Source organism: Ixodes scapularis, unplaced genomic scaffold (genome assembly GCF_016920785.2).
Source record: "Ixodes scapularis isolate PalLabHiFi unplaced genomic scaffold, ASM1692078v2 ptg000683l_1___fragment_1__unscaffolded, whole genome shotgun sequence".
In the NCBI taxonomy this organism is placed as follows: Eukaryota; Metazoa; Arthropoda; class Arachnida; order Ixodida; family Ixodidae; genus Ixodes; species Ixodes scapularis.
The window spans coordinates 262,058-334,146 of record NW_024610019.1 but is presented as its reverse complement, the minus strand read 5'-3'; positions in this window follow the sequence as shown (position 1 = coordinate 334,146).

Genomic DNA, 72,089 nt, shown 5'->3' with positions numbered 1-72,089 from the left:
CACGGCAAGTTTTTCGAATCTGTTCTTTTGGAAGCAAGTTCGGAGTGGAGAGTATACTCGATGCGCGCATGACGGTTCCCTGGACAGTACCGAAGCCCCCGCTAGCGCGTATTCTGGCTATTTTGTAGCGTGAGCTACACTGGCCGAGGTTGAGCAGTTTCGCGTGGCTCGCATAATGAGCCGTGCTCCGTGCTGCGCATGCGTGAGGAGCAGTGACGTCACACGGCGCACAGCTGACGCGCCGGAGCCGCCGTCGCCGCGCACTCCGCTGCCGCCGCCGCCGCGCCCGCCTCGCCAGTCTGCGCATTCCAGAGGAGTGACGTCATAGCCGCGGCAGACGCACTGGCGCCACCGCGTGCCCAGCTGTGCGCCTCCGTTGCGCAGTAGCCAAGTCTGACGCTGCACCGGAGCCGCTTGATAGCGCCTCTCATTTTGTGCGCATAAGCTCACACTACGTATATCCTGGCATAGCCGAGCTAAGCCACCGCAATTTTTTCGAGCAGTTTTGCTCATTTTGACGCGCAAGTTTGCTGGTGATATCGTCTACAATAAATAATTCAATCGCACGGCAATATGCTGTCTTTAGTTGTTAAAAGAAAAAAAAACAGAAAGCGTGTGCGGCAACGGTGTGTTCAGCCCAAGCTGCAGTGTAAGGCCACAGCATTGAGGCTGCGGCGTGTTACTGCTTCACCGGTTTCCACGTCGGCAATAATCTGTGAATTTAACTCAAAACGTACAACTTCTCGCCTGCAAGCTTCAGCCGCGTATTTCCAGGAGCTTTTAATCACGGCGAATGAAACCCGAAGAATCGGTGCCCATGGTACACCTTGAATACGCTCCACATTAAAGCCACCTTATCTTACCGGTTCTATCAATGCATCTGTAATCGGCGCATCTCCCGCTTTTTTTTTTTTTTTGTGGGGGAGGGGGGGGGGGGGGGACGTTCTACACTTAAAGGGACCATGAAATGATTTTAAAATCGAGTTTCATCCACCGCACGTCGTAAAAGGTGTGAAAAGAAACACAAAAACACAAAAATAGGGAGCCCAAAAAAATTATTTGCTATAGAACTTTTAAAAGAAAACTGGACTCTTTTGCGCCTTCCTTCCTTCGCCTGTTCACTACGATGCATACGCAGAATCGGTGCACGTCAGCCGAATCCACATCGCCTATTGGGTAAGAGCCTACCTCACCAGCACCGCGATCGTAAACAATAAATAGCCGGCGAATGTTTCCTAAAAGTTTTGTTAAATAATATTCAGATCCACATTTTGTAGCATAATTAGAGATGTGTGGCGAAAATTGCCAAATTTGATAATGCTGAGAGCCAAGCGCCATCTATCGTGTGGTAAACGAAGCAACTACTGCGCTTGCGCAGTAGGGCAGGGCCGCCAGTTACTTGGGTGACGGCGACCGACGAACATTTATTTTCTTTGTTTTCCTTCCTCTCAAAACTCTGACTGACTGAACGTTTATTTTTCTACGTGTTCTTCCCGCGCGTGCCGACTTCAAGCAGCAAGAAAACAGTACTTAAAACAGACCACGACGAACAAGAACGCTGGATTCACCGACTCCGACGAAGCGTATAGGCCTAGCAGGCATTCCGACTCGGCGCTGCGTTGCTTCGTCGCAAGACCGTCTGCCTACGACCGGCTGGCGTGCTAAATGGAATATGCCCGCGCGACCCTTGTGGACCCTTCCCGTATTATAGTTTGATCACTGACCTCAATTCTAGATTAAGAGGTGAGGAGGTCAATCTCTTCCCCTTGTTTTCCGAGGCAGTGTTGACGAACACTCGTCGAAAAGGGACTCTCGTCGATTCTATCTTCTTGTTTTGTGTGATATAGAGCTGAAATAAACGCCGTATGGATTGCCTTCGTAACACGGTATGTACACTTTGTTATTGGTATGCCATTTTTATTCTGACAGACTGCACGTCACTGTCGACCCCGGTCCAACCTTTCTTTGCCGAGTGTCGCGTCAGTATCGAGTTGCAATCGTAAAAGAACTGTCCCGAAGCGCTTACCAACAGCGCGAATACAAGACTTCCATCAAGCGCGCGCGTCCGCTCCGAGTGTAAGCAGGTATTTACGTGGCTCTTGCTGACACTCGTAGTTCAGACGTATCTTTTTTAACGTCGGCTCGCTCCTGCATCTCCGAGGCCGCGAAAAACGCCATCTACGTCGCTTTGCAAACGACTGACACGGGCCGGCCCTTCTGCCAACAATGACGGGGTGGTGACAAGACTCGCTGCACTTCCCAACAGGCATACCGGCGTATGGGACTAGTCCCATGCTGTCGCTGTAGCGCAACATATCTCATTGAATTTCGCTCAGCTGCGATGCGGCGATGAGAGGCGCCGATTCAGGAAATACGTCGGTGACATCAGCGCAGTAAAACCTACCGGCGCACCCCAACTCGTTGCCGCTAACACTCCCATTCTCCTACTGCCGAGAGAACTTCCGGTTTCGGAAACGGTCTACGTCACGGCTTCTTTTGCGGTCAGTTGGAGAGAATGAAAAAGTCGATATTTCAATAATTTTTTGTGTAAAAGTTAATAAACCGAGACGAAAACGGATGCCTGTTCGGCATTCAGTGAACATTGACGGTTTAATGTAAAAGTTATCTGGAAAAAGTAAAAAGGTCATTTCATGGTCCCTTTAAGTGGTAAGTACGAAACGACGAGCGCTACGGAACCTCACCGGACCGCCAGAAACCAGGCAGTTCATAACTTGAACTTATGAATATCTTTTTCCCAATAACTTTTCCTCTTTCCCTGATACTTCAAAAAAGACCAGACAACGCAGTCAACATCGACGCGAAGGTATCCCCTCTAACTACCAAATCTCTTCAGAGATTAGCGTAGTTAAGTAGTAGTAACTACTGCTAACTTTATTTGTTCTTAGCAATCACACAGCAGCAGCACTCGGGACACTGACTTGAGTGCGATCCCGTCGCCGCCAGCGTACATTTTTTTTATTGTTTCTCCTGTTAAATAATGCCGTGCTATGTCCAGCCCTTTTTCTTTAGGTTCTGTTTTGTTTTCATAAAACGCTACCTATTACAGCCTTTTTACATGCGTGCTGTTTTGTCGTTGTGCTGTTTTGACGCCGTGCTGTTTTGTCGCGTGCTATTTTGACGCGTGCTGTTTTGCCGCCGTGCTCTTTTGACGCTGTGTTGTTTTGACGCGTGCTGTTTTGACCGTGCTGTTTTGTCGCGTGCCGTTTTGTCCTGTGCTGCTCTGTCGCGTTCCCCACCAAAATTGAGATCTTGCTATTGCTTACATAGCCGACGCTCCCTGATGACTCTCGTGAAGGAGTTGTAGTAGGCGCCCCCTAGCCTCCCTAGGCACAATGACGCGGTGGCCCCAGTATACCAGGTCGTGTGCCACCGACAGTTCTAGTTTCCTTCCGTAAAACGGTTGAAGGTTCGAGTCTAGGCTCTTCTCACATTTGGGCCATCCATTTATGATGTAGTCCTTGACCTGCGCTAACACTGAGTCTGTAGCTGTCATTTGTTTCAACTCCCTGGTTGTCACGACACCCTTCTCTAACTGCTCCATAGCAAGCACATATTCGGGAAGCTTACCTTCAGCACCTGTTTCCGCTCCTGCTGTTGCTACTGCCGGTAGCGATAGCCTGCTCAGGGCATCCGTATTTAGCATTTCTTGGCCAGGCTTGTATTTTAGCTAGTGGCGGTAGCTTCCGAAAAGCAGCGCCCATCGTTGAATTCGCGCCGCAGCCATAGCGGGAGTCGGGCGGTCGGATCGCAGCAACCCCAGGAGTGGCTGATGACCCGTGACCAGGGTGAACTCATGTCCAAATAAGTAGTCTCTAAACTTCGTTACGCCGAAAACCAGGGCGAGAACCTCTCCCTCTAATTAAGAATAATGTATTTCGGCGGCTGATAGAGTTCTTGATCGAAACCCGACGGGGTTGTCTTCTCCACTTCCTCGGTGAAAAAGAACTGCTCCGATGCCGTACGGTGAGGCGTCGCACCCTAGTCGCAGTTCTTTCCCTGGATGAAAGTGCGTTAGCACCTTTGCCGAGCTCAGAGCTGCTTTTGCTTTCTGGAACACCGCATCCTGTGCTTCACCCTACGTCCAGCGAGCTCCCTTTTCAAGCAATTTGTAGAGGCTTGTCAACAAGGTGGACATATTGGGAACAAATCTGGCGTAAAACGTCAGCATTCCCAAAAAAGACCGCAGCTGGCTTACGTTTTGGGGCCGCGGTGCTTGCACGATGGCTTCCACTTTTGTTTCTAGTGGATGGACGCCCTGTCCGTCAATACGGTGTCCGAGGTACGTAACCTCCTGTTCTTTGAACCTGCACTTCTCTTTCCGGAGTTTCACGCCGTGATCCCTGAACCGTTGTAGAAGTGCTCTCAACTGTTAGGCATGCCATCAGCTCGTTCGGACAATATCACGTCGTCCAGGTATGCCTGCACGCCTTTTAGTCCTCGGAGCATGGTCTCCATCGTCCGCTGAAATATCGCCGGTGCCGATGATATTCCGAAAGGCAAGCGGTTGTAGCAGAAGAGCCTATGGTATGGGTTGATCACAGCCATCTTCTTCGATGCTTCGTCAAGGGATACTTGGTTGTAAGCATCCCGTAGATCCAAGGTGCTAAAACAATCACCGCCGTTCAGACATGCTAACAGAGCCTCGATGCGCGGCAGGGGGTACTGCTCGACTTCACACGCAGGGTTTAGGGCCGCCTTGAAGTCCCCGCAGATGCGCACCGAGCTGTCCTTCTTCAGCACCGGGACGACTGGTGTAGCCCATTCTGAGTGTGTGACCGCCGAAATAATTCCGACTTCCAACAATCGGTCAAGTTCTGCTGAAACCTTATCTTTCAAACCATAAGGAAGCGGTCTTGCCTTGCAAAACTTCAATGTGGTACCCTCCTTTAGGTGCAGTCGAGCAGGTGGTCCTGTGATCAGACCGATGCCCGGAGTAAACAGATCTTGAAACTCGCAGACAACTGCCTCCAGATATTTCACGTTGACTGGTTTGCTACTCAGCGGCATGACATTGCCTGTAAGGCTTAACACAGAGGTGCCGGCCTTGTTCAGCTTGAAAATTAAATCACGTCCACACAAACATGAACCGCACCCGTTCAACACAGTCAAACTGCACTCTACAAGGGTGCCTCGGTACGAGACTTGCATGTGCAGCTCACCCAGCACGGGGATTCTTCCTAGGTAGCAGGACAGTTTCACCTGCGATGCTTGAAGCTTAAACCAGCGTTCGCGGTGCTGAGTGTAACCCTCCTGCGAGATGACATAGAGGGGTGATCCAGTGTCTACTTCCATCAGCAGATCGACTCCGCCATAAAAGAACTTGCGTCGCACTGCTGGAACCAGATCCACCAGTTTTGGTCTTCAAGCTCCATATCTGCACGCCTTCGGTTTCCGTTTCTTCCGACGAACTCCCTGCTGCTTCTAGTACTTTGGCTTGTACGTGCGGCCTGGAATATGACCTCTGTTGCCCAGGATGTTTACGATTCCGGGCCCAGTGACCACATTTTTCGCAATGGAAACCTATCGTTCCTTTGTACTGGCAGCCGTTACCTGCGTGCTCTCGGCTTCCACAGTGCTCACAAACCCTTGTGTGTTGTTGTCGTGGGCGAAATTTTTCGGACCTCTTTCCTTGGAACTTCATCCTGAGGACTTCCGAGGGCTCATCCCGAGTCATTCTTGTGACGTCCAATTCAGCAGCTTCAGAAGCTACGGCTAGCGCTTCTGCATCTGCTAATGTCAGTTCCCTTTTTGACAGCAGTTGCTTCTGAAGGTTCTTTGACCGCACGCCACAGACGATCCTGTCTCTCAGCATTCTGTCCAACATCGCCGAAAAATTGCAGTTATCCGCTATTCTGCGGATTTCGACTATGAATTCGTGAATCGACCCTCCCTCGTTTTGACAACGATTGAAAAACCTAAAGCTCTCAGATATTTCGTTTGGCTTCGGATAGTAGTGCGCATCTAGGGCTGCTACCACCTCAGCATACGTTAGAGCATTAGGTTTTTGTGCAGCCACTCTTCCACAGAGTACTCGAACTGTTTTGGTACCTAGTGCCGCTACGAGCAATGCTCGTCTCTTCGCGTCATTTGTAACCTCATTGCCCTCAAAGTAAGCCTCTATACCTTGATGAGGTACGTACTCCATTTGTCCTTGTCTTCGTCAAACTCTGGCAGCTGGTGATCCATCTTTCAAAAACCCGCAGACTGGTGCGCTCTTAGGATGGACGAAGGATTCCACTCGCTGTGTTTGTCTTCATTTTCCTGGCTTGTCGCAACTGTTATAAACCAAGACTCCGGAGCCGACGAGACAATATGGAGACGTGTAGCGGTTGCAGAACACAGCAGTCTGATATACTAGTATATAACTAGTATAAAACAGACTAGTATATAACAGGATAGAACGCGAAAGTGTTAAAATACGACGTCGCCTGGATTACAAGTTAATGGAGGAAAAATGAGATTTCTTTATGAGCTGACGTCTACTTAAGCCTAATATTATCAAAACAAGAAATGATATTCTAAACGCCCGTGCGATTTATATCAGTGAAAAATACTCGTCAGCCAGAAGAAGGATATTGATTTTTTTTTCTCGCGAACAAGTATGTTTTACTAAAATAGATGTTACAGGCACCAACAATGTCATTTTTTGTTTTGACGAAATCAGGCATACGCGGACGTCGGCTCATAAAGAATTATAGTTTTTTTTTTCATTATCTTTTGATCCCGGCAGTGACATGTTCTAAAACCTTGGCCTTTTATCCCAACCACTAGCGCCAAATGCTCACGGAGTTTGAGTATTCTTCGATCCGTAGTTTATTTACCTGGGCCGGAAAACACAGTTTTCTTTTCTCGGAAACCCCCAGTACATTAAGATAATGTGTTGGAGATAACAGTGGTCAGAGGCTTCCGACCTCATGAGATGGTAAATGTAGTTCCTTGGACAAGGTTTTCGGAACTTACTATACAGCCAAGTAAGCAGCCAGTGCGTCTCAGTCGAAGAAGCTGCAGCATATTTGTGTGTGTTCGAGCTTCTTCAGAGAGAGGGCCAGTTTCTGCCACTAAGCAGGTTAGAAGAGATAAAGAGGGCGTGACGTCATTTGTTTGAAGCCTAGTTATAAAAACGTAAACAAGGAGAATGTAAACATTAACAACATTTTGTAAACACTGAGAGGACCCCAATGGCGCAAATTATGTGTGCAAAACTATTTCTACTTTTGCGTTGCGTTTGTTTCGTACGGTGTACAGTCACCAGCAGACGCACTTTTGAATAAAATAAACAGTCGAGGGCGGCGACACGAAGGTGTGTTGCGACGCGCGTCGCTGTGATGTTGCTTTGCGCTGTGAGCGGCTGCGAAAATCGTTCCGGTCGTTCTTCTGCGGGAATTTCGTTTCACAGGCAAGGCTCTCGTAAATTACATTCCGTATACTCTGCAGTAACGTGAAATAATTAGTGATCCTCCGACGCTCACCGAACTGAGAAAGCTATGTGTTTCGTTCCTCGGTCACCGTGGCGGCAATGACGATCCCATCGAAGAGAATCCGAGTGGGCGGTCTCTGACTCTGTGTACTTCAAAGCAGATGACAAGAGAGTGTGGAAGGAAGTTTAGAGCCGGGCTCTTTCAGTGACAGTCCATACGTTGGCTTCTTTTATTTTGGAACTCTACCCACAGGTGAAGAAAAAAAATGAAGGCCGTTTACAACTCCCTGTAACGCCGAATTGGAGCGCAGCTCTTGAGGAGGAGGAGGGAAGGGTACTGAGGGGAGGGTAGACCCCTCCGTCTCCTCCTCCCCTCATTCTTTAATATGCTCCGGGGGGTCACCTGACCTCGGGGGGGGGGGTGGAGGGGAGGGTCACGTGACCTCGGGGAGTAGGCCACGTGACCTGGGGGGTCACGTGATTTTGGGAGGTCACGTGGGGGTCACCTTGGGGGTCGCGTGACCTTGAGGTGACCTTGGGGTGACCTGGGGGTCACGTGACCTTGGGGTGACCTTAAGGGGTCACGTGACCTTGGGGTGACCTTGGTTACGCCGACGGCGACGGCCACGCCGCTCAAGCCTGAAACGGGCGCGTAAGAGCTGCGCTCTAAAACACACCTGGGACTTTCGGGCGATGGAGACTGATTTAATTGTTACTTACAAAAGCACACCAGGCGCGAGCTCGAGATACTCGCGCTGCCCAGTCAGCACTACAGATGTACAGTGGTAAAACACATATACAAAAAAAAATTATAACAAAAAGGAAGCTGACGAGCAGGCCGCGCTGCCGCAGGCCGGCTAAACGTCTCAAACTCAGCTAAGTCGTCAACATATGCGACCTGTAAAACACATATTTTACGCCAATCACGATTTGTTTACACAGTAACGCGATTATTCCGCTCTGATTTAGGAACGCCGAGGTTCATTCGTACATACATAGGTGAGGCCACACGCAATCGAAGCTCGTGTTTTTCTTCAGTTCCGATGAGCACCAACGCGAGCAGCAGCCGACGTACTGTACATGAGTACATCGCGATCTCGCTTTGCGGAAGTGTTCAACTGCGCACCTACCCACAGCCTTGGTCCGTTCACCAAGAACGTAACGACAATCGTTGACAATCGCCGAGTTTTCGACAAACACGACCGGGACCAAGCGCCACGCTCACGCATGCTCGCTCTCGTCGTACGCCGCTCAACAACAGCGAGCATCATGGGGTCTCATCTGCGAGGAGGTTTGTTTTGGTTTGGCTCGGGCAAGACGGTTACACTCTTAAAAAAAAAAAAGTCGCTATGACTCTCTTTGAGGGGTATTGGCGCGCCGCAGAATCGACTCCAGTTTGTAGAGTCGCTCGACTCTTTTTTTAAAGAGAGTCGCCATGACTCCTTTGCGCGCTACAGATTTGACTCCTCCACGACTCCAGTTTGTAGAGTCACTTGACTCTTATTTAAAGAAGAGTCCTGTGACTCTCATCACACTAGAGTCATGGTAGTGTATGGGCGACTCCAGGTGACGTAGTCAACTGCGACTCTTTAAGGACTCTTATCCAACGGAGAAAAAGAGTCACACGACTCCTTCCTGGTAATCCCCGTGACTCTGTAACAAGAGTTGTGAGGACCCTCCTTTTATGAAGAGTCCCCCGACTCCTATCGCAAAAGAGTCATGGGAGTGTACGAGCGACTCTCCGAAAGATAGTCAGTGCTGACTCTCACTTTGTCTCGAGTATAGCAGCCCTAGTCAAGCATCAGTTTGTTGAACAAAGGGAGGCGTTGTGATCGCTAGGAGACTTCTTGTCGCCTGCGAGGTTCAACTTGAATTACTCTAAAACAAGGGTAGTAACATCAACTGTGTGAAAATATAAAAGTTGAAATGGGAATTTCAATTCCACCTAAAAGAAGCGGTAACATCAATTGTCTGCAAGTGTAAACGTCGAAATGCAGAACTGATATCTTACAATTTCCTGTAATGAAACATGGAAAAATGAACGATGATGGCCTTAACGATGCTGAACTGAATGCTGCTCTAAAATTTATCATGAAACACAACAGAAGCTTTCAGGACAGCATTGTTTTGTTACATTGGAATTTGCACACAACAAAAAAAAAGTAAAAGTTTTTTTTTAATCGGCAGCTTAACTTTCTATTAGTTTGGTTATACTTATCATTTACAATAGGTTGTATATCTTTTTTGTCACATGTCTATACTATTGGCAAGAGCTGGTGTGAACGAGCATGTTCTGTTGCTTTATGCCTGCTTTGAGTGGGCAGGTGGGTGGCAATAAATTGCAGGAATCTTCAAATTTAACAATAAAGATAGCTGTTTTCTCTCAGCTCATATTACTGCCATTTGTGGAAATGCAACTTCATGAGTCCTACCATGCAGGCACTGCAAAACAAGCCATAAGTATTTAAAACAATTACTTTATTAGAAATTAATGTGATACATACTGGCTCAAAAGCCTGCTTTGGCTTATCACAGCGTTTTATCACAAACACTAAACAAATAACATCATAAGAAATAATACTAATACACAAAACTGGTATAACTATTAGACAAGAACGAAAATAAATTACAATGACAAGTTTTGTGAAGGCTTGCTTTGCCTGCTTGATGTTGAGGATTAAATTAGAATTTAAAAAAATTACAAGTTTCCTAAAAGCTTTGTTTGCATACTTGCTGTTTTTTCAAAGCTTTGTTTTTCTTTTTGCAGTTTCTTCTTCTATGGTTTGAATCCTCATATCAACAGATGCACAAAAAAAAAATCTAACAGAAGTTTAGATACACAATGAAACACACAAACCTTTGTATTATAGCTGGAATATTCACCAAATACATATGGAAAACATTAAAAGAGTAACCAATATTGGTAATTCTTTTTCCCAGTTCTAGGAATGTGCTCCAAGTGCTGTCACAACTTCCACAGCTCTTACCGAAATCTTTGTATTTTTTTTACCCATGAAGGTGCTCAAACACAAAAAGTGTGCTTCATCGATTCCCCCCCCCATACTGACCTTTCTATGCTCAGTACATGGCTAATACCCGAGAGATTCCTGCTGAAAAGTCCAGGATGTCGATTGATAGATCCTCGCAGACAACGCACATGCTGCCAGATGTCCATGGGTGCTTTCCAGTGAAAAGTAACGCCGGGTTCCCGAAAGTCTTTACTGGATGGGTCCTGGGAAAAAAAAAAGCCAATGATAAGAAATAAGTTCTGGAAGTCAGACGGAGTTGTAGGTGAGCAAAGTAAAATTGTCGAGGACAAGTTAAGTGCCCGCAGTGTCATAGATGGAAAGTCCATGCAACAGGGTGAAGGCAAGTGAGGCAGACGCCCATTGCTGCCTTTCTATATTTCGCTTTCCCCAATTCTCACTTGATTGTGAAGCATTTTGTATGGTGGCACTACTGCATCAGGGTTGTCTACCAAATTTCTGATTTCAAATTCCTCGACTTTTCTAAAATTTCCCTTGACTATTTTGATAAAAACTTCCTGACCACTTCTGGGTCAAAGGATCATAATTCGGAAACATTATTCAGCATAGTCGTGCCCATGTGCAACCATCAAGCTTTGTTTCGTATTGCCGTTCCACTCTCAGTGGTCATTTTCCCTGATGAAGCCAACTTTTTGACGATTTCCCTGAGAATTTCAGGTTGGTAGACACCCTGATGATGTATCAGGTTACAGATGGACACCATAAAATTGCAGACTATTGCATTCAAAATTATTTTAGCCATCAGGAGGAACTTAAAATATTCCCATGGAGAGAGATAGAGAGTGGAGGGGCGGGGGAGGCTGCTGCTGCTATTGTCTGCTTTTTCTTTTAAAAGAATATCAATTTAAGGCTCAAAGGGAACGTAAATAATAAATCAGTGAGTGCACTGAAAGCACTTGAAGCACAAGGGCACGGTCCCTACTGAGGAAAGAGGGGAGGATACCAAGTCTAGCTGAACCTGTTCTGCAGCACCCTGGATAATCTAGTTGCTAGGCAAGACTGGGGCTTATCTACTGAGAGTGTCTAGTACAGTCAAAGAAAGCATTATAAAATTCTTTGCTGGGCAAGGTGCTTAGCGGCTGCAATGAAAGAAAAGAGTACATTAAGGCAGGGACAAGAAAGGGAAGACTTTTTTTCTGAATAAACTAGTTGGTAGTGAGCGCTTGTTTCTTGCTTTCTCGTCCCCGTCTTATTGTGATCCCTTTTGAGTTGTAACGAAAGCAAGCCACGATGGAATTTAGAGAGGGCTTAAAGCTTGCTTTAATATCTGTGTGCATGTGAGGGAATGCTTCATGTACAAGGCCTACTACAAGGTAGTAATCATTACAATTTCCATCATCACTCATCAACAATAAAAAAAGAGTGCATAATGCATCTCTGCACTACAAACTCTCTTATAACTTTTCATGTGCTGTACCATTATAGGCATCTTTTGCATGCAGAAATGGCGGGACACTAAAACTAATAGTAATTTGTTTATCATCTTTGCTTAGATAAATGTTTCTGAAGTTTGGCAGGAAAGACCCGCCTTCCAACATGAGCCCGAATCTGGTCTTTGGTTTGTTTTGAAGTCATGGCCAAGTACTCCTAATAAAATATTGAAATAACCAGTTGAGAACACAGCAGATGATACTTATCTCACTTGGTCTCCAGCTTTAAAAAAAATATGTTTATAGATTGGCATAGCGAAGACACCCTTTCAAACACATTTATCTTAAACAACCATAGTTACATGTGATTTATCTTCAGCATGAGTAGTTACATCTACCACGCAAACGGCACGGCTTTCCTCTGCTCTAATCCCTTCCCCCATCTTGTTTTCTTTTGCGAAGATCGGCATTGATAAGAATAGCGTAGGCCCTGACGACAGCAAACTGACCTTGTTAGTGGTTGACCGCACCAATTTAATCATAACAGTCTAACCCTCTTTTTTAAGAATGCAAACAAAACAATGCTCTCCCACTGAAAAAAAAACAAAAAAAAACGAGTAAAGTGGATTAGAGTATGACCATAGCACCTCTATACTCATAAAGCCTGCCAGTTCGACGACGGAGTCATAGAGTGCCTGGTCACAGATTTGGAGCATGAGGATTTGGTAGCACAGAGCATTAAAGAGCCATTCCTCGGGGAACCTGGACGTCAGCACACAGCTTTTGCAGTGGCGAGATCCCAAAACATATTTTTTCGTGTTTCGCGTCCGCTGCAGCGAGACTCTTCTCCGTTGTATGCCACTCCACCTTTTCCATTTCGGCGACCGCTCCTCGTGGCAATCTGCCAGGTTTCGTCAGTATAAAGGAGGCTATCATACGACATAAACTGGTGCTCTGTAGCGGGGCGCCATCCTGCTGTGTAATCTTTGGGCAGCCCCTTTGTCCACAGAACTCTTAGAATGTAGAGATTATCTATCCTACCTGTGACATTATCTGCAACTCACAAATTTCAGTGCTGCATTGGATTGTTTACAGTAAGGCATGCAAGTGAGTCATGTTTTTTTTTATCCGCAAAACTTTCAAAAGGCCGAATTGTTTACCTCAGCAAAAACTGCATGGTTCGGGGCACAGCCACGCAGGCGGCAAGGCGTTGACACCAAGAGGTCCCGTTCTCTTTCCCTCGCTGGCTCTTGTGGTAGCCTTGTCTCCGTCGACTGAAAGGAAAGTTCCTTCAGTGTCGTGCATACTTGAGCCTCCACTGAAGCAAAAATGATTCCATATGAACCTACTTGCCATTAAAGACCAAAGTTCACTTCTTTACTCTTATTTTCTACCGACCTAATACAATGGTTTGTTAACAGGAACACCGCCGTTAACTAGAAAACTCATTCAAAATGCAAGTCCTACGTAGTAAGGAATCATGTTCAAGGTCTAATTAAACAACAAGCATGGGCACTAAAGACACCCTCTTACATGGGTAGGCATTAGTGGACCCGATTTGGCTAACATTTGCGAGGCCTAGCTTGACAACATAATAAATGATATTGTTTCTGTTCACATTATTTTTTTTAGATGCCTTGGCATTAGTTCTGACCTTGGACTGGTTTTGAGCGCACCAATATCATGTTTGCAACTTTGCCATGGGAATCACGAAGTTCTTTCAAAACTAAATAGCAAGCTTTAAAATAAAATAACAAAAAAAGTTGTACAGATGCACGAATATAATTACCATTGTCTATGCCCTACCTGCTGGCACCTGTTTCCAGAAAAATGAACAAATACCAAAGTAATGCACATAATATACATCGTGAAGAGGCCTGCCGAGAACCTGATGAAATGCCAAGAACGCATGAACTGTTAAGTTTTCCGTTCACTGCATGGCTCTCTAAAGGCCCGTTCACACTCTTGCGACCTCTTAAAACTAGGTTCCTTAAAACCTCTTACAACGGATGGATAGATGGATGAATCCGGCTGAGCCCTTTGGATCGGACGGTAGCTTATGCCACTTAGCCATTTTGTTTCACCATTTAAGCTTAGAATATTTATATGTGAAATCTATATTCACTCCGCACCGCAAAGAAAGTGGGGCTATGAAACCCCATGCCATTAGTTAATAAGAAAATACCTAGTTTTCTCTCGCTTTCTGCCACCATTCACTTAATCTTGGCTTGGTAATCTCTACAGTCTTGAAATCCACTCTCCCTTCGCTGTCTGTAAAACCCAATGACTTTATTAAATTCATGTTGTCTTCAGTAGGCATACGTTGAAGTCCTTTACAGTATATTATCAAGTTCTCAGCCGTCTCGTCCTCCTCTCCACAAGCAGTGCACATTGTATCCATTTCCTGGTACCTCGCTCTGTATGTTCTGGTTCGCAGAACACCCGTCCTCGCCTCAAGCAACGAGCTTCCCGTAGAGTCGTCATAAATGCTTTCTTTGGCAATAACTGTTTTGTTTAATCTATAGCTTTCCAGAGCCGTCTTTGTCTGCATTCCGTCTAGCCACCGATCTCTTTCTGTGGCCTTAACTTTCTTCTTAACTGAGACCTGCTCTTCCGTATCTCCACTATAGCCTAAAAACTTTCCTCTTAATTTCCTAGTGCGCTGTCTCCACCTTGTGTCTATACTACTCATGCATAAATAGCTGTAAACCTTTCGTGCCCATTGGTCCCTATCCATTTGCCTCGACCGATCCTCAAATTCTATCTTGCTCACCACTTCCCTGCTCTCAAAAGAAGCCCATCCCATGTCTCCTTGTACTCCCTGGTTTGGCGTTTTGCAATGTGCCCCCAAAGCCAGTCTACCTACTCCGCGCTGTTTTATTTCTAGTCTTGCATCCACTTCGGATTTCATGCATAGCACTGCGTTTCCAAAAGTCAAGCCAGGCACCATGACCCCTTTCCAGATCTCTCTCACCACCTCATACCTGTTGTAATACCAAAGTTCTCTATTTTTTATTACAGCTGCATTTCTGTTGCCCTTACCTATTATATACTTTTCATGCTCACTGAGATATTCTGCACCATCACATGTCCATACCCCTAGATAATTGTATTTACTAGCTCTCTTAACTGTAGTATTCTGTATTTTCAGCCTCTCAACTTCATCACAGTTAAAAATCATGACTGCTGATTTTTCACTACTGAATTCTAAACCTAATTCCTCTTCTTCCTTACCACAGATGCTCATTAATTCCTGCAACTCTGTCCTGTTGTTAGCCATTAGTACAATATCATCCGCATACATCAATCCCGGTAAGGATTGCTGAACTTTTTGGCCTAGTTTACTGTACAAAAGGTCGAATCCAAGCCCACTCTTCTCTAGTCTATCCCCCAATCCTCTCGGATACAACAAAAACAGCAAAGGCAATAATGGGCACCCCTGCCTAAGGCCTCGTCTTACCTCTATTTCCCCCGTCTCCTTTCCTTCCCATGTTATGATCACCTTATTATGTTTGTAAATGTTCCTTAATAGGGCTGTTAGTCCTTAATCTAGGTTTAAGCTCTCCTGTATGTCCCACAGGTTCCTTTGGTTCACATTGTCATAGGCACCCTTGATATCCAGAAATGCCAGCCAGAGCTGTCTGTTTTGTTTTTGAACTATTTCTATACACTGTGTTAGAGAAAATATATTGTCCTCCAACCTTCTTTCTTTCCGAAACCCGTTCTGTAACTCGCCCAGTATGCCCTCGCAATCTACCCATTCCTCCAGTCTGTTCTTTATAATCTGCATTACCAGCCTGTAAATAACTGGTGTCACGGTTATGGGGCGATAATTCCTAATATCAGAAATATCTCCCTTTCCCTTATATATCATACTCATCCTACTAAGCCTCCCTTTCCCTTATATATCATACTCATCCTACTAAGCCTTCATTCATCTGGAATATTTCCTTTTGTTATCATAGTGCTCACTACATCCCTTAGTTTTGCCTTAGATTTAGGACCCAAATTCTTCACCAGCTTGATTGGGATCCCATCTGTGCCTGTCGACGTGCCACTAGGGACTCTTCGTTCTGCCTTTTCCCATTCTCTTTGTCCAAACTCCGCGATATCACAAGCTGGACTGCTACTTCCTTCGGTTCTCCTATCTTCCACAAGTACCCGTTCCCGAAATTTCTCCTCTATCACTGCTCCTATATATTGTACCGCATCATCTCCCTCTAATTGATCTCCCTGATGTGAGAGTATGAACCTCTGTCTAGCTTGCGTCGTTTCACCGAGTGAGTTCAAGTGCTCCCAAAACTTCTTAGCTGCGTTTCTATCTTTCTTGCTTACATTACTCATCCATTCCTCACCCTTTCTCTGAATTTTCGCATTGATCAAACTGGATGCCTCTCGGCGACAAGTTATAAAAGTGTCCCATTTTCTCTTTACTTCCGTTTCTGAATCCCCACTGCGCTTAGAATACCTGTGCTCTCTATAGGCTTCTTGACGTTTTTGTATCGCTTGCTTCACTTTGTCCCACCAGCTTTTTGGTCTATGTAGTTGCTTCCCCTTTCGTTTACTCTGAACTTTGTCTAGTTCCAGAGCAAAAAGCCTGGTTAGGCTCTCATACGTCCAATCTGTATACCGTTGCCCCGAAACTGCTTCGTCTATTCTTTCAGTAACTATTTCCAACTCTTTGTCGCTGCAGAAAGTTTGCTTTGAATTATGTTGTCTAGTTTCAGCATTTATTTCTCTGGCAAAATTCAGCTTAAGGCCAACATGAGCCCGAATCTGGTCTTTGGTTTGTTTTAAGTCATGGCCAAGTACTCCTAATAAAATATTGAAATAACCAGTTGAGAAGACAGCGATGATACTTGCGTCACTTGGTCTCCAGCTTTAAAAAAAAATATGTTTACAGATTGGCATAGCAAAGACACCCTTTCAAACAGATTTATCTCAAACAACCATAGTTACATGAGATTTATCTTTAGCATGATTACTTACATCGACCACGCAAACGGCACAACTTTCCTCCGGTTTTGTCCCTTCCCCTATCTTTTCTTTTGCAAAGATTGGAATTGATAAGAACAGCGTAGGCCCTGACGACAGCAAACAGAGCTTGTTAGTGGTTGTCCACACCAATTTAATCATAACAGTCTAACCCTCTTTTTTAAGAATGCAAACAAAAAGATGCCCTCCCCCTGAAAAAAAAAAAAAGGAGTAAAGTGGATTAGAGTATGATTATAGCACCTCTAAACTCACAAAGCCTGCCAGTTCGACGACGGAGTCATAGAGTGCCTGGTCAGATTTTGGAGCGTGAGGATTTGGTAGCACAGAGCATTAAAGAGCCATTCCTCGGGGAACCTGGACGTCAGCACACAGCTTTTGCAGTGGCGAGGACCCAAAACATACTTTTTTCGTGTTTCGCGTCCGCTACGGCGAGACTCTTCTCCGTTGTATGCCACTTCACCTTTTTCATTTCGGCGACCGCTTCTCGTGGCAATCTGCCAGGTTTTGTCAGTATAAAGGAGGCGATGGTACGACATATACTGGTGCTCTGTAGCGGGGCACCATCCTGCTGTGTAATCTTTGGGCAGCCCCTTTGTCTACAGAACTCCGAGAATGTAGAGGTTATCTATCCTACCTGTGACATTATCTGCAACTCAAAAATTTCAGTGCTGCAATGGATTGTTTACAGCAAGGCATGCAAGTGAGTCATGTTTTTTTTATCCGCAAAAACGCTAAACTTTCAAATGGCCCAATTGTTTACCTCGGCAAAAACTGCACGGTTCGGGGCACAGCCACGCAGGCGGCAAGGCGTTGACACCAAGAGGTCCTGTTCTCTTTCCCTCGCTGGCTCTTGTGGTACCCTTGTCTGCGTCGACTGAAAGGAAAGTCCCTTCAGTGTCGTGCATACTTGAGCCTCCACTGAAGCAAAAATGATTCCATATGAACCTACTTGCCATTAAAGAGTAAAGTTCACTTCACTCTTATTTTCTACCTACCTAATACAACGGTTTGTTAACAGGAACACCACCGTTAACTAGTAAACTCATTCGTAATCCAAGTCCTACATAGTAAGGAACCATGTTCAAGGTCTAATTAAACAACAAGCATGGGCACTAAAGACACCCTCCTACATGGGTGGGTACTAGTGGACCTGATTTGGCTAATATTTGCGAGGCCTAGCTTGACAACATAATAAATGACATTGTTTCTGGTCACATTATTTTTTTTAGATGATTAGTTCTGACCTTGGACTGGTTTTGAGCATACCAATATAATGTTTGCAACTTCGCCATGGGAACCACGAAGTTCTTTCAAAACTAAATAGCAAGCTTTAAAATAAAATAACAAAAAAAGTTGTACAGATTCACGAATATAATTACGATTGTCTATGCCCGTACCTGCTGGCACCCGTTTCCAGAAAGATCAACAAATACCAAAGTAATGCACATATTATACATCGTGAAGAGGCCTGCCGACAACCTGATGAAATGCCAAGAACGCATGAACTGTTAAATTTTCCGTTCACTGCATGGTTCTCTAAAGGCCCGTTCACACTCTTGCGACCTCTTAAAACTAGGTTCCTTAAAACCTCTTACAACGGATGGATAGATGGATGAATCCGGCTGAGCCCTTTGGATCGGACGGTAGCTTATGCCACTTAGCCATTTTGTTTCACCATTTAAGCTTAGAATATTTATATGTGAAATCTATATTCACTCCGCACCGCAAAGAAAGTGGGGCTATGAAACCCCTTGCCATTAGTTAATAAGAAAATACCTAGTTTTCTCTCGCTTTCTGCCACCATTCACTTAATCTTGGCTTGGTAATCTCTACAGTCTTAAAATCCACTCTCCCTTCGCTGTCTGTAAAACCCAATGACTTTATTAAATTCATGTTGTCTTCAGTAGGCATAGGGTGAAGTCCTTTACAGTATATTATCAAGTGCTCAGCCGTCTCGTCCTCCTCTCCACAAGCAGTGCACACTGTATCCATTTCCTGGTACCTCGCTCTGTATGTTCTGGTTCGCAGAACACCCGTCCTCGCCTCAAACAACGAGCTTCCCGTAGAGTCGTCATAAATGCTTTCTTTGGCAATAACTGTTTTGTTTAATCTATAGCTTTCCAGAGCCGTCTTTGCCTGCATTCCGTCTAGCCACCGATCTCTTTCTGTGGCCTTAACTTTCTTCTTAACTGAGACCTGCTCTCCCGTATCTCCACTATAGCCTAAAAACTTTCCTCTTAATTTCCTAGTGCGCTGTCTCCACCTTGTGTCTATACTACTCATGCATAAATAGCTGTAAACCTTTCGTGCCCATTGGTCCCTATCCATTTGCCTCGACCGATCCTCAAATTCTATCTTGCTCACCACTTCCCTGCTCTCAAAAGAAGCCCATCCCATGTCTCCTTGTACTCCCTGGTTTGGCGTTTTGCAATGTGCCCCCAAAGCCAGTCTACCTACTCCGCGCTGTTTTATTTCTAGTCTTGCATCCACTTCGGATTTCATGCATAGCACTGCGTTTCCAAAAGTCAAGCCAGGCACCATGACCCCTTTCCAGATCTCTCTCACCACCTCATACCTGTTGTAATACCAAAGTTCTCTATTTTTTATTACAGCTGCATTTCTGTTGCCCTTACCTATTATATACTTTTCATGCTCACTGAGATATTCTGCACCATCACATGTCCATACCCCTAGATAATTGTATTTAGTAGCTCTCTTAACTGTAGTATTCTGTATTTTCAGCCTCTCAACTTCATCACAGTTAAAAATCATGACTGCTGATTTTTCACTACTGAATTCTAAACCTAATTCCTCTTCTTCCTTACCACAGATGCTCATTAATTCCTGCAACTCTGTCCTGTTGTTAGCCATTAGTACAATATCATCCGCATACATCAATCCCGGTAAGGATTGCTGAACTTTTTGGCCTAGTTTACTGTACAAAAGGTCGAATCCAAGCCCTCTCTTCTCTAGTCTATCCCCCAATCCTCTCGGATACAACATAAACAGCAAAGGCAATAATGGGCACCCCTGCCTAAGGCCTCGTCTTACCTCTATTTCCCCCGTCTCCTTTCCTTCCCATGTTATGATCACCTTATTATCTTTGTAAATGTTCCTTAATAGGGCTGTTAGTCCTAAATCTAGGTTTAAGCTCTCCTGTATGTCCCACAGGTTCCTTTGGTTCACATTGTCATAGGCACCCTTGATATCCAGAAATGCCAGCCAGAGCTGTCTGTTTTGTTTTTGAACTATTTCTATACACTGTGTTAGAGAAAATATATTGTCCTCCAACCTTCTTTCTTTCCGAAACCCGTTCTGTAACTCGCCCAGTATGCCCTCGCAATCTACCCATTCCTCCAGTCTGTTCTTTATAATCTGCATTACCAGCCTGTAAATAACTGGTGTCACGGTTATGGGGCGATAATTCCTAATATCAGAAATATCTCCCTTTCCCTTATATATCATACTCATCCTACTAAGCCTCCCTTTCCCTTATATATCATACTCATCCTACTAAGCCTTCATTCATCTGGAATATTTCCTTTTGTTATCATAGTGCTCACTACATCCCTTAGTTTTGCCTTAGATTTAGGACCCAAATTCTTCACCAGCTTGATTGGGATCCCATCTGTGCCTGTCGACGTGCCACTAGGGACTCTTCGTTCTGCCTTTTCCCATTCTCTTTGTCCAAAATCCGCGATATCACAAGCTGGACTGCTACTTCCTTCGGTTCTCCTATCTTCCACAAGTACCCGTTCCCGAAATTTCTCCTCTATCACTGCTCCTATATATCGTACCGCATCATCTCCCTCTAATTGATCTCCCTGATGTGAGAGTATGAACCTCTGTCTAGCTTGCGTCGTTTCACCGAGTGAGTTCAAGTGCTCCCAAAACTTCTTAGCTGCGTTTCTATCTTTCTTGCTTACATTACTCATCCATTCCTCATCCTTTCTCTGAATTTTCGCATTGATCAAACTGGATGCCTCTCGGCGACAAGTTATAAAAGTGTCCCATTTTCTCTTTACTTCCGTTTCTGAATCCCCACTGCGCTTAGAATACCTGTGCTCTCTATAGGCTTCTTGACGTTTTTGTATCGCTTGCTTCACTTTGTCCCACCAGCTTTTTGGTCTATGTAGTTGCTTCCCCTTTCGTTTACTCTGAACTTTGTCTAGTTCCAGAGCAAAAAGCCTGGTTAGGCTCTCATACGTCCAATCTGTATACCGTTGCCCCGAAACTGCTTCGTCTATTCTTTCAGTAACTATTTCCAACTCTTTGTCGCTGCAGAAAGTTTGCTTTGAATTATGTTGTCTAGTTTCAGCATTTATTTCTCTGGCAAAATTCAGCTTAAGGCCAACATGAGCCCGAATCTGGTCTTTGGTTTGTTTTAAGTCATGGCCAAGTACTCCTAATAAAATATTGAAATAACCAGTTGAGAAGACAGCGATGATACTTGCGTCACTTGGTCTCCAGCTTTAAAAAAAAAATATGTTTACAGATTGGCATAGCAAAGACACCCTTTCAAACAGATTTATCTCAAACAACCATAGTTACATGAGATTTTCTTTAGCATGATTAGTTACATCGACCACGCAAACGGCACAACTTTCCTCCGGTTTTGTCCCTTCCCCTATCTTTTCTTTTGCAAAGATTGGAATTGATAAGAATAGCGAAGGCCATGACGACAGCAAACAGAGCTTGTTAGTGGTTGTCCACACCAATTTAATCATAACAGTCTAACCCTCTTTTTTAAGAATGCAAACAAAAAGATGCCCTCCCCCTGAAAAAAAAAAAAGGAGTAAAGTGGATTAGAGTATGATTATAGCACCTCTAAACTCACAAAGCCTGCCAGTTCGACGACGGAGTCATAGAGTGCCTGGTCAGATTTTGGAGCGTGAGGATTTGGTAACACAGAGCATTAAAGAGCCATTCCTCGGGGAACCTGGACGTCAGCACACAGCTTTTGCAGTGGCGAGGACCCAAAACATACTTTTTTCGTGTTTCGCGTCCGCTACGGCGAGACTCTTCTCCGTTGTATGCCACTTCACCTTTTTCATTTCGGCGACCGCTTCTCGTGGCAATCTGCCAGGTTTTGTCAGTATAAAGGAGGCGATGGTACGACATATACTGGTGCTCTGTAGCGGGGCACCATCCTGCTGTGTAATCTTTGGGCAGCCCCTTTGTCTACAGAACTCCGAGAATGCAGAGGTTATCTATCCTACCTGTGACATTATCTGCAACTCAAAAATTTCAGTGCTGCAATGGATTGTTTACAGCAAGGCATGCAAGTGAGTCATGTTTTTTTTATCCGCAAAAACGCAAAACTTTCAAATGGCCCAATTGTTTACCTCGGCAAAAACTGCACGGTTCGGGGCACAGCCACGCAGGCGGCAAGGCGTTGACACCAAGAGGTCCCGTTCTCTTTCCCTCGCTGGCTCTTGTGGTACCCTTGTCTGCGTCGACTGAAAGGAAAGTCCCTTCAGTGTCGTGCATACTTGAGCCTCCACTGAAGCAAAAATGATTCCATATGAACCTACTTGCCATTAAAGAGTAAAGTTCACTTCACTCTTATTTTCTACCTACCTAATACAATGGTTTGTTAACAGGAACACCACCGTTAACTAGTAAACTCATTCGTAATCCAAGTCCTACATAGTAAGGAACCATGTTCAAGGTCTAATTAAACAACAAGCATGGGCACTAAAGACACCCTCCTACATGGGTGGGTACTAGTGGACCTGATTTGGCTAATATTTGCGAGGCCTAGCTTGACAACATAATAAATGACATTGTTTCTGGTCACATTATTTTTTTTAGATGATTAGTTCTGACCTTGGACTGGTTTTGAGCATACCAATATAATGTTTGCAACTTCGCCATGGGAACCACGAAGTTCTTTCAAAACTAAATAGCAAGCTTTAAAATAAAATAACAAAAAAAGTTGTACAGATTCACGAATATAATTACGATTGTCTATGCCCGTACCTGCTGGCACCCGTTTCCAGAAAGATCAACAAATACCAAAGTAATGCACATATTATACATCGTGAAGAGGCCTGCCGACAACCTGATGAAATGCCAAGAACGCATGAACTGTTAAATTTTCCGTTCACTGCATGGTTCTCTAAAGGCCCGTTCACACTCTTGCGACCTCTTAAAACTAGGTTCCTTAAAACCTCTTACAACGGATGGATAGATGGATGAATCCGGCTGAGCCCTTTGGATCGGACGGTAGCTTATGCCACTTAGCCATTTTGTTTCACCATTTAAGCTTAGAATATTTATATGTGAAATCTATATTCACTCCGCACCGCAAAGAAAGTGGGGCTATGAAACCCCTTGCCATTAGTTAATAAGAAAATACCTAGTTTTCTCTCGCTTTCTGCCACCATTCACTTAATCTTGGCTTGGTAATCTCTACAGTCTTAAAATCCACTCTCCCTTCGCTGTCTGTAAAACCCAATGACTTTATTAAATTCATGTTGTCTTCAGTAGGCATAGGGTGAAGTCCTTTACAGTATATTATCAAGTGCTCAGCCGTCTCGTCCTCCTCTCCACAAGCAGTGCACACTGTATCCATTTCCTGGTACCTCGCTCTGTATGTTCTGGTTCGCAGAACACCCGTCCTCGCCTCAAACAACGAGCTTCCCGTAGAGTCGTCATAAATGCTTTCTTTGGCAATAACTGTTTTGTTTAATCTATAGCTTTCCAGAGCCGTCTTTGTCTGCATTCCGTCTAGCCACCGATCTCTTTCTGTGGCCTTAACTTTCTTCTTAACTGAGACCTGCTCTCCCGTATCTCCACTATAGCCTAAAAACTTTCCTCTTAATTTCCTAGTGCGCTGTCTCCACCTTGTGTCTATACTACTCATGCATAAATAGCTGTAAACCTTTCGTGCCCATTGGTCCCTATCCATTTGCCTCGACCGATCCTCAAATTCTATCTTGCTCACCACTTCCCTGCTCTCAAAAGAAGCCCATCCCATGTCTCCTTGTACTCCCTGGTTTGGCGTTTTGCAATGTGCCCCCAAAGCCAGTCTACCTACTCCGCGCTGTTTTATTTCTAGTCTTGCATCCACTTCGGATTTCATGCATAGCACTGCGTTTCCAAAAGTCAAGCCAGGCACCATGACCCCTTTCCAGATCTCTCTCACCACCTCATACCTGTTGTAATACCAAAGTTCTCTATTTTTTATTACAGCTGCATTTCTGTTGCCCTTACCTATTATATACTTTTCATGCTCACTGAGATATTCTGCACCATCACATGTCCATACCCCTAGATAATTGTATTTAGTAGCTCTCTTAACTGTAGTATTCTGTATTTTCAGCCTCTCAACTTCATCACAGTTAAAAATCATGACTGCTGATTTTTCACTACTGAATTCTAAACCTAATTCCTCTTCTTCCTTACCACAGATGCTCATTAATTCCTGCAACTCTGTCCTGTTGTTAGCCATTAGTACAATATCATCCGCATACATCAATCCCGGTAAGGATTGCTGAACTTTTTGGCCTAGTTTACTGTACAAAAGGTCGAATCCAAGCCCTCTCTTCTCTAGTCTATCCCCCAATCCTCTCGGATACAACATAAACAGCAAAGGCAATAATGGGCACCCCTGCCTAAGGCCTCGTCTTACCTCTATTTCCCCCGTCTCCTTTCCTTCCCATGTTATGATCACCTTATTATCTTTGTAAATGTTCCTTAATAGGGCTGTTAGTCCTAAATCTAGGTTTAAGCTCTCCTGTATGTCCCACAGGTTCCTTTGGTTCACATTGTCATAGGCACCCTTGATATCCAGAAATGCCAGCCAGAGCTGTCTGTTTTGTTTTTGAACTATTTCTATACACTGTGTTAGAGAAAATATATTGTCCTCCAACCTTCTTTCTTTCCGAAACCCGTTCTGTAACTCGCCCAGTATGCCCTCGCAATCTACCCATTCCTCCAGTCTGTTCTTTATAATCTGCATTACCAGCCTGTAAATAACTGGTGTCACGGTTATGGGGCGATAATTCCTAATATCAGAAATATCTCCCTTTCCCTTATATATCATACTCATCCTACTAAGCCTCCCTTTCCCTTATATATCATACTCATCCTACTAAGCCTTCATTCATCTGGAATATTTCCTTTTGTTATCATAGTGCTCACTACATCCCTTAGTTTTGCCTTAGATTTAGGACCCAAATTCTTCACCAGCTTGATTGGGATCCCATCTGTGCCTGTCGACGTGCCACTAGGGACTCTTCGTTCTGCCTTTTCCCATTCTCTTTGTCCAAAATCCGCGATATCACAAGCTGGACTGCTACTTCCTTCGGTTCTCCTATCTTCCACAAGTACCCGTTCCCGAAATTTCTCCTCTATCACTGCTCCTATATATCGTACCGCATCATCTCCCTCTAATTGATCTCCCTGATGTGAGAGTATGAACCTCTGTCTAGCTTGCGTCGTTTCACCGAGTGAGTTCAAGTGCTCCCAAAACTTCTTAGCTGCGTTTCTATCTTTCTTGCTTACATTACTCATCCATTCCTCATCCTTTCTCTGAATTTTCGCATTGATCAAACTGGATGCCTCTCGGCGAAAAGTTATAAAAGTGTCCCATTTTCTCTTTACTTCCGTTTCTGAATCCCCACTGCGCTTAGAATACCTGTGCTCTCTATAGGCTTCTTGACGTTTTTGTATCGCTTGCTTCACTTTGTCCCACCAGCTTTTTGGTCTATGTAGTTGCTTCCCCTTTCGTTTACTCTGAACTTTGTCTAGTTCCAGAGCAAAAAGCCTGGTTAGGCTCTCATACGTCCAATCTGTATACCGTTGCCCCGAAACTGCTTCGTCTATTCTTTCAGTAACTATTTCCAACTCTTTGTCGCTGCAGAAAGTTTGCTTTGAATTATGTTGTCTAGTTTCAGCATTTATTTCTCTGGCAAAATTCAGCTTAAGGCCAACATGAGCCCGAATCTGGTCTTTGGTTTGTTTTAAGTCATGGCCAAGTACTCCTAATAAAATATTGAAATAACCAGTTGAGAAGACAGCGATGATACTTGCGTCACTTGGTCTCCAGCTTTAAAAAAAAATATGTTTACAGATTGGCATAGCAAAGACACCCTTTCAAACAGATTTATCTCAAACAACCATAGTTACATGAGATTTATCTTTAGCATGATTAGTTACATCGACCACGCAAACGGCACAACTTTCCTCCGGTTTTGTCCCTTCCCCTATCTTTTCTTTTGCAAAGATTGGAATTGATAAGAATAGCGAAGGCCATGACGACAGCAAACAGAGCTTGTTAGTGGTTGTCCACACCAATTTAATCATAACAGTCTAACCCTCTTTTTTAAGAATGCAAACAAAAAGATGCCCTCCCCCTGAAAAAAAAAAAAGGAGTAAAGTGGATTAGAGTATGATTATAGCACCTCTAAACTCACAAGGCCTGCCAGTTCGACGACGGAGTCATAGAGTGCCTGGTCAGATTTTGGAGCGTGAGGATTTGGTAACACAGAGCATTAAAGAGCCATTCCTCGGGGAACCTGGACGTCAGCACACAGCTTTTGCAGTGGCGAGGACCCAAAACATACTTTTTTCGTGTTTCGCGTCCGCTACGGCGAGACTCTTCTCCGTTGTATGCCACTTCACCTTTTTCATTTCGGCGACCGCTTCTCGTGGCAATCTGCCAGGTTTTGTCAGTATAAAGGAGGCGATGGTACGACATATACTGGTGCTCTGTAGCGGGGCACCATCCTGCTGTGTAATCTTTGGGCAGCCCCTTTGTCTACAGAACTCCGAGAATGTAGAGGTTATCTATCCTACCTGTGACATTATCTGCAACTCAAAAATTTCAGTGCTGCAATGGATTGTTTACAGCAAGGCATGCAAGTGAGTCATGTTTTTTTTATTCGCAAAAACGCAAAACTTTCAAATGGCCCAATTGTTTACCTCGGCAAAAACTGCACGGTTCGGGGCACAGCCACGCAGGCGGCAAGGCGTTGACACCAAGAGGTCCCGTTCTCTTTCCCTCGCTGGCTCTTGTGGTACCCTTGTCTGCGTCGACTGAAAGGAAAGTCCCTTCAGTGTCGTGCATACTTGAGCCTCCACTGAAGCAAAAATGATTCCATATGAACCTACTTGCCATTAAAGAGTAAAGTTCACTTCACTCTTATTTTCTACCTACCTAATACAATGGTTTGTTAACAGGAACACCACCGTTAACTAGAAAACTCATTCGTAATCCAAGTCCTACATAGTAAGGAACCATGTTCAAGGTCTAATTAAACAACAAGCATGGGCACTAAAGACACCCTCCTACATGGGTGGGTACTAGTGGACCTGATTTGGCTAATATTTGCGAGGCCTAGCTTGACAACATAATAAATGACATTGTTTCTGGTCACATTATTTTTTTTAGATGATTAGTTCTGACCTTGGACTGGTTTTGAGCATACCAATATAATGTTTGCAACTTCGCCATGGGAACCACGAAGTTCTTTCAAAACTAAATAGCAAGCTTTAAAATAAAATAACAAAAAAAGTTGTACAGATTCACGAATATAATTACGATTGTCTATGCCCGTACCTGCTGGCACCCGTTTCCAGAAAGATCAACAAATACCAAAGTAATGCACATATTATACATCGTGAAGAGGCCTGCCGACAACCTGATGAAATGCCAAGAACGCATGAACTGTTAAGTTTTCCGTTCACTGCATGGTTCTCTAAAGGCCCGTTCACACTCTTGCGAACTCTTAAAATTGGGTTCCTTAAAACCTCTTGCAACGAGGACACACTGGCACCATCTATTGGGTAGCAGTGTAAACTCGGCGGTTCCGCATATTTACTATTTCTCTTGCGCATTATCCTTTCTTTCTTGGCTCAAAAAACGTTTGTCAACGTTATAAACAAGCCTTTCCTACAGGTATTACACATGTTTGACCTCGGAAATTCCGCGAAACCTTCGCTCTTGTAAAATGCTGTTCCAGGGTCAACGCATAGGTGGTGCCAGAACGCCCCCAGTATGTACCCTCGTCCTAAGAACTTTTAAGAAGTTTTAACAGATCTCGTCTCTCTCGGTCGTACTCAGTTGCAAGAGTGTGAACGGGCCTTAAGACTCAAGGCGCGTTCACACTCTTGCAACCGAGTACGACCGAGAAAGACTTCTTGGGACCGGATGCACTGAGCGGAGCTGGTCCTAAGAGATCGCAAGAGGCTTAAAAACCGGTTTGGTCTCTCTCGGTCGCACTCGGTTGCAAGAGTGTGAACGGGCCTTCAAGTTTTTGCCAACTGTGTTCATTTTCTTTAATCTTGGAAAGTGCTTCCAAGATAGCAGTGCCCATGTATCCTCCCGAAGTTGCTGGTGCATGCTTGGGACACCCTCGGAAGCTTCTGCCGTTGACATTGGAAACCTGTGGACGCACACATACTGCGGTTTCATCATCCAGTCAAGGCTACCCGCTTGCGCTTGCACAGCTTTTGCAGTTAGTTCATGGTGAGGCGAGACGAGGTATAGTGGCATTTGCACATTCAAGATACCAAAACCCACCACATGTCGCTCCGAGCGGCATGATGATGATACCCAAGAGCTATTTCGCGTATGGTCTATAAGACCTATATAATGCACGATGCTGAACCTTCCAATTTCTACATAGTTTAGAACCGGGAAGGCGGACATGCAGCAAGGCACGCACCTGCAGTTGCATCCACTTTGACAGGTGTAATGGGCTTCCCTCCCACGGCGCCATACTTTGTCACGCCTAGAAGGTTGGCCTGTCACTCCTATCGACCAGGTCCTCGCCCTTGTAGAGGCACCGGGACAACAGGATCAGCAGCGCGAGTCGAACTTGGCCTTGCCTATGGCCCTGTCAAATTTTTCTTCTGGTCGGGAATCCCCGCCTCGGAGGAAACGCTGCAAGTGTAAAGATAATCATAAATAAATAGGTGATCAAGCAAGTTTTAGTACAGGTATAGTGCCTGGACGTATTCTCCACTGGTGCAATTGCCATCTTGTTCCTCCCATGTATTAAGAGTTGTCCCAAGGAAGCAACAATGATGTTACAAAACCGAAAGTGTCATGCTGCCGAAAGTCTGCAGTTGGTCTTCAAACCTCTAGTGAATAAGACAAGCACGCACAAGTGCCGCTGTCATCATGGCGTCCCAACTTGTTACTGTGAAGTGACTGTGGACTGTCGAGGCACCGTAAAGAATAGTGCGGCAAACACACCGGATGACTAACCCCACCTAAACCCCCTTGACGAGTTTGTGCTAGTTTCGTAAGTGGCATCAAAGCGCCTGAGCAGGAGGCCCGTGCAGGACTTGGAAGCAAATGGCAGTGTAGCCCTGAAATGAGAGGCACTTGGAAGTGAGTGGCAGCACGGTACTCACTCGTGGCAGGTGTCTCTCGCTTTCAGACAATTAAGGCTGGACCGCATGTAAGCGATTTAGTGAGCAACGAGACGAGCATCGGCAACAGCGACAGAGATTTCTCACTGTCGCTTGTAACGCTGCTCGGTCCTTGAATTACTAGAAAACGTCGCTCATCACATTGGTCGCTTGCTCCAGTTGCTTTCACGCAGTGTGCCTCATCGTGCGGCTGAGCGACAGCAAAAAGGGTCGCCATCGCTTGTCCCGTCGCTCCCTTCATGGTTGTCAGCACTTGCAAAAATGTGAAGTGTGAAATTTATGAGGGGCTTTGTCCATGCCGGCTCTCAGACTGCTGGCAGAACTTTGGGTTTCAGTGAAATACGACCACATGGTTTCTCACTCTGCTTATGTACTGAGGAGGAAAGCTGACGAGGAAGTAGTTGAAAAATCAGTTCATGATCTCTTCAAGAAAGTTGTTTGAAACACCTCATTTTCTGTTGTTTTTTTGGCTGTCTACAGTGCCGTCCGACGGCACTCCACCCGTGCCTACAAGTGCCGTCCGAAAGAAAGTCGAACAGCACATGTATCCCTGGAGAGCTCGTTAACCAACCCCCCCCCCCCCCCCCCCCCCCATACATTCATGCCGCCTCGCGGCAACAGTATGTGGCTGCTAATTACAAAACTATTAACCTACTTGGCCCCGTTGCACATGACGCCTCGCAGCGTCCAGCCCCTCTGTCCCATACCGAGCCCCGCTGTTCCCCATGTACTATCGGGGAAAAATGAAATGCGAACAGAGGAGCGCGTGGCTCCCGGTACAGGCTGCGCCGCCTGGAAGTGAACCTCGGGGCGAGGGTGCGTGGCCTACTTCGATGTGTTCACGCCCCTCGATTGGCGCTCCCTCAGCTTCGGCAGTGCGCCTCTCAGTGCGCTGAAAGCTGTCACCGCTATCTTTGCCTGCTCGGCGAGTGCGGCGAGCTTCTTTGCACCGCACGCGCTGAGCCAGCAAAGATAGGTGTGATAGCTTTCAGCGCACTAAGTGGCGCACTGCTGAAGCTTGGGGAGCGCAGAGGGAGGGGCGTGAACACGTCGGAGTAGGCCACGCATCCTCTCTCCTAGGCTCACTTCCAGGCGGCGCAGCCTGTACCGCGCGCCACGCGCTCCTCTGTTCGCATTTCATTTTTCCCCTATAGTACCTCCGGAAAGGGACGCCCATACCATTTTGTTAAAGGGGCCCTGCAATCATATTTAAGCGCCTACCTTCTTTGCGGTTTCCACGTCTCTTGGGGTTCGGGCAAGCCAGCGGGCACGGAGAGAGTAACTAAATATCAGTGAGTCATATTTTAACCGGAAGATCCGGAAACCTCCTCCATTTATGAGGGCGACCGGCATCGCCGAAAGCGCGCAATATGTAACGTGTTTGGTCCTGGGCTTACCACTGGTCAGAGCCGCTGAAAGCTTTTTTTTAGTCGAAATACAAAATATAAGTGTCGCGAACCGTTTCAGTTATGTATGAAAGTAGTTTTTGTTTGGTAATTTAGATCAGAAAAGAAACAAATGCAGTTTATAAAGTATGGAAACAAGAAAAGACTCGTCGACAAACCCGCCACCAAGCGGCGGAAAAAACGGCGCATACTAGAAAAGGCTTGTGGGATGAGGCTCCGAGGACAGCGAGCGTAGAAAGGTCCCGGATGTACGCGGCGGCGCTGCGGTCGTATACCGGATTGAGGATTCGACCGGTTCCGAGCGTTCCGAAGGCTTTCAGCACGGGCTTGGCTGGCGATTTGGCCGTTTGGCGGTATGGCAGCGCGAAGTGGCTCCCGTTCTGAACTGATCTTTACACCGTGTTTGCTGTAGTTTGTGGCCAATGAAGTGTTATGCCAAATTAGTCCTTAATCGAGCAGCAAATGCAATGCAAGCCGCCCTGGCCACCCGCCTCATACAGCCTATCCAGAATATGCTTTAGTAGCGCCCTCTCGAGCCGTCGACACGGAGTGCAACAGCCGTGAGCGCTCGATGAGCTCACTACTCCTCTAGTTCACGGCCACTTAAGCCAGGACCTACGACGTCATGAAAGAGGTTATTTTTTTTTTGTTTTTGTAATTCTAAATTGCCTATAACTTTTAAAATAAAGCGAAATTCGAGAAAAGATTAAGTTACTACGTTCAGTGCGCTCAAGTTCGGTGCAAATTAAAAACCAGTCAAAAAGTTGTTGCAGAGCCCCCTTTGAGCAAAGTTTCGTCGACAACATCCTTTTTTTTTTTCCCAGTGTTAATGGTAAAAAAGAAATGACGTAAATATCGCCAAATGCCTCGACAAAACAAAATGTTTGAGAAAAAGATTGTAAAAAGTAAGCCCACACTGTGGATCGAATCCGGGTACGCTGCCTACGAGGCGAGCTATGCTACAATTTCCAATAAGCTACGCTACAACTTCGAAAAACTCGTTTTGACAATTCGCTTTACATAAGACTTTAGGACGGCACTTGAAGACGTGAGTGGAGTGCCACTGCAAGGCACGTGAACATTCTGCAAGAGTGCCGTCGGACGGTACTCGAAACTACATTATATATATACCGGGTGTTTTTGCGAAGAGTTTCAAAAATCCTAAAAATTAGGGCGATTGAAAAAAGAAGAAACTCTCTTCGGGAACAAACTACCAGCCACGGCGGACGTCAGGAATTGCCAGAAACCTACTAATTAGCCAGATAATTAATTAAAACTTGTTAATTAACTTTTTAATTAGGGGAAATAGACATATGGCTCCAATTAGAAAGTTGCTGAGCGTTATCAAAAACCACTAAATCAGTCATTTTCAGAAAGAGTTTGAGCGCGTGAGACGAGTAGTAGCGCACTGAATTTGCCACTCGTGGAGCAGGTACAAGGCTAGCGTTTGCGGTAAGGCGCCCGCGCGATTTTTCCGCCTCTTATCTAGCCCCAGCCTTGTGCCTGCTCCACGAGTGGTAATTTTAGTGCGCTACTACTCTTCTCAAGCGCTTAAAGTCTTTCTGAAAATGACTGATTTAGTGGTTTTCGATAACGTTCAGCAACTTTCTAATTGGAATCATATGTCTATTTCCACTAATTAAAAAGTTAATTAACAAGTTTTAATTATCTGGCTAATTAGTAGGTTTTTGGCAATTCCTGCCGTCCGCCGTGGCTCGTTGTTTGTTCCCGAAGAGAGCTTCTTCTTTTTTCAATCGCCCTAATTTTTAGGATTTTTGAAAGTCTTCGCAAAAACACCCGGTATATCTTTTTGTAATTACTCAATGCGCGTTTTTTCCCACAACTTTCACAATACACTAGAGCCAGAGGGCTACCAAATAACTGCAACATATACAGCATTTTGTATAAAAAGTTTGTGCCCTAGTCAAAAAAGACCTATTCGAAAGCAACATCAACAATGCAGAGAAACGAACCTGATTTCGAACACCCGCAGTGAAAGCAAACGGGGTGCAAATACGAGCGCCAGCACATAATGGGTACCATAGCAGTCATGGGTTCCGCGAAACACACCGCCTAGTTAGGTGGTACCACAGCTGTACAAAGGCGCCACCCGATTTGTAGAACTCGCCTTGTCCACCGATCCACGAGATAAAGCTCCCGATACACTTACGAAGTCCCGTCCCCCCCTCCGGCTTCGGTGGGACCTTCGCCTCTGTGTGCGTTCCCGCAATCGGACTGCTCGCTCATTGACAGGCCGTGCTGACAGGTCGGTTGCGGGACTTCCTCGGGAAAAGCTCGAAGGTCATCCCATGCGCAAAGCACGTGTGCGACAAGGAGCCCCACACGTTCGCCGCGTTCGCCTTCACGCTTCCTGCACACACACACAAGGACACTTCACGAACGCTCCGAAAAGAAACCACTGAAAAAGTCAAGCGAATAGACGAGTACTCACCAAGTAGACACAAAACCCACAGCTCGGTCCATGGGCACGGCGACATCTGAGACACTTTTTGTTTTTCGGAGAACATTCTTCGAAGGCACTAAAGGCCTGAAACTGCCCGAAAGTTTGCAGCTTGCTTTGTTTTTGATTTTGGTTACGCTGGCGATGGCGTCGCGGCCGACGCAGCGACGTTCGCTGGTTACGACGAAACTCATTTGACGCAACATGAATGTTTCTGTTTTAATCGACATACATTAAAACTTGTAAACGTAAAAAAAATTTGTTTAAACATTTATCTAATTCTTTGTAATGAAGTATGTTGGTTGTGTACTAAACTGAACCTTGGCCTGTCTCAGCTTCGTCGTATACTAAACTGTAGCTTGGCCTGTCTCAGCTTGGTTTTATTTTAACATGGCGGCGACAATCGTTGCGTGCTGTGTTGTGCTCAACCTATTTTCTGTGCATTGGTCGTCCTGTTAGCCACCTCCTGCAATCCACATCAGCCGCAAGCATGCTGTCGGAGTATTGTTGTGCCCGCCGGAAAGAATATACAGTCTTCTCGGAAGCAAGGCTGCTACTATGGCTGCTTGGATCGTGGCTTGGACGTCGTCGGCTCCTACGAACCGCTTCCGCGAGCCTCACGCCGTTTGCTTGGTTCCTTTACGTTTCCGGCGATGAATCCCCCAGCCTTGGCCTTGGCCTCATCCCTATAGGACCTAGCTGGTGAAAAACAATCTACGACAACGCGGCGTCTTTGGAATGCGATTGCTACGATCAGTGGCTCTTAAAACCTCAGTGGCCCCCCTTCAATTGTGACCTCTGTGTGTGTGTGTAGGCGTTGTAAAGAGAGCTCTTCGGTGTGAGCGCTCTTACCTTCACAGTGTGCAAACTCTTCGAATGGTTATTCAACAGGCGGCGCTGCGAGACGCGAGCCTTCGGCGTTGCTTCAACTCGCAGTGTGGTGGTGTGGTTCTCAAAATGGGCAATTATACTCATTTTCATACATAGCGTGCATAGCTGTCAAAGGTACTGAAGTGGTGAGCATGAAAATACAGAAGAAAAAAAGAAGTGTTCGTGGACGAGTGGTAGGGCTGCTCTGGCGATACCGACGTCTCGGCGGCAGTGGTTCAAACCCTCTAAACGCGCAGTTTTTTTTTTTTTTTTTTTTTTTAGCCATTTTTTGTGCAAGATTGTGCGCATTGCCGAACTACATATTTCGATTCCTCCTTTCTTCTCGCTATTTATTTGTAAGTCGCCGAGAGGCCACATTTCTACCATCTGCTCTGCCGCTTTGCAAGTGTTATTTGCCTGCAGCACCGAGTTATATTTTTTTTTCGTGCAGCGTGGAATGAGGAATTTCACTGATAGCAGCCTTGCCCCAAAATTTATAATAGGACGTTAATCGACAATAGTTGTGGCCTGAACAGCTTATTTTGAAATAGCTGTCAAGGGTAGGAATCCCCCTCTCGGGGTACTTGCGATGCACCTTGAGGCGAATGGCGTTGTGTGTGAATTCGGCATGCTTGACAGTCCCCGTGCTCGAAACTTCTACATGGCGAGGTCTTCGCTTCGGGGACGCCAGCTTGCCAGATAGACACTGCGCCTTGTACTTCGCGACAGTACGGGCGCACACTCCGGTGTTGTTACTGACCGTCTCCAGGACTTCACGACAGACTTCTCCGGGAAACGCGTTCTTGTACTCGCGTACACGTTGGCGATCACCTGTTTGCACTCTTTCAAGGTCTGCGCACAACGAATCTTTGAAAATATCCGAGCAGGAGAGGTACTTGAGCTTGTTGCGTAAGACGCCATCTTCTCAAAACCAGCCAGTGCCACACAACCCGAAAGCCCGCAGCTGCTGCCGCACGGACGAAAACGAAAACAATTTAAAGTAGTTTACATTATCTTTCCCTTTTTATTGAAAAAAATTTGTGCTCCGTCGAAATCATAACACTACTATCAGTTTCTAGATCCAAGGAGGCACCTTTTTCGACTTTTTTATAAGTGTTTTCGCAGGGGACGCACTATTTTATGGGGTGAACGTGGACACGGTCGGCGATGCAAACCGGTGCGCTAGCTTTGACTGCGTTGCATGCTACGTATGAAACGGAGTATAGTCTTGAATAAGCTGCTGCACCTTCACTCGCTCCCAGAGACGCACCCCACGACAGTTCTAGAAATATGTAAAATGCAGACGCAGGATTCGGTTTCGAATAATTTGCACGACGCGAAACTTGTTGAATCTCGTATAAAACGAATTCTCAAAACGAGTACTCGCAGGTGTAGCTATGTGGAAAGGTGTCCGCTTCTTACAAAGCGAACCCAGGTTCGATGCAAAAAATAAACATATGTTTTTTTTTTGTTTTTTTTTACAAATATTCTTGAGAAAAATGAATGTCAACGAAACTTTGTGCATTATTTTTTTTCCTTTCCTTTTTAATTTTGTTTTGCACAATTATTGAAAATAAAATGTCGACAAAGCTTTGAACTAAATGGTGTCGGACTCCCTTTCTAGAGGTGCATAGGGAAACGGCGGGGCTTGGGTTGCCGGATGGACGCCGCGAAGCAGCATTCATAATTTTTTTTTCGGTAGTGCAAATGCTGCTGACCTGTGACTCCCGTTGAGAAGGGGAAGAGTCAAAACAGAGTCACACGAAACATTGACTCTCTAAGAGAGTCGTGAAGTCTCAAAGAGAGTCATGGAAGCAGTGACTCCCTTTGGACTCCTTTTTTTCTAAGAGTGTAGAACCTGCGTGATTTTCTGTGGAGCCATAAACAACCCGAGCGCCGCGGGGATAGAATCCTCCAATTTAGGAGGTTTGTTTTGGTTTGGTGCGGGGGAGTGAGAAATCATGAGAAAGGGGCGAGCGTAAAGAGGGTATGGCTTGCGGAAGCTACGGGGCTGACGTCATGGCCTTTCCAGGTCTTCTAACCTCCATGGCTACCGTTGGCCGTCGACGTGTTGGTGGAGTGTGGCTCCGAAGGAAATAGTCCAGGCGGCCGTCTTGATCGACATTTGTGCGACGCATTGTTGCAGAAGGGTAATCTTCGGCAACGCTGGTCTCATTGCCCCAAAAGGCTTCCTCAGCTCCTCAGTTTCAGCAAAGAGTAGTAAAACGTCCTTTCTCGCCAAGAAGGTCGAATGGTTGAAGCACATTGGCACAGTGTGAAACAAAGTACCTGTAAAAGACTGATATCAGCCGTGGGAAGAACGAAATGCCGCCGATTAGCAAATACTGGTCAAATGCCTGAGACACCATAGTGAACAACACTGCGACTCGCCCAAAATTAACTCACCGCATTCGCAAATTAACTCGTCGCATTCTAAGATCTTTAGAATGTACATTCTAAAAGGCTGAGGTATCAACACGGTGGTGGAGTAACTGCCCGCTTACACAGCTGCGATTGTATTTCGACCGACAGAGACAAGACAGGTATTTTAAGCCTTTAGCGACGGCTTATACGACCGACTCCGCAACAACGGATCCGGTCGTTTGCGGTATTGATAATGATGCCATGCTTGGTGTGGCGTGCTGTGCTCACCACAGGCGTGTGGTGTGCTCTTCTGCAGCTAAACTTGCGACGAACAGTTTGTCGAAGTATGAAAGGACAAAACGTAATCCCGGCGCCACATATTCAGTAAATCGTTGAAATAATTGCGAAGCATTAGTAAGGCCAAAATGGAGGCCTAGAAATTAAAATACTCCGAAGGGTGCTCTGAAAGCTGTTCTGGGGATGTCCTCTTCAGGCATCGGAATTTGATGGTATGTGAAGTAGGCTTTCTAAAAGATGGTAGATTCTCGAAGACTGACGGTGAAACATTCTCCGTTTAGGAGTGGATACAGGCTTGGAAAGGTGTTTTTGTTCAGTATGCGGCAATCGCCAAACGCCATTTGTTTTGGAGACCGTGTTACACAGCGACGAACCAATGCTGGAGCGTGATGGTACTGTCCCGAGTTCTAACATGTGGTCTAAAATCTTCTCTGCCAATTCTTAGCTTTTTGGGGGAGAGGCGGCATCGGTGAATAAAAACAGATGAGCCTGTTATCGGTATGTAAGGCCCGCTTCAGACGGGGCAACTTTTCGAGCAATTTTGAGGTTGCTGGTGGGTTGTTTCCTAGCTTTCCTTAGATAGACAAGAATTGCTGAGAACGGATCCGGCTCGAAACGGACGAGCAACTCGAACAACTCGGAGACATTTGAAGCGGCAGCAGCCAATCAGGGACGCGATATTTTCACGTGACACCCCTGTGGTGGTGATGACGACAGCTAAACACTTGGTTCTGTTTTGAACAGTATCGTTTTTGGAAATAAAACTTTTCAGAAAGATGAGTTAGTATTCTCAACGCCATTCAAAGATGTAAGAACACGTTTTTAGCGCGTAGCTGTGCGTCTAAATATTGCACGAAAAATCAAATTGAATGGTGATGATGGCAAGTCGTAGCAATTCGGCTGCTCCGTGTGAACGTGGGCAGTCCGTGTTGCGGGTGTTGCGACGTGAAGTTGCTGGGTGAAATTGCCTTGCCTGAAGCGGGCCTAATGTATCACGTGAGGCCAGATTCACGAAGAGCTTCTTGGTTTACGACAACTTAGTTAAGAAGTTCGTTAGTTAAGAACATCATAAAAAAAGGAGAAATCGGTATTCACGAAAGCGTTCTTAAGTGAGAGGAGGAAAGCGACGTTTTTGTACGGAAAACTAGAACTTGCCGGTGCTGTTTCTAAGGTGACGGCGTCCTAGGCAGCACAAACAACCAATCGGAGAGCTCAGCATGGTTCGGAGCAGTTCGGAGCACATCGATTTTTAATAACAAACCACGACCTACAAACACAGGTGGCCTTTCTGTCACCGCTTGTCTGGGGTTCGTGTCCGTGCAGTGATATGTCGACGCTAAAACGACTTAAACGCGACCGAATGCTGAGGCCAGAATAATCGCCTTCGTTGACTGCTACGAACTCGATCGCTACGAAATCAACACAACTGCTATCGTTGGTAAAAGACGGCTTCTGCCAGTCGTTTGCAAAGCGACATAAATGGAAAGAAATAGCCGCGGCGTTTTTCGCTGCCTCGGAGATGCAGGAGCGAGCGTGCAAAAAGATACGTTTGAACTACGAGAGTGTCAGCAAGAGCCACGTAAGTACCTGGGCACACTCGCAACGGACGCGCGCGTTTGATCGAAGTGCTGGATTCGCGCTGTTGGACCACGGATTGGTAAGCGCTTTGGGGACCGATCTTTTACGATTGCAACTCGATACTGACGTAACACTCGGCAAAGAAAGGTAGGACCGGCATCGCGGAACTGCCACGAACTTTTATAGCTCGACAGTGACGTACAGTCGTGTCAGAACTAAAATGGCATAGTAATAACAAAGTGTACATACCGTGTTGCGAAGGTAATCCATACGGCGTTTATTTGAGCTCTATCACACAAAACACAGAGATAGAATCGATGAGAGTCCCTTTTCGACGACATCATTCGTCACCACTGCCTCGGAAAAGGAGGAGATGGTAAGGAAAAGAGATTGACCTCTTAATTTAGAATTGAGGTAAGCGATCAAACTATAATACGAGAAGGCTCCACAAGGGTTGCAAGGGCATATTCCATTCAGCACGCCAGCCGGTCGCGGGCAGACGGTCTTGGCCATGGACCGGCAGAGCAACGCTACGCCGAGTCGGAGTGCCTTCTAGGCCTACATTCTGCCGAGCTCGCTTGGTCGGGGTCGGTGGAATCGTTGCCATTTGGGACTTTTTCATTGTGTTCGTGGATCCAGGGCTCTTGTTCGTCGTGGTCTGTTTCAAGTACTTTTTAATTTTTTTTCTTGCTGCATGAAGTCGGGACGCGCTAGAAGAGCATGTAGAAAAATAAACGTCCGATGGTCGTCGCGAACAAGTAACTGAGCGACGCTGTCGGCCATGCGCATTTTATCGTAAAAAGTGCGTAAGACAGCTTCGGAGCTGTCGTAGGATTCGGTAGTAATCTGCGCAAAACTTACGAAAATTTTTTTTTTGTGAATACAAATTTGATCTTAAGTTTTGTCGTATGGTACGTTTACACTTGCGGATCCGCCAGCGAATCCGCCCACCTTTTGCCGCGGGGGCGAAACGCTGGGCGGAAAACGCGGCGGCGAGCCGTATAGGTCCAGGACCTATTTCTGCCGCCGAAAGAGGCGTTTCGCTAACCGGAAATGACATTTTTGCGCAGCGCAACGCTGGCTACGTCATGAGTACCCGTCCTTCCGGGAGCAGCAACTAGAGCTGTCGGGAACCGGTCGAGGTTCGAGTTCGACCAAGTTCGACTTTTTTTAACTCCTTGTGAAAATTTTGACAAAGGACCGACTCAGCTTCGACTGCTATGCGCATACGCGACAGGCTGGCTAGTTGGCTTCGGATTGGATGGTGATGGCTGAGGGATGAATTAAAGGCAGCACTGATTGGTTATTCCAGTTAATGCAGTACACAGAATTAAATAATTGGTTTCTTTTAATTGCAACTGTTCATAAAATTAAAATAACCCTTTGCATAATAAAATATCTCCAAACCCAGACATGCTTGTATCAAGGTCTGGCCCTACTGTCCACAAAGTCGAACTGGTCGATCTGGTTAAAAGTTCCTGGTTCGACCCAGTCGAACCCTGAAAGTTTGACCTAAAATCGGGTTCGAAAAAAGTTCGCGACCCCCCTAGCAGCAACGCCCGGGAGAGACAGCCCAGGTGGGAACACTCGTGCCTTCTCGTCATATTTGACGGGATGTTACGAGAACAGATGCCGCAGCCGGCGCAGCCGCCGCCGCTCGAAGGAAATAGATGTAAACGCAACCCGCTCGTCGCCGCCGCCGCCGGGAGCGGATTTCTTCTCAGGAAAAAACGTACCGTTACGCACGTTTTCGGCGTAAGATCGTTTTGTGAGTCTGCCCTGTGATGTCTAACAGGCGTCCCGCCGGGTGGTCGAGTGGTGCTTAAAAGGTGCCATGCACTTGGTTGGAAGCGGAGGCGAACACCGGACTTTCCATCTCGGCAACGACTTGTACAAAATGTTTTGTCGTTGAATCGAGAATAGGCGCCGTCTCTTGTCGTCGAATAGTCGACTAGCAGGGAAGGAGGATGCTACAGGAAGTTCTCAAGCAGCACCAAAAAGTGATTTTTGATCGGCCGACGGTTGGCCAGTATCTGGACAGCTTGGCCACTGGCGAGTTCTTGGCCACCGAAGACATAAACAAGGCCGGCAAGAGTCCGGCCACAAACTAGCTGTTTTCAGCTCGGCCGCCAGAGACATAAACACTGCCGGCAAGTGCCTGGTTAGCAGTGCTAATTTTCAACTTGGCCGCCGGTGACATAAAGACGGCCAGTAAGTGTTTGGCCAGAAGTGTTGAGTTTCAGTTTTGCTGCAGGCACGCCCATAATGTAAACTTTTATCGCTTTGAAAAAACTTCGCCAAGACGACGGCAGCGAGAGAGAAGCATCATGAGCGAGTGGTTTGCAGCGTTGCATAACATGCCGCGCGCGAACACTTTTAGCACAACCAAACGATCACCGCTTTATTGTTTTTTCGTTAGATTTGAAAGGCTATTGTCCTAACTATGAATGTCGTACGATATGTTATTTGGAACATTACCAGAAGTGCGAAAATACTGTATAGTGCCCGTTGTTGTTTTTTGAAAATAATATACAAAAACAGCGCCGATGTCATCTTCGCGTTAGCAATATCGCTCTGTCGCTGCGCGACACTTTTAGCGCGAACTCAACATCAGCGATTTCTTCGTTAATGCTCCACATATTCACTTCCCACCTGGCTAGTAGGTTTCATTATGGAATTATGATTCGAAGAGAAAAAGAGCACTAAAATCATTGCAGAATGACAACGACAGTGCGTGTCTTTCTACTGCCCTGCCACCAGCACGCGCTCCGTGTCTTCCACCGAGCTTTGACAGCGTGCTTGAGCTTGAGGTGCACAAGCATAGCCTACTCTATACTGCCAATACGAGGCCGACTGCCACGAGAACCGGCCGCCGAAATCGAGAAGGTAGAGAGAGCGGCAGACAACGGATGAGAACAGAGTCACGTGACGGCCGCCCCGCTGCGGTGAGACGCCGAGACACACTTCTCCCGAGCGATGGAATGTCCGCTCGTGCTCCTCGCGCTACCGCTTCGTTTCTCGTCGGGTTTCAAACCCATGTTTTAGGTCTTCGCCGCTGCAGAAACTGCTCGCTGACGGCCAGGTTCCCCCAGAAATGCTCTGTGCTACCACATCCTCGCGCTCCAAATCTGCGACCGGGCACTCTGTGGCTTCGTCATCGAACTGCCAGGCTTTGCGACTATAGATATTTCCAAAAAAGAGCGAGTGGACGGTGCCATTTTTATTGCTCGTGCGTATGGCGCGTGCTGTGCTCGCTTTCTGAAGCGACGTACACGCACGTGCTGGGCTGTGAAGATCGCACGCTGGACTGTGATTTTGTAAACATTGTAAAGGTCTATAGAGGAGGCAATGGCACAAGAGGACTTAATCTTTTCGAAGTTTGGACGCTCGCGCAGGGCGTGGAACAACTGAAGCTTCTCCTCACCCTTCTCTCATTATCAGTGACCACAACTTTTTGCCATTACCAGTGTCGCGCTATGTATATATAGCACTGACATCAGTTTACAATCAATAGCATTCGCGCTCCGCTAATTACCTACGGCATGATGAGGTCGGCGTGGCAATTACACAGATCAATTCAATTCACATTACAACGCACGGAAATAGCGAATTTGCAAAGAATGCTGTCTCTTAGGCCGCACAACTTTGACAGGTGTTGTCACGAAGCTCTTTAGAAAAAACGCAAGTCTCGAAGATCAAAAGACACGGAGACAGTTTATTATTGTAGAGAGCGAGCGGAATGAAGAAAAATATTGACCACAAACTGAGCCCTCCGTGATATATACAGCATTCATATGTCTCAAATCGCCACATCTGAAGCGCGGAAAAACCTGCGAGATATTTGTTCTCTGTGTGGTTTTCAACAACACGCCTCGTCGCACCAGTTCACCTACCTCGCGGCTACTCTGCTTCAATTTAGAATGAACCGCAGCACATGCTACAGGCTCTCTTGGCCTATGAGGCGCCAGAAAGGTTGCAATGCTGCGCGGGAGGTGCTTTGAGCCAGGGTTGGGCAGTATCGCAATACAAATGTATCGCGATAGTATTTTAGCAATACATTTCGTATCTGTATTTCTCTATCGCGATACATTTTTTTCACCAGTATCTATATTCCTGTGTCGAAATACATTTGGAATGTTTCTTTGTATTGCGATACAATCAGGATGAAATGTATTTCGTTACATTTCTTGAGAAATACTCCCCCCCCCCCCCCCCCCCGAAAAAAAAAATACAAGTCCAAACGTTTTTTTTTTTTACTTTTGATGGCACCAGGGTCAAGGAGATGCTGGGGCATTGCTACTATGCTGACCAAGGTTCCTTCCGACTTTCCAAGCTATTTTTCTATGCGTCCTCTCTCTTTTGAGAAGTGTCGTGTAGTCGGGGACTCAAACCAGGTGGCGCGCCAGGAGTAGAGTCAGAGCATCTTCTGCCGCAGGTCCTTAGAAAGGAATTTTTTGAGTCATTGCTGGCTGGCATCTAATGCCCGCTGCTAACCGTCTCTCTCGCCTTAGCGTACACAATACACCCATCCGGCAAAGCTGAGTCCCAGTCCGTTGCAGCACGAGCCTTGCAGTGGTTGACTTAAATAGTAGGATGACTCACGCAGTGCTGTTCAAGCAACGCATATCCGAATTTCCCTGAATTTAGCGGGAAAATTTGCCCCCTAATTTTAGCGGGTTAAGTTTTCCACTAAATTTAGCGCAGAAATTGATGTCATATGACCTCAACACAAATGCAGTTTTCCTGCTAAAAGCAGCGGGGAAAATGACGTCGCATGACCGTGTCATGTCATCCATAAAAAATTCAGTTTCTCAGCTAGACTTAGCGGAAATATTAACGTCCCATGACCGCAACATTAATTCAATTTCCTGCCAAGTTTAGTTGGGCGGTTACGCCGACAGCGACGCCGCGAAACGCGGAAACGGGTGCTAAGAGCTGCGCTAAAAAAACTAAATGCATCAGGTGAAATAAAGTGAAAATTAGAGATAAGAAAAAGAAATAGAATCTAAGACGCCGTTCTCAGATCCTTTCTTTTGTCCGTTCTCAAATGTTTTGATTTTAAGAAAAGTTTATATCTTTATTCATACCCAGAGAACCCCTCCCAGCTTCAGCATGAATGCAAAAAATCAATGCAGACTAGACCTTGTAAACTATAATGCACATGAAAATGAATGTTCGCCACGTAGTCATGTATGAGTCAGTGGCTCAGATCTCTAAATACATTTGTATTGAGGAACATTCTTGAATAAAACTTCTGGGCTTTGAATTCGACAGTTTGTACTTCCATAAGGAACACTGTAAGGCACTGATTTTTTTGTGACACATCAGGAACAGCACAGCAGTGTCATCCTTGCATACCTAACAAGAATTTGTATTTTTTTTTAGCATGGCATGTGCTATTCTAATGCTTATACAGCCTCCTTTAACAAAATTTCCTTTGTAGAGCTTTTTATTGGTTCTTATTTAACTCGCACGACAGATTCGGTACCTTGAATTTTCACTCGGCATCAACAGTTTTATATATTAATGTAATAGTGAAAGAAAAGATGTATGGTCTTCAGTACGGCTCAACAAGCACAGATGTTGAGAAAAGTACTGAAGAAAACTCAAATGTCAAAATAAAAAGCTGGAATGTGGATACAATTAAGGACAGTGTCATGAATACAGTAGCAGATTCAATATGAAGAATATGTGTTAGACGCACACTCAAAGAAACCTGTTGCATCTATATTCATGCAAATTACTTCGCAGAACCCAGCGCTGCAGTCTCGGGTGCGACTTTGCTGAATGAGTCCACTGAAAATGAGTGCAGACGGAAAAAGCAGTTTGATCTGCGACAATGAGCATTACATAGGCAAGTGACATGTCATTGCTACTGGTACAGTGCCGAATGTTTCAAACTGCCAGTCGCATCATTCTGCGAGTTCCATCCGTATATTACAGGGTTTGGCTCTCTCGAATGCTTTGCGAGAAAAATTATGAACTGGAAATGTCTAGCGTAGTTCTAGAAAAACTACTTCCAGAATCCTAACTCAGCATCGTAAAGAATATAAAAAGTTTCTAGAGATAAGGTTAGTGCAGGAGTTGAATAAACTAAATACTTAGTTTTGCGAAACCATCTTGCCGTAGTAAACGTATAAAGTTCCCCTAGGTAGAGCTAGTCATTACGGATGATTGTGCCCATTGCATACCATAAAAATTTATTTTGCGACCTACAATATTTACAGACTCAACCAACTCTGAATAAGTGGAACACTTGGCACTAAAGATTGGTCTCACCATGACTGTCTGCAAACATCCATATAATAATTTCCATAAATCTATGCATTTCAAGAAAATATTTGGAGCGAGCTGTTTAAACTGCCATAACACTTTTTAACGCTAATAGAAAGCCTGGAGTGGGCCACAACTTAAGCAGTTTTTACTTTATTATGAAGGGCAATAACAAATATGTGAAGCTTAAAACTAGGCCTGCACTGAATTGCTTTCTTAAGTTGAACGTGCTATGCTCGGTTCAATATATTATCTTTGCAGAGCTGACAATGTGCAAGTTCCCATTTTTTATATTTCACATCTCCCGACTGCTGGGTGGCGTAGGTACATAAGATTGATGACAGCAACGTAACACAATGATTATTTTAAGAATTTGTTTGGGTATAGCACTAGCGAAGCCATCTGCGGGAAGTTATTTCTGTGACTCCGTCGAACCTATCTGTGACTCCGTCGAACCTACATCCGTGGGCTTTAAGTTCACATGTGAATCATGTCTGCAGACGCCTTTTTGTAATTGGAACTCCATCCAACCCGATATTTGAATGCTTTTTGCATTTTAGGCTTAGTAGTGCTTTTGCTGTTTCACTTCAAGAATAGGTAAGAATGCTTATTTCGAGTAGCATACCTAACACTTGGTGGCATGAGGACTCCCTTGTCGTGATGCTAATCGAAAGTCACAGGCAGGGAGATACTGTGATGCTCTTGTTGCTGGGATTACCTCCCCCATGGTCCTGGCCGGACCACAGAAGAAGATTGAGTCCAAACTTGTGGCCACTAGGATCTCCAGATCTTGAGGCAACCAAGTAGCTGGAAATAAAAACAAATCACAATCAAGTACTTGGCAGAGCTACATTAGAATGGCTAGCATATTCTTTCGTGATGAGCACATAGATCCTTTTGTTTTTATACTTTGTACTTGTACCTATTAAAAAACTGCTCCTTCACAGCCACAGTCATAGACACACCCCAGGACAAAGCCACACTGGCCTTGAAATGATGGGTACCGAGTTAAGGCGAATGATCAAATGCATTCGTTTAACCCTCTCTCACCCCAACCTGGGAGATTTCTGTCAAATATTCACATTTAATTCTAAAGACTATAAAACAAAAACTACTACAGCATTGCAGAGCCGTATAGTGGGAGAGTTTAGCCAGTGGGTGTGGTGACAAAGGTGCCGGAGAGGAAGAAAGGGAGGAGAGAGCCGAAGGAGGGAAAGAGAAGGCAGCGAAAAGGAGACGACCGCTATTTTGACGCAACGTTGTTGGCGCGGAGCACTGTTGAGGCCATCTGTCGTCTGCTACTGGCTTAATTCATTTTTGCCTTTATAAAAGTTTACGTTTAAACATGGAGAAACTTCTTTCTTTAGGTTTTTAAGACACCGAGGAATAACACTATATTATTTTATTGCCAGAGCCTGCCAAATAAAAGCAAGGGGCAGGTGTCAAATAGAAAGAGTTTAGTTGGCGCACCAAGAGGCTAACCAATAACAATGGGTACCACTCTGCGCAAAATGCCTAAAAAGCGTGCATCTCTACTTGACACTAACAGCGGCACACACTATCTATTTTACTGACTAAATGGTACTAGATCATTATTTTCAGCTAACTAGTCAAACTAGATATTCTTGCCAACTTGCTTTTTAGGAAAATTTTTAAATTTACAAGAACTATTAAGACAACGGCTAAAAAAAAAGCAATGGCAAAACCAACAATCGAATTCGCCTGCTCTCCAGTAGCACGACATCTATAGAAGGCAGACGTGCAGAATGAGCAAGCAGTCTAAAGAAGAGTATGTACCATGTATAATTTGTTTCCATGCTGCAAAGCAAGTGCTGGAAAGAGGTTTTACGACATTAACAAAATATCTTGCAATCAGTTGAGAACAAGTTAGAGCAGAAAACTTGTCCTTGCCCTTGGCATAACGTTTTAGTGTGGCCCATGGAAACTCAAATAAATTTGTGAATAAAAACAAAAAAGACTAACCTTCATAAAAAATATTTAACTTTCGCAAAGAAAAGTTATTGAACAAAATATGCGGGGTACAGTTGTACAGCATCCATTTGTGTGCTGAACCAATTTTGAGGCAAATCTGCGACAATGAAAAGAAAACGCCCGAGTACATTAGGGAAAGACAGAAAGGATGCATACCTACAACAAAAAAATTTAGAACGACCACGGGCAGGAACCTCTGGTGAGGCTCTCGGAGTGACTCCCTGCAATGGGCCTGCGCAGACCAGAGAACAAGATCGGTCAGAGCTTGCAGCCATAAGGTGCTTCATACCATGAAGTTCCAGAAGTAGCTGCAATTGGAAGCAAAGTGCATTTCATTTCTCTGCAGAATGGAGAGTTTAATAGCTAGTATGCATTCATAAGGTGATACAGTCACAAATGCAGATTTTTCGATGCAGCACTATATCACCAAATTGTTAACCGTGCCGGGCAACACTAAAAACCGAGAGCATTATTCCAAACTATCTCAGTTTAAAGCTAACCACGGCAGAAGCTGCAAGCCATGTGACCTTCTAGTTGGATGCCATGATACGTCGACCTTATAATCATGTGTCACACTGTTTTTGCTGCAATGGCTTGTAGTGTCAAAAGTGGTCCAGCTTAAAGAGATGCAAAGTATAGACGTTTGTGAGTGGGGCCCTGACCTAGTCTTGAGCTACATTGCGAGGAAGGACGTTTCAACCGGGATGTTTGCTGCCTGTATCCACACGACCAGCTTGTGCACAGCGATTGCTCGAGCCGAGTACATGTCCTCGACAGTGCCATTATTTGACAAGCAGTTTTATGAATGTTAAACATGACTGACTTACAGAGAGACTGCATCTCAACGACTAATGACTTGGGATACCTAACTGAATACTGATATATTAAGTGAATGCAAAACAAATTACCTGGCAGGCATTAAATTTATCAACAGGGTGGGTCGACTCCGCATTAAGTTGGAGTCGATGCGTCAGGCACGTAGCCAGGATTTTGTTTCAGGGGGGGCCCACTCATAACAAAATGCTGTATGAGGGGGAGGGGGGAGAGGAGGACCCATGCAAAATGGAAGATATGGGGGGGGGGGGGGAGGCCGGGCCTCATAAGCCTCCCCCTGGCTACGTGCCTGCGATGCGTAATAGGACAGTACAAAGATATACCTTACAATTCCTTTTGCACCCCCAAAATGATGTGTTTTTGAAGGTAAGATACACAATGTTCTTGATTCAGAAAGTGCCTCAGCTGTACAAATGCATATGCAGTAAGGGCACTCGCCAAGCCTATTCTCCTCAGCTCTGTGCAGGTTAAGCTAAGTTAGAGTATAGAAGTACACGCTCACTGACAGCATGAGAAAGGCAAGGAGAAGTCTCCGTTGTTCCACCACCAGCCCGTCTGCTACCTTCGATGACGTTTCAGCGCCTCATGAGCCTGGAGTGAGCACATCTGTCCAAAGCGGGGTGAAAAGCACAAGCACATGCTGGAGGACGCCCAGCCATTCTCTTTTTGTCATCGGCTATTCTACATATTTTAGTATGACATATTTTTAAGTGAGAAAAAGTATTGCAAATATGCAGTCCAACTTTGACCATAATACAGAAGTCTGATAAAGATAACAGTTGCCATTCACCATTTTCCAAATAAGTGCTCCCACCTATCGGAACATCTACACATGTGGTGCGTGAGTGGGTTCAGGACTGAGACGCTAGAAAACGAAGCGCTCACAAGGCTTGTCTGGCCCTTCCAACCATGCGGGTACATTCATCGCAAATCCCCGATTTTTAGCCAAAATGATTTAGAATGAGCAAATCTTGTCTACGCCCGAGGTAGAACATTGAATTGTGATTCCCCCCTATTGTGCCAACCATCCTTCAACCTGCGGTACCACCTGCAAATGAACTATGTTGTGCTGCGGCACGCGTCCATGCTGCCTGCTTCAGGGAAAACCACTGCTCGTGTTGAAGACGACATCCCACAATCTACAGGCAACAATGTTTAACAAACTAAAACAAAATTGATATCATTCAATAGACAGATAGGCTTACAAGGTGTCGACACCATGATTGTTGTTGTTGGTTTTACTCCTGCATACAAACATAAGTGACTTCCTCTTTCCTCCGATGTACAGTAAAACCCCCTTATCTTCGTGGCCCCTATTTTTTCTCGAATCGGTCACAGAGGACATAATCGCAGCCACTGAATTCTGCAAAATTAAAGGCCGCGAAAATTAAAGGTTCGCCAACATTAAAGAGTTTACTGTTCTTCCGTGTGTCACATGATGTTAACATTTCAAGGAGGCTGAAGGTATTGGTTTAAGAAAAAATTGACCTATGAAAAAAAATGCCCTTCTCCAAGTTAGGCACGCGAGGTTCTTTTGCACTATCTATAAGGCGGCAAGTTTGTTTCGGCAGAGCTTTTGGTTAAACGGAGTCACAAACGTAGCTATACTTGGAGTCAACTATTTTGTGCTGCATTATAAAGCTAGAGTAAATTCCACTATGCTTCTGCACAGCACTGTTTGTGGCGAGAGCATATGTGGTTTAGTGTTGCATCCCATTTGCATGATCTAGAGAAACTAGCGCTGACAGAGTTGGAGCACTAAAAAAAACAAAAAAAACAGCCGAGTGTGGAAACATTGAGAGATGCACACATGCGAACTGTGTATTTCTTAAAAGTGGATTCAAGCAAAGGCACAGACAATATGTATACTTACGGCGGCCATACTTGCCTTTCTTAAGCACGACCACGTTTCCCTCGGTAGCACCATTCAGTAAGCACCAGCAACACGCCCATGAGACGCCGCCGACTCATGGATTGAATGACGACCCTCCTGAGGTCTTGGAAGGAGATCGGAACACTGCTTTAGGCCAGATGTTGTATCTGGAGCGGGCAGGGAATAAAAGTAAAAATTAACAAATTTATCTGAAGCGCTACGTTCCTATAGCATAAACTCTAGGATAGCAGTATATATATATATATATATATATATATATATATTTTTTTTTTTTTTTTGAGGTCAGTCATGCATTTTATTTAAACACAAATGGTTGGTTTATATGATGAACCAGCAGTCCCTATTTGCCTTAAGTGTAACGGAGTGTCTAACGTTACGTCCGACGGAACCCGAAATAAAAATTAAAGTTATGCCCAACGTAACTGTCAAGCATTCGAGTTGCGTCCGACGTAACCCAAAATAAAAATTAAAGTTACCGTATTTACTCGAAAACAGGTCGAACCCTATTTATTAACTCCACCAAGAAAAAAAAAATTCAAATATAGGTCGACCTTTTTTTTTATTTTTAAGAACATTGGAAATTTTGGGCAAAAGAAAGAAAAAGTCCTTTATTTACATCACTCTCAGCTAAATCACGGGGCGATGCCAAAAACTTCATCACCGTCAGAACTTCTGGACATGTTATCATCGTCCGAAGCTTCGTCAGCTGGGTAGACATCCTCGCAAATTCGCAGCAATACTTCACTGACACCGTTGTAAAATGACGACAAGAAACGAAAAAAGGTCCGAAGCGTCGGAAGAGAAACTACAAAGACGCAAACAAAGCCGCCGTGTCGCCATGAGCAACACGCGAGCCGAGCCGCCTCAAGCAACTAACAAAAGTAACCTTTTTTTTTTTTTTTTTTTTTTTGTGCGCGTTTGCGAGGATGGTGGGTAAAGTGCATGGCGCATCGCGTTCCTCTCCTTCCCCGTTGCTTAGCAAGGGGAACGCTAGAGGCGCGATGTCGAAATCCGACGCCCGAGGGGTGCGCGCGATAGCGGCACCGGCCACCGCGGGCGCCGAGCCATTTCGGTTACCAAAAGCTTTTTTGAAACAAGAAGCGGCGCGGCTCTACGGCAACGCCGGCTCGGTGACTCGATAGCTTCATGCCTCCGGTAGGGTCGCCAAATTTGGTCGCGAATGTAGGTGTCGAAATTCCTTAAACACAATTTCAAAAAAAAAAAAAAGGTCGACTTATATTTGAATAAACACAGTAGTCAGCCGCGCGACGAGACACACATTATGAAAGCGATTGGTGCGAGCGACCAAGGCGATGAGCGACGTTTTCTAGAAGCCCAAGAACCGAGCGGCGCAACCAGCGAGAGTGAGAAATCTTCGTCGCTCGGCGCCGGCACTCGTAGCTTCTCGCCGTCGCTCGTCTCGTTGATCGCTATATTGCTTACATGCCGTTCAGAAAGGCGCTCTAAGTGCTTACCATTGCATTGGGACCAGCCTCGCATCCAACCGTAACCAGTCTTGACTTTTTTTTTTATCCGCCCAGGTAGAAGTTAGCATCGTACATACACAGTTTTCAAGCATGGCTCTTCTTTCATTGCTCGATTTACATTTTCGGCAGATGACCGCAATGAAGCACAATTATTCTAGTTCAAAATTGTCACGAACACTTGGCACGCATGCTTATACTGTAGCGCACCTAACGTAATTTAAAAGTAGAACGAAAAAGGGACGAGATTCGCTTACCGCTTCACGGATCCTAGGCCTGACGGCCGTACTTGGAAGTCGCCTGCGGTCCGGCGATCGGACGAGTCGAGCCGGCCTGACGCAGGCTGACCACGCCTGGTTGAACTATGAGAGGCGCCGTCCAGTCGAGAGCCAGAGACGCAGTTGAAACGGACCGTAAAACATCTGTCCCGTAACCGTAATCGAGCCAACGACCCCCCACATCACTCTATCTTCGCCATTGTTCGCCATCTCCGCGACGACCGGAAGTGGAAGCCGCGAAGTTAGAAAAGCCGCGGCAGCGGAAGCCACTGGGCGGAAGCTTTACGTTTCGGTTTCACTTTCCTCCAACGCCGGCTACGGTCGCTACGGCTGCTGGCTGGTGTGTTTGTGGCTGGTTGCGACGACGTGAGGGGCCACGAAAAGACGCCGAGTTGGCCGAGTACGAGTCACGGCCCACGATACGAGCAACGGGCCGTTTGCCGCTGTAGACCGGCGATGCGGTATCCGCGGCTTGGTGTCACGATCGGTTTGTTGCCGTGCACGTTGACTCAAAGCTCGAAGTTATGCAGTTCCGTTCCGGCACCAGCCGCACCACGTTTTCCGGTGCATCGCACGTGGAGGCCTTTCGACGCATTCAGTGAACGTAAAGATCGTGCCCGCTGTCTTCGGTGCTGTGGAAGAAGTTCGGAGACGGAAGGCGTTTAGGACTCCAGGCCGGGCCGCCGGTTCACTCTGAACGAGAGGCGACGTGTGTGTGCACGCTTTGAGGAAGCCTCCGCGTTTCGCCGCGCTAGACCTCGCCGATCGCGACCGGACCAACCGGACCCCGAGTCCGAGAGACTCTTGCGGAGCCAGGAACGGCACCGAGGTAGGAGCTGCTCGTTCTGCGCTACCATGCAGTGCTCTACAGTGCTCGGAGCTCTCGGTGTCATTCGTGCTTGCACCGAAGCCTTTGTGACCCCTTCGGACGCGCAAGTCGTACTTCGCAAAGGTTTGGACGGGGCCGCCCTCACCGAGCAGCTCCGCTATATTCCGCTTACTTATGATCGCAATAAAAGCTTGCGTTTGTTCTCGGGAAAACAATTGCGGGAACGCTCTCCGCGCCGCCGACGAGGTTGGCCGCCGCAGCGAGCGCCTTCCGATAATCCTCCCCGTTCCAAAATGCGATGCGCTTTGCGCATTATGCCGTTTACATGACCGCGTATTGAATGCGGTAACTGGATTCAATGAGACTAAGTCGCATTCGTGTAAACGTGGCTTATGTCCTTTTTCGACAAGTATGGTGCATGTAACGATAGCGGTGGTGAACGACGGACGTTTTTGCTGGAAGATGGCGGTCGTCTTTCTGCATGTATGATTTGGTTATACCGGTGGTCCTGTGGTATAAGCGTTTTGTTGGAAAGATGGCGGTCGCCTACGTCATCGGACGCAAAATCATACCAGCCACACCGAATCATATCGGCAAGCAAAGTGGCTGCCAGTATAGACAGACCCGGAGCCATAGCGCTGCCGGTATCTCCAGTTATGCAGAACGCCAAACCAAACTAGCTGCATCTATAACACAAAGAAATTATGCTGGTGTCATACCAGAACTGAACAAGCGGCAGGTTTGTTTCTTGTACGTTTTTCCAATAGGGTTGGGACTTCAAAAAGTAGCCTTCGTGCTGCTGTCCTGTTCACTCGGTATTGACAGCAGAGTAGAGGCTATGCGTATTTTAGGCCAATTGTGTCTCCGGTTACGGTCACGTGACTATAGTCTCCAAGGGGGTCATAAGGCAGAGTTCGGCACCTGCCTAAAGGAGAGGGCTTGGTAGACAACTTCATAGCATTCATTGCACTGCAGTGAAACCTGTTTAGAACGAACCCACGTACAGCGAATTATTGTCGATATCGAACTCACAGTAAATATAAATATAAATACACGTAAAAAGTACTTTTTATAAGGGACAACATATTGGCTATATCGAACTTTTTGCCCCGGGAAAGTTTCCGAAAACGCGCAAACAATCGTCTTCTAGCCTGTCCCTCCCCTCCAAAAAAAAAGTAAGAAAGAAAAAAAGTTCCAAAAGCTCAAGTTGCGAACATAATTGAGCAAAGAGAACCAATTCAGAAGGAGAGAAAGCTAAAAACTACACTCAGTGCGCACGCACAAAAAAAAAATCTTTTCATTCCAAAACGGTTTCCCACAAAGCGAAGCGATTCAGAAGGTGAGATAAGTTTAAAAAAAAAATAACAAAAAAGCCTGCCCGTATGCGAACAAAAAATATCTTTACAGCGCGTTGTTACAAGGCGGACGCGAAGAGATGACAAAGAAGGAGAAGCTCTCGCCTTACAACGAACGCTTCGTGAAAGTTCGTTGTAAATGTGTTCTGCTATATCAAATTGTTCGCTATATCGAACTGATCGTAGCGTTTCCTGCGGTTCGTTATAAACGGGTTTGACTGTATCAACTTTAGTAAGAACTCTCAAACGTTTCCACTGACAAATCCTCTCATCGTGTTCATTGTTGGGATGTCCAGTGTTGGGTCACGAGGGTGACCAAAACAACCGGTAAATAAGCTCTCTTTTTCGTGCAATAGCGTCACTTGGTTTTTGTCATCGTTGGGGGCGTGTCCCTCTACACTTCTGGCTTCACCTCTGGTGGCCTCATGTAGCCTTCAGAACCTTCCTAACTCCATGTTTGGCTCTAACTACAGCATTCGAGCAAAACATTATTAGCTCCAGATTTGACCCCTAGCATTGCCAAACTTGGGTCCAGTTAGGCGTGTCTTTGGCATGCTGCTTGGGTAATTGTTAATTATATTTTTGTGGATATTACATTAGAAAACAAAAACGTTATTACTTGGTCGCCGCACAGCCTTCTACAGTGTTTAAGCGTACGCAAACAGAGTTGTCGAACTGTAACTTGCGAGCACATCGAGCGGCTCGCTCTAGCGGGTCAAAAACCATGAGTACCGTGTAACTGGAGCGTGCTCTACCAGTCAGCCAACCTTGTGTCTGGCAACTCAGTGCCAGCACAGATCTAAACAAGGCACCATAATAAAAGGCTAGGCCTTTTGACCTCTTGGAACTTATCTGCGAGAACCTTCTTCACGCGCTGATACATGATATATACGGAGTGGAATACGGAAACCAAGCATCCTTCGCTGACTTCGCGACCAGGCCATAGAAGGACTTCGACCTCCGGATGAACTCTTGCTGACCGGCAACCTTGCCCAGAATTGGCGTTAGTTCCAGCAGTGCCTGGAATTGTGCCTCGAAGCTACAGAGCCACTAAAACCGCGCTCCAAAAAGCAGAAGGCCGCAATTTTTTTTTTTTTGCACGTCGCGGGTTAAGAGTCGTTGGATTTTTTTAATACTTTCCGCTATTCCACCGAAGAACACGAAAGCTACGCTATGCTAGTGCAAAAAATTGATAGCTACTGCACGCCGCGCTCCAACGAGACTTACGAAATATATATATTTCGCTCGCGCAAGCAGAACAAAAACCAAGCGTTCGAATGTTTCTTCAGAGACCTACAGCTCAAAGTGCAATTGAGCTTCAACTAATTTATTTTACAATATTTACATAATTAGAAATCTGAGGCGTTTGTAACTGCGCCGGCGGTGCTGGAGTCCGTCGAACCAGCAGCTGGAACCACGAGCCGCCTTTCACGCGCCTTTGTCTTTTTCTTCTGCGCCTTGTTGCCAGTCGCTACAAGGTTCCAGGTCGTTGAGACGAATGGTGTTGACGGTGTTGCAGCAAGAGTAACAAAAGCCTTTCCTGAAATGTCTTCTAATGAGGTGTTGGGTAGATGTGCTCGCTTGATACTGTCGAGCGATACGACTTCCTTGCGACCTCTGATGGCCAGGGTGAATATCGTTTCATTTCGCTCAAGCACCGGATAAGGTCCATCGTAGGGGCGCAGTAGTGGGCGTCTGACGGTGTCGTTTTGCACGAACACCTGACTGCAACGTTCGAGGTCACGGCTTACGAAGACCTTGCGTGATTGTATTCTGGGTGCGGTTGGTTGCAGATTTTGTAGAAGTGACCTTAATCAGTTTGTGTAGCTCTCGCAGTCCGTGTCGCTTGCGCTTTGAGCTGTAGCATTATGCACCAACAAGCTCAACTACAACCTGTTACGCAATCGAGCAGCTTTGGAACTTTGGCCGAATCTATTGTTCCAGACCAAATAGTTTACGGGACGGCTGACGTGAAGCTGAGAGAAAGACTGCAACGCGAAGATCCGTTGACGGTCTAGAAAGTAGTGCAACTTTCAAAGGCGGCAGAAATATAAGTCAAGCAGAGGCAAACCGGGGACAGCCCGGGACAGACCGTGGAAGTCGTGTCGAAACAACGCCAGTATTGTCAAGCAGGAAAATGTGGGCAATGTAACACGAAGCACGACCGGAAGAAGTGTCTGAAGTGTCTCGCATATGGCAAAGAGTGCTAAAAATGCAAAAGCAAAAATCACTTCGCGATACGCTGCAAAACAAAAAAGCCCCTGTTAATAACATGTACGCCGCGCCCGAGGACCATGACTTCAAGGTCTTGGAAGTGCAGAACTGCGAAAACCAGGGCGAATGGTGGGTGGAAGCAAGAGTGGCTGGGAAGCCTATTGACCTAGATGTAGATGCCGGAGCACAAGCTAATTTGCTACCGAGGAAGGTGCTGCGCTAGATCGACGAGGTTGTTCCAGGTTATTACGGGACTACAACGGCAACATGATCAGCCACTATGGAACTACCGTCGTCACTGTAAAATTACGAAGCAAGGAAGCATAAGTGCAGTTTTTCGTCGTGCAAGACCACCATCGACCGCTCCTGGGGCTGCCAGCCTGTGAATACTCGGTCAGTGTGCCAAAGGACATAATTGCGACTCTCCCAAAACTCTTCCACGGCCTTAAGTATATCAACAAAAAGTACAACATGGTGTTCAAGCCCGTAGGCTCTAGTGTGCTCACTGGATGTGAGACAAGATACTTCCAAATAGAAAAAGAAACACATGGAACTGTTTGCGGTTGCTAGAGGTTCCACGACTTCATCTGCGGCAGGCCAGTCACTCTAGAAACAAACCATCAGCCAATAATCGCCATCTCTAAGAACTCTCTTGGCGACATGCCGCCCCGTCCTCAACGTTTTGTTATCCGACTAATGAATTATGACTATTGCTTTCAGCTCGTCCCTGGCGAAAAGGTCGTCCTGGCGGACGCGCGCTCACTGGCACCGCTATTAGGCAGCCCAAAAGGGGGCTCCGCTGTTTTGACCGAGCGGGGTCCGTGGTGGTGGAGGGGCGACTCGAGGCAGGCACCGGGCTGGAGCTCCGCGGAGACAACGATGAGCCGCGATCTCTCTCGAAAAGTACACTGTTTATTTACATGATGTACAGTTGGTTCAAGACCTGAGAAGAGATTTGCTTGTCAAAGTTCGCTCATTTTAAACACTTCGTTCTCCCTAGGTCCCTAGGTAGTGACCCCTACATCGGTGGATAGTCGGCAAATCACAGAAAGGTGTTTCGTTCAAACACCGTCCCACATTCCATTATTACGCACACTCAGCCGCCGTAAACACTTCACCGTCGGTCTAGACGGCGCCGAGAGTCTCACCAAAACACCGGCTCGTTGGAATTCACGCAGCTGGTTAAAACACCGTCCGGGGCCGAGACGTGACGTGCCGATATTCGACCCTTCGTGTCTACGCGTTGAATGAAGGCTTCCTGATGATTTCATCGCCCCGGATCGTGCCCGGGTGTGAAACCTGAGACGTTGTTTTCCCTCTTCGGAGGCTATATCCCGACCTGTACACGGTAAAGTCTGGCTATATCACGGCGCCCGTCTGGTGCGTCCGCGGGGCCGGCGTGCTTCCGAAGCGATGCTTGCGCCAGGCTCGCTGAGTCAGATGACCTTGAACCCGCGGGAGGCGCTCGACGAAAACAGACGGCCAGATGTAGACATTGTGAACATGGTCCGGGGGCCATTCATAACAACGCACAATGACGTGGAGGTTCACGCAATCTTGTCTTCTCCAACTTGGTGAGTGAGGCAACGTCCACGAGCTCAGGCAGGAAACCGCGAACGATGCTTTGTTGGACACTGTGGTCATGTCTGTTCAAAACAACTGGCCGGTGGAAGGAGATTTCAAGGCATATTCTTCTGAATGGTCGGGGATAGACGGCAGGCTCTTCAAAAATGATAAGGCAGTAATACCGAAGAGTTTCTCCCTAGAGGTGCTAAATAGGCTTGATGAATTTTTGCTTGGGCAGCAACAAGTGTAAAGCAGGAGCGCGACTTTTGATGTTTTGGCCGGGCATGACATTCGAGATTCAGCACATGATTAGAAAGTGCGCCACATGCAAGCAGTTTGCGTATCAGCAGCCAGGAAAGCCCTTATTTTTGAGGCAGACACCGTCTCAGCCATGGTCCCGAGTTGGTGCGAATTTGTGCGAGTATGCTGGGAAAACGTGCCTCATTGCGTTCGACGTGTACTCCAATTATCCCGAAGTGGGGCCTCTAGACAACACCACAACAGTTGCTGTAGCCCACAAGCTCTCGGAAATTTTCGCGAGACATGGGATTCCGCTAGAGTTATGCAGCGACAATGGCCCCCGGTATTCCTCAAAAGAGTTCCAGGATTTCGCTAGGCGGTGCTATTTTTGGCATGTCACATCCAGTCCGTAATTTACGCAATAACGGCCTCGCGGAGAAGGGTGCTCAGATAATCAAGAGAATTATAAGAACGTCCTGTCACTCAAACGGAGATTTCTACTTAGGTCTCCTCAATTATAAATAATCACCCTTGGAGGATGGAAGATCGCCCAGTGAGCTGCCAATGGGACGACGCATCAGCTGGTACCAGACTTCACCGTGGAGCCCGCAGACCACGTCAAGAAGCGTCAGCAGCTCCGATGAACGTGGCAGCTACCACCACTCCAGTCGGGGGACGTCGCTCTCATAAGTGACAGCAAGGGTTGGCCAACCAAGGCCAAGGTTCAAACTAAGGTGGCACCAAGCTCCTACAGGATCGTAACAGAGGACGGGAAAGAGCTGCGTCGCAACCGGCAACACCTCATCGCAATACCCAGGGTCTTCGTCCCTGACCCTCAATCTAATGACAACGACGCTCCCATGGTGACTTCGACCCAGCCATCTAGGAACCTTCCGGGTACATCTTGCCCAAAAAACCCACCCACAGCAACTAGCGCAGCCCCAGTCGCTCTACAGGGCATCTGCGTCCAGGTACCAACGCGAGCCTCGACACGGATGCGACGTCTTCCTCAGCGGCTTCTCTTCGATGCCAATTTGAATTAACTCCTCTAATGTGTGATGTTTGTCAATTGATTCAACCTTCGCATGTATTAATGAGTGGTGTCGGTTACTTCGACCTTGCTCATGTTTGTTAAAAAAATGGAGGGTGTAACGGGAGCGTGCTCTACCAGTCAACCAACCTTGTGTCTGGCAACCCAGTGCCATTACAGATCTGTACAAGGCGCCATAATAAAAGGCTAAGCCTAGTTGACCTCTCGGAAACCAGCTGTGCGAATCTGTTTTACGCACTGATACATACCGTTTCATAATTATCGGTGTTTTGAAAGTGACGAACCCAGTTTTTGAGTCGTATCTGGACTGGAAAATATTTTCTTCGTCACTGGGGGCTAGGATGAATTTCTAGGGAGACTTACTTTTTGATGTATAAGCATTCATATACAAGGCAAGTTTGCTGTTCATGAGCACACAAAATACACTGATGATGATGGTGATTATAAATAAAGTACGACGAGCAGCCAGAAAGGTCGAAATCACCCTAGATTCCTTTTTTTACATTCGAGAATAAAAGAAATCTTGTATAAAATGAGTCACCTGCAGATATTTCAGTCATAGTGCTCATATTCCATATATACAATTAACGGGTAGTTATATTCTGTACTTCTACCACCAGTAGTCGGGCAGATAATCCCACTATCAGCGGTCGGCGCTGAAACTTGTGTCAGACATCGAATAAAAAGACCTCGGTGATCCGTTTGACTATCAAACATCAGAGTACACATATGAGACTCTAAGAGAAATGCCGATCCTCCAGATAAGCATCAGCCACCACACCGTGTATTCAGGTAGCGAGCTATAGCTGCACATTAGCGAATGAGACACGGAAGGACGACCTTCCAAACGCTCCAAGGCACCGCCGCCAATGCGTGCAATATGAAGACGAGGCAACGGTGCTATTGTGACGTGAGCGGGGAATACTTTTATCAATTCCACAATTGAGCAAATCCATCAAGATTGTTCGTAGCCAGACCATACTGAGGTCGAACATCGATTCTCCAAATTCATTATGCCACCGAAAATTAAAATATAAGTTCTTCTAGTGGGCTATGGTCCCGACAGCTTAAGAAACGCAGGGACTGACTTACTTTGGTTACGTCTCTTGCTTCGTGATTTGTTTCTCTGTTGATGAAAAAATTTAATTAGCTGCGAAATGGACAAATTTTCTTTTAAAAAATTATTTTTGTTTGTATTGACTAAAATCAGACTAATTTTATATAAATCACTAGCTAAAATATTGAGTATTTACTACTAGTTTAATCTTTCAACCATACAGATCGATTTATATATTTGTCGGAACACTGATGACATTGAGGAAGAAAGAGGTAGTGTAAATGTAAACTAGTTTAATTAACAACCTTTTAACGCTGTTCTCACCGCCATATAAAAGAATATAGCTAGTTTTTATTATTTACACATCTTTTTGTTTGTTTTTACTTAATTGCTGTGGAGAATTAAGAAGGAGAAATAGGAATCGAATGATGAAGGCGAAATCTTCGGCTGGGCAACGCTTCCGTGAATTATTGATAGACCACTTGACGTCCTACTTCTAAAACAATAAATATCCTTACCATCTTGGTGCCGGAAACTTGGGACTCGGGAGGCTGCTTTGCGGCATTTGATCTAAGCCAAGACGATGGTAAAAGTTCCCATGTACATTGATACTTTCGTGGTTAACCCTATTTGTCGAGCTCAGAGGCAAACCTTGGGGAACGTAACGCGAAGATCTTCCAAGAACGATTCTTGCAGCCAAACAAAAATCGATTGACTCTAAGGGATCGCAGTGGATAGATTGAAAGCAAAGCCTACCACTCGATGTGCCCAAAACACCTGGATGAAAAACGACGCCACCGCACTGCTGAGCAGCCCTCGTATAGAGCTGACCAGACTTAGAATACAAGAACGCCTTTCTATGAGGAACGCGGAGCTGAGCAGAATTAACCAGAAGTTGCAGGCGCTACAGCCGATTGAGGAGGTCAAGGCCCAGTCCGCAGCAGCTTGCGATTGCTAAGGCCAGGCCATCACGTTTCTTGCCGAACTCCACTGTAACATAGAGCGCATAACTGGAAATGTGCAGATGTCCCACGGTCCCGGCAACGGCAACGACTACATCCAACACACCTGACCCACTGTATAAGATGAATGAATCTAGCCTACCGAAAGTGGACAAAACTACATTCAGTGGGGACATCACCCGTTGGCGGACCGTCTGCGAACAGTTCGAGGGAACGATTCGCTCTAACCAAACCTTGTCAACGACAGGTGAGTCCATTCTTTGCGCCGCTACCTGACTATGGGTACGCCGCATCGGCAAATGCAGGACTACCTACTACAGAAGCGTGCTATGCCGATGCCATCCACCTAGTGAAGCAATGCTTCGTTGATCAAAGGACAATTAAGCAAAGACATCTTGCGGCTTTTCCAAATCTTCCACATGTTCAACGTAGAATACACAAAATCTGAGGTACCACACAGCACAGCTGAACATCAGACCTCTTAACGCATTTAACATTCTGACATCAAGCTTCGCAGCTATGCTTTTTGGTATCTTCATCAGATCGGTACCCCACGACGTCGTGGTGCAATACCACAGACAAGTTTTATAAGCTACCAATCAATGCAACAACCGCTCAGGGTGACGTAACTTCACCGACTGCACCTGCATCCAGGTCGGAACTAGACGAGATGCTACAGTTCCTTCACATCGCATTCAAAAGCAGGGAAAGGAGCGACCAAAGCGGAGCTCGTACGAAGGAGTGAGAGCCATAGTTCCGTCCATCTTCTTCTGCACTTCGCAGCTTGACTCTGCAAACAACATGCGAATGCTATCTGTGCCACTCTAAAAGACAAACCACACATTCGTGCGACTCTGAGAAGATTCTAGCGCCAGAAAAGTCGATTCCGGTGCGGTCGAACACGACCCGTGGAATTCGCCATGAAACACTTACGCCGCTGGTTAACCGACCCCTCGCACGGCCGCCTTGTGTTATTTGGACGGACGGTGAGGTTCATCGACGGAATCGCCTCTGCCGATAGCATTCAGAACTTGTAAACGAATTATAAAAGTAAAAGTGACAAACACGCTTAGAGAAGGCATGGAAGCACGTCGGTGTCGGTCTTACCCAGCGTCTTGTACACCGGGTAAATGAAGTCCTGCTCCTCGAAGTGATTGCGGCACACAACGGCCAACGTTGACAGTGCCTTTCCCAGCATTAGTGTGATTGTCCATGCTTTCTTTAACCACGACGTCTTCAGGCAATAAAGCTAATACCTCTTTTTTTTTTCTTTTTTTTCTCGGGATTTGCATTGCGGTACTGAACAGTAGGTCAGCAATGCACGATCGCAAACCCTATGGTCGTGAAGAAACGGGCGCAGGGAAGCGAGCCGGATGTTAGATCGCGAAGAGCAGCCCTTCCCGTGACGTAACACTGCACCTCACCCAATCAAGGCGCGGCGACCACAGCGACGCTTGTGTTCGCTCAACTTTCCGAAAAAAGCTCCTAGGTCACGGCCTTGTTGCTGATGATGATGCAGCCGGTGCAGCTCTTGCATCCTCTCTCAGCCAGAAATTTCCTGCCACTCCCTTGGACTGTTGAATCCAGCTCAGCGCGACTCCCCACCTATGTTTTGTGGTTTTGCATTCGCAGTTTTCCGGCCCCTCTTGAAAGTTTCCACCTAATTTTTCTTATTCGTGTTGCGTACCCTTAATGTGTTATCTTCCCCTGTGAGAAATAGGGCTGGTAATTGCCTGCCATTCCTGTTTTTCTGCATGACATTTCCAGGAAACGAAGGAGGAGAAGGACGGCGAACGGCCCTTGACGCCTCGACGCGATTTTGAAAACAATTACAGGGTGATTTCAGATAAGATCGACCAAAGGGTGGCTGGTCGACATTTTTAAATCAACTGATGTTTTATATGACATTGTCTAGTGTCTGGTATAAACGAATCCACACTTAGTTTTGACCAGAAAAAACATTTGGAGACAAGAAAAATCGTAAGGCAGGGAGAGGTGGACAGTTGCAATAACGCGCACTGATGGAGGGGGCAAGTTTGAAAGTGAATAATTAAAACAATAAAATTAGGATAATTTTAAAACTTTTTACAAACAAACTATGGGTACAACTTGCTTGTAATATAAAGTAACAATATTTATTAAAAATTCATTTAGTTTTCTAAAAATTGCCAAACATGCCTGCTCGAACGACAAATGGCAAACTTTGGAAATCTGTATCTCATGAAATAATTTAATCATTATTACATAACTTGCAGAAATTATTTTACTAATATATGGCTATTATTGAAAAAATACATAAGGTATCTGAGTGACACAATAGTTACAATATATTTAGGCAAACATGGGAAAAAAATCAAACAAAGAAAAATTCCAATGCGAATAAAAAAAAAACACCACCTTCGATTTTTTTTAAATTTGGGCACCCTGTTATACTCTATTTCGGCATTCATTTCTATTAAAAACATGTTGCATCATTGCACTGTGAAAGAAGAAACAGCTCCCCAAAGTAGGGTCCTTTTTCAAAGCCTACACTTAGCAGTGTCCTATACAAGAAGTGACTCTGAGTTCCAGTTTTATGAAACTTGCACAAATCTTTTATATACATTTATTCAGATGAGGTCACTGATAAAAAGAGCGATCGGTCACACAGTAAAAGGGAGGAGAAACTATATACAGCATTTTACATAAGCGTACAAAATGGTACCATATTAGACACTAATGATTTGAGAAAAGATGATGCAGTGTGAAGTTGTACCTTCCGGTATATTTTACATCTAGAGTAAAATAAATAACTTTACTTCCACACACAAAAACAAAGATATAATAGTAATATATTTAGGTTGGCTGTGTATTTACGATTACAAACAATTTCAGGTGACGGATGCCATAGTGCCTAACTGGAGCAGCTTCGATGCTCTCGGTGTATGAATGAATCGTGGCAAGCCGATATGTTTTATCCTGCTCGAGGATAACATTTTGGGATTTTTTTTATAGTGATCACATAAAAATTATTAGTAACCACCAACAAAAACAGTAGGTTAAATACCCCGTGAAGAAAAATGTGATAAATAAGATGTCCCTGCATTCAAAATGAGCAGTCTTTGGGAAATCAAATTCGGCACTTTACGCTAAGGTTTTCCTCGCTGTACCCATTGAATAAAGTTGCTTCCAAGCAGATCCGACTGTCCGTGCTACATATACGTCACAGGTCCCTTCTGTTGATGACTTGCTGAGCCGCCACGCGTGCCAAGACTGAATGCCAGGGAAGGCGCGCACCGTCAGCCACTCTTCTTTTTTTTTGTTCACGATACCGAACAACCTCATTTTCGTCCGGATATACAAGATGCACGCCTTTCAGTTTCTTTGATAGAACGCTCACCATTGTCCTGGCCGTCTGAATTGCGCTTACTGAACGTTCTCTCAGGTTGTTCAGCGTGGCCTGGTGCTTCACGAGTCCGCCAACTCCGTCACATGCATTTTTCCCATGTCCAGATGCAGAAAATAACCACTGGGCTTGTGGGCAATCGTCCTTTGCAAATTGGTGAAGCTGGTAGCGATTCTTGAAATGACTGGCGGCGCCGTCACTTACGTACGTCACGTACGAGTATACCGCAACGTTGTCTTCAACCCACTCCTTCACTTTTTCTAGAGCCAAGCAAGCGTGAGCGGCGTCGTGACACAGGTCCTCACTGATGATGGCAAAGCTGTTTGTAGATTTTCTTGTCGTCACTACACATGTAAATATCGAAACTTGTTTTTTTTTCCAGTGATACGCTTGCACTTCGTCAGGAAGCACGATGGTCCAGTTTTCAGCAAAGTCAAAATGAAAGACAATGCTCCCGCGTTGCATGCACTGTTTTTCATCGTAGATCGCTTTACCTTGCGTTTGCCGGATATGGTTGTGAAGTACCGAACTTCCAACCGTCACTTGGACGACTTTTAGGAAAGTCTCAGGTTCCAAAGTTTTTTTCACAAGGTCGCCGGACTCCCATGTTGCAAGCACAATCTCTTCATCCTCCGGGATATCAAGTTCCTGGAGTGTAAGAAACTGGCCTTTTGGGCAGTGATCACAGTCTCCTTGAAGGCACAGTTCTGTTGCTGGGTTGCACAGAAATGCCGAGATCATTTCACCAGTGTTGAATGCTGAGCCTGTAACGTTCTCTAGAGCGGCAATACAAAGATAATAATTGGCGCAGCGCACACAAACGCACACTTCCTGGTGTGGAATACATTGGACCCATCTAGGGCGCAACGAATAAAATTTCGTTAGCCCAACGCCGGAATCGGGATGCTTGTCTTTGTATATACGGAAGGCCTCTCGTATTGAGCGTGTCATGAAGCGCTTTGGCACGAACGTTTTCTCTCCGTTGAGCATGACAGAGATGACGTCCTTCTGGTTGGGACTTTGGCGCGAACATTGTAGCTCGTCTTTCGTGAAGTACTCTAGGGCAGCAGACAGGTTCTCAGGGCTCACCTTGCACCTCGTGTAAGGATCCGGCTCATACCACACGCCATGCTTTTCCTTGAGTTTTCGGGATTTACTGATGAAGTACATTGAGGCCTGTGGAATCATCTTTTGAACCTCATTCTTCGTCAGTGTTGACGGCAGGAGTGTAAGCAGTTTACAACGTTCCCGGAGAGAGGTGGCGGTTTCAAAGGCCTGCCGAAAGTTGTCCACCCACTCAGTGCATGTGGAGCATGTTGGTTCGGACGACCCCGATGGTGCGTCCCTGTCGTACGCAATACGTAGCCTTGAGCGTACATTCTTGACAGCAACCTGCTCCAGTTCTGTCTGCTTTCTCTTGACATAGGCAGGCCTGTCCCGACTTCTTACGACGCCTGGTTGTCTCAGCGGCGACACATCTGTAGGTAGTATGCTGCGATTTAGATCTTCAATTGCTTCTTCAGCTGGCACAAATATGAGCTTCGCATCGAGATCTCCTTAGTGATGTGCATGAAGCAATGGTAGCACAGGTAGTCCGTCGCACTCACTTTGGTGGAACAGTCAGGCGGAAGAATTTGCTTCAACGAGTTTAGGTCCAACTCGCCAACACTTCGAAAATTCCGCTGCTTTGGTATAGTCTTTTTGTGTTTGCAAAAGTAATCTGCACAAAACACTCGTTCGGAGCTCCAGGACGTCTTCATAATGTATACATAAATAATAGAAATTAAACCCCAACTGATGGCATATAATTGCCAAGTGAAAGAACTACTGGGTGCACAAGTGACAAGTCCGAGGCTGAGGAGCTCACTCACTGCAAACGTACATTTGGAAAGAGAGGTCACAACTGAGGCTGTCGGCAAAGCTTGATCCACGTCAAAGGAAGAAAGAGGGAAAGTCTCCAGACAAAAATTGTGGTCAGCGGCCTTCGAAAAAGACTTTCCGGAATCGCATTGTCGTCCCTCCACGCGCTGATATGAAAGCACCCGAGCTTCTACCACGTGGTTCATGACACAGCCTGAGCCATGTCGGCGACCGGTTCGCGAGGGGTTGGCGGTGGGGTTACGTTGATGGTCACTCGGATTAGCCCTTGCTGTACTGAGCTACCGCCTGCAGTGCCTTATCGCCGGCTGGTGTCAACAACGAGAACACACACACCCTGTCTACACCAAAACTACAAGCGTTCACCGCACACGCGTCGCCGCCGCTTTTAAGCTTTTGTGAAATTGCTTTCTTTTGCCGCGGAGAACCGCCTTATCTGAGCTACGCGCCTGAAATCCTTCCAGGCGGGCGTACACACTAAAAATTTCAACACCCATGTTCGTGTTAAAGGGGTGTTTTTCCGAGCTCACACCCTTCCTACACAATTTTTACATGATTTTTGAATATTCAAGGGTGTACGGAAAGGCCTACACCCTTCGTACATCCTTTTTACACCCTACGGCTACCGAAATCATGTTAAGAGGGTGTTGCGGTGGTACACCCATGATTTCCGAATCGTCGAACTCGGAAACCGCCGAATTGCAGACATACGCGCCGACAGCAGAAGTCAAGAAGCAGCCTGCTCAATTTAGAGGATTTCGTGAAGTTCAAGTAAGCACAATGGGCAGCTGACATCCAAGCCAAGCCAACGCTCAAGTTGTTTTCAAGCCAGATGAATGCCGGCGTTGTGTACAAGCTCCTTGGTTGTTTACGCGCAAGCGACGACGAAAATAGCATCGGTTACTCACGCACTTCTGCTCAGAATGGTGAGACCACATTGGTTCTATTATGATACATTCCGTCTCATCCTGAGATGTACTAAAGCGAAGGCTAGACGTGCGAGACGGTTCGAGCTCACAGCTTTACTGTGAGCCTGTACCGTAAAGGTCGGTTCCGACACTTGCGTTTGAGTGTGTTTGTCTGCGTTGCGTTTAGAACCGAAAACGAGTCACCGGCACATCTGTGCTTCGTATGAAGCGTGGATTCCAATTCAAGGAATCATCTTGGCACGCGATATAAGCAGCAGGGATGTCCTGGTTTCTCGCAGCCGCAACGCGGTCAAACGCAACTGTTTGAACCAGGCTTTACGTGGTTGTCCTGTGCTTGTCCCTCGCGCTTTATTCTTTCGATTTTAAGTATTCATTTTCAACTCGCTCGCTTTTACCAGTACTAGTAGATACTCAGGCTGCACGAGGGTTCGTGCAGTGCGACCATCTAGCGATGCTATGAGCTTGTGCTCGAGCCTTGGCTTTAATGCATCTTAGTGGGGAAGGCAATCATCGGGGATATATGACACACGATGATGCCAAGTCTGTTCACGGCGGACTCTCGTGCTGTTCTGATTGGAGGAGAAGGAGCGTGAAAAAAAATTGGCAAATGGAACATGGTTAGCGACAGCGCAAATATATGTTGGAAAAAGTTCAGAACGTTGAAGTGCAGCAGCCTGAAACTTTGGAGTTAAGCAATTAGAGAATCATTTGAAGACATCTTTAGAGGTTCAGCCTTCTCTCCCCCCACACCAACATCGAAGGCTGCTAGGATATTGGTTCAGGCTAAGCCCTCTGTCTTTCAGTCAGGGAACTCGAGCCGTTCCACCTGACCTTGTTATTTCATAACAGATATGTTAGAAAATGGAATGCAGATTTTCTTTACACGGCCAAAACATGAAGTGTTATCAAATAATACCTGCCATATTCATATTCTACATTTACAGACCGGGGCTGCCCCGCCTATGGAGGGTGAAGATGCGAGCAGCCTCGAAGCCCACCAACAGTGGCTGTGTGCTGAGAGCGAAAGCTGGTGCCTGACGAAGGCCAGATTAATCTTCGAAAGGATGCGACTGCCTGCAAATGGCTACATGCGTTGACATTGATGGGCATATAGACTGCACAGAATGCTTATCCCTACCTGATGGATGCTAGGACGGTATGCGTTCCATATTTTTTTACTGATCTCTACGACAATTGCTAAATTGCGCTTCCCCGTTCCGTGATTGCGGCTGCCGGACGACCATCTTGGGACACGGAAAATTAACCTTTTGGAGCGTTGCAGAGGCTGGTTGGCAGCGTGCTGAAGACATGTTTTTTGCTCGTTTGTCGTCATTGGGAGCGTTAAAGTGGCCCTGCAATAACTTTTTGACTGGTTTTTAATTTGGACCGAACCTGAGCGCATTGAACGTAGTAATTTAAAGAAACTTTTCTTTTCTCAAATTTCGCTTTATTTTAATAGTTATAGGCAAATTAGACTTAAAAAAACAAGCAAAAAATAACATCCTTCATGACGTCGTAGGTCCTGGTTTGAGTGGCCGTGAAGTAGTGAGCTTATCGAGCGCTCACGGCTGCCGCACTCAGTGTCGACGGCTCGAGAGGGTGCCACTAAAGCACGTGTTGACTAGGCTGTATGAAGCGGGTGGCCAGGGCAGCTCGCATTGCATTTGCCGCGCGATTAAAGACTAATTCGGCATAACACTTCATTGGCCACAAACGACGGCAAACACGGGGTAAAGTTCAGTTCAGAACGGGAGCCACTTCGCGCTGCCATACCGCCAAAGGGTCAAATCGCCAGCCAAGCCCGCGCCGAAAGCCTTGGGAACGCTCGGAACCGGTCGGATCCTCGAGCCGGTATACGACCGCAGCGCCACCGCGTACATCCGGGTCCTTTCTAAGCCCATTGTTCGTCGGAGCCTCATCCCACTACGCCTTTCTAGTACAGTAAAACCTCGTTATAACAAAACGGGATATAACAAACTAATGGATATAACAGAGCAATCATAATTCCCCTTGCTTGCTAATAGTGGGAAGAAATGGACATTGGCTATAACAAACTAATGGTTATAACTAGGGTTCCGCGTTTTCGGTTTCTATATTTTCAAAATTCGGCGTACTTTTATCGGTGTTTATTTTAAAATACAATTTTCGGTTTTTTTCGGCGGATATTTATGCCCACAAAAGTTTATCGGCTTTTTTCGGTGAATATAAAATAAACACCAACGGACACCGGATCAGATGATCCTTGTACGTAGCTCTGATATTTGTGATCACTCAAAGAATAACGGCACAGATACATTGAAAAAGAAATGAACACTTCATTTGGAAAATGTGTGCAACTGTAAAAAGAAACAAGAAAAAAAAAACCATAGAAGTACAAACAAGTCAGATATGAAGCCTATGCCCAATAAACATGGACCTTCACCTTCTGTACATCAGGATTACGCGATCTCATTATGGTACACACACATGTACTTGCCAAGGTTCTTCTCCTTAATCCGCACTTTTTCTTTTCTGTTAATATGACCCTGAGCTTCGAGAATGCCCTCTCAATGCTAACACCGGACACTGACAGGCTGAGGAGATGAAGCGCTGCCTGAGCCAACATCGGCAAATCAACCAATTGTGACCGCCGAAAAAGGCACGGTGCGACGTTTCGAAGCACAACACAACATGCAGAGCTTGCATCACGTCAGTCTTCCTTACAACGAGTTTGAAAGCATGCTCGTACATGGCGAAGTCATGGGGCATTTCGGAATTCTTCACGTTCCGATCAATGATGCGCACATTAAACCAAAACGTCGTGATGCCATCCGTGTATCCCATACTTTCGGACACGCTTCGATAGACACTGTCGTTCCACTTTTTTGCCACGGCTCTGTTGTACGACTGGAAGGTCAAAGTGACCTTTTCCGGTTAAAACTGAATTTTAGAAAATGAGCTCGACGAACTTTTATCGGTTTAAATCGAAAATGACGAACCTAAAAACTGACCTTTTCGGTTAAAACCGAATTTCCAAAAATGAATTCGGCGTACTTTTATCCGTTTTTATCGGTTTAAACCGAAAACTCCGAACCCTAGTTATAACAAAATAATTACGACCGCTCCTTCAACTTTGTTATAACGAGGTTTTACTGTATGCGCCGTTTTTTTCACCGCTTGGTGGCGGGTTTGTCGACGGGTCTTTTCTTGTTTCCGTACTTTATAAACTGCATTTGTTTCTTTTCTGATCTAAAATACTGAACAAAAACTACTTTCATACATAATTGAAACGGTTCGCGACACTTATATTTTGGATCGACTAAAAAAAATGCTTTTAGCGGCTCTGACCAGTAGTAAGCCCAGGACCAAAGACGTCACATATTCCGCGCTTTCGGCAACGCGGGTCGCCCTCGTAGGTGGAGGAGGTTTCCGCGTCGTCCGGTTAAAATATGACTCACTGATATTTAGTTATTCTCTCCGTGCCCGCTGGCTTACCCGAACCCAAAGAGACGTGGAAACCGCAAAAGAGGTAGACGCTTAAAGGGAAGCTACGGAGCTTCTTGGAAAAAATGAGTTAGAAGTGAATTCTAGTGTATTTTTACCCCGTGAACCCGAATACCCAAACCATTTGCTGCGGAAGTATTGTTAAACGCGAGAAAAACGCGAAAGACAGTCGCTGTCCGTGACGTCATCGACGGCTCTTTTGGCTGCCCAAGGCTAGGGGGGCGGGGCTTCAGCCCTATTTTGAAATTGCTCTTGTGGCTCTCCGGCGCGTCGCATTGAAATATAATTTTGATATCTGTTATTCTAAAGGCCAAATGAACGCAATTCAAGCGTTTTTTCTCAAATGTAGAAGTGCCCCATCTTCCCTTTAAGTATGATTGCAGCTCCCCTTTAAGTCCACACTCTTTTACTCCTACTCTTACGCTCCGAGTTTCATACTCCACGCACAGCAACTAAACGGCGCATGGCGTACAGGAGCGCGACACACCAAATCTATTGACGAGCCGCACAAGCTCCTTCCCACCGCACGGTTATGACGAACCTGGCATCCCGTGGATACGGGTGGAAGAAGCCAAAATTAATTCGGTGGTAAATTAATTAAAGCCAGTGTAGAGCGGCAGGGTACAAAGTAAAAGAGACGGCGACGTTATGAAGTTTCTACGAACGTTTAAGTATTTCTGAGAGGTTTGGAGACTCGCTTCGAGCACGTGCGGGGAAAGGCACCTTGGCTGATCTATTTGTTGACCGTGCAAGCTGTTTATATTTGACCGTGCAAGCTGTTTTCAGGCGAGATGCACGAACAAACCTTTCCCGCAATGCTAACTGATGCTTCGGCTTTCCAATCTAAGTATCTTTATTCGCTGCAGCTGGACTAAGCAGTTTAAAAAGGGCAGCCGTCCCACTGTCTTCTCGGCAACCTTTCTGTCGCCGAGCTATCAGCACGCTCGTTCGATAGATCACTTTGTTCTCAGGCAAGGCACAAGAAAAAAAACCTTTTCCGGAATGCTAATTGCTGTCTTGTCTTTCAAATCAAATTGTTTTTACCTGCTGGATTAACCAATAATGGACTGAAAAGGAGCAGCTGTCCGGCTACGCCTTTTGTTTCAACAATCTCAACAATGGCACAGCCATCTTGTTTGTGGACGTGACATCACGGAGCGCAAAGAAGTCACTTGTGCTCCAAGAAATGCTCGGAGCACGAAGAGCACGCTCGAGTGTCAGTCTCCGGCGGCGCTCCCCTCTGTTTAGTGAAAGGAGCGCCAAACGCTCGCAATGTGTAAACAATAAGAATTTCCTTTGAAAACGCATAAAATTTTTTGCAACAGCGCGGCACCGCAAGAAAAAGGCACAACTTGTCGAACGTCGAGTCTCGCCGGTCTTGCGGCGTGATCAAAGCTTCCTTGGCCTGCCAAACTGCTGCGTCTCTGTGCCTTTTCACGCTTGGATACTTATCAAGAATCGATGCCATGGCAGAGCTTTGAAGGTATGTCGCACAAAGGCGTCTTCTCTATCACCCAGCTGTTCCAGCGAGTTGCTATCAATAGGAAACGAAATCGGTGGTTGCTATTATGGATTAACCATGGCTATGTTCCAAATCTACTCAAATGGATCACATGACAGCACAAATAGAGCAATGCTGTAGAAGAAGGTAGGTTTTCGAAGGCAAAAGTATGAAGCGGCGATATCTGAAGTTTTTCAAACGTGGCCCGTCCATATAGTTGTGTGCAATCTGTCGCCGTCGCCATAGCCTCCTACCCCTCCTTTTTCGCCACTGGATCATGTCCGCTTCTGGACTGCAAGTGCCGCAAGTTACAAATACAGTCGTAAGAGTAAAGTAAAATGCTGCTCCAGAGGCACATGCATCTTCATGCTCTTTGCACTCACGAAACAAATCCACACGGCGTTAATTCTTGATCGGTATTCAAGCGTGCGAAGACAAAGATGCAGCACTTTGGCATGCCAAGGAAGCTTTGATCATGCCGCCAGAACGGTAAGACTTGCGTTAGACGAGTTGCCCCTTTTTCTTGCGGTGCTGAGCTTTCAAAAAAATTTCCATGTGTTCTCAAACGCAATTCTCACCGTTCGGGGTTTTAACAAACTTCTTCGGTAAATGACAACGAACGAGCAGAAAACATGTCTTCCGCTTACTGCCGCCCAGCCTCCGCAACGCTC